This window comes from Rhipicephalus microplus, chromosome X (genome assembly GCF_043290135.1).
Source record: "Rhipicephalus microplus isolate Deutch F79 chromosome X, USDA_Rmic, whole genome shotgun sequence".
Taxonomy (NCBI): Eukaryota; Metazoa; Arthropoda; class Arachnida; order Ixodida; family Ixodidae; genus Rhipicephalus; species Rhipicephalus microplus.
This window is the reverse complement of record NC_134710.1, coordinates 279,573,563-279,634,510: the sequence shown is the minus strand read 5'-3', so window position 1 is coordinate 279,634,510 and position 60,948 is coordinate 279,573,563. Positions and strand designations below refer to the sequence as shown.

The following is a 60,948-nucleotide window of genomic DNA, read 5'->3' as shown; positions in this document are numbered from 1 at the left end:
CTGGGGACTAGATGGGGTGCCACCGAGGGCAAAAAGGTAAAATAACAAGCGTAAAAAAAGGCGGGGGGGGGGGGGGGGAAATGTTACCGCTGTAGTTCCACTCGACCGCGGTTACGCGAAAAATAGAGACAAACTTCAGAGGACCACAGTCAGTATAAGGACAAACTTGTAGTAGGAACTTTGCTTTTATAAATGTTGATTGATTAATACCGGGGGTTTAACGTCCCGAAACCACCATATGATTATGAGAGACGCCGTAGTGGAGGGCTCCGGAAATGTTATGCTTATAAATGTATTGGTCTTGTAATCAGCCAAGCCATAAAAAAATACTGCTTTATTGTTAAATTTGAGGCTTTGATGTACTAATGTTTGAAGTTTGGAAAACAGCATGTAGACAAATACGTGGTCTATTTTCACTAAAAGACGTATTTTCATTGTCATTCCATTCGGGAGTGGCAGAATGTGGAATTATTTCAGAAGCATTCTGATTCCCGAGTGGCAACACCACAACATTGGAATACAGCATGAGCTATGTCACACAGCTATAGTGTGCTCTGTAGGTTGGAATTTGTAGGAAAAGCAAGCGGCCTACCTATATATAGAGACTAAGACACAAGTCTGCTTGCCTTTGCAGCCACCCACGCGACCTGCTTAAGAAATTGAAATGAAAGTGTATCTACCAACGATTTCGAAAGAATGCACGCGCACGTATTTTATATTCGTGGTTTTCGTAATGCTGCTCACCGCTCCACGTGATACAGGACGTGGTGCACACGTCTGCATTGTGTATAATATTTAGTAGTAGTACATAATGTACTTTTGATCCCAGCGTGTGCGTGCAGAGAGCGATTTATGAGAAACTTCCGTCGGCAGCAGATTAGGGTGAATACTTCGTCGAGCAGAGTTTCTTCGCGACTGTTTCACACATCTTTCGACCCGGATCGATAAACAGCCTTGGCAGATTGCCGCTGTCGAAACTGTCACATGACCAAGATAAGAATTATTATAATGCTTTTAATAAATGAAAAAGCATACGCACAGGCAGATACTCTTTTCATTCACTTTAGCGATGAAATGCTGGCCACTGTTTTACGTCGACTTCTCATTTGCTCTCGCTACATCAATAAGGAAAGAAGGAATGAAAATAGGAGGAAAAGAACGGCAGGAAGGCTCACCAGCCTATAAGCAGCCGGTTGACTACCCTGCGCATGTGAGGTGGATGAGGGAGATAAAAGGTAGAGAGGAGTGAGGAAAGAGAGATGAACACAGCACATTATCCAGCACACGCGCGCACACTCAGTCATAGTCTAGTCTTGTCTTTCGTGGTGTGCGACATTGCTGTTACACCTACTTGTTCAAGTCCGTGTCGCGTAGGAATTCAAACAGTGCTCTTGTCACCTTCTGTTGCAATGTCCTCTCTCGGGCACTTGAAAGAATAGTGTCCACAGACAATTGGCTGTTGTCGATGCGCGCAAAAACGGACGCTAGTGACTGTCTGTGGATGTCATACAACGGACAGTCGCACAGGATGTGGTGTAGCGTCTCTTCGCAACTACAGGCATCGCAGAGAGCGTTGTCAGCCATTCCTAAGACAAATGAATAAGATTTCGTAAATGCCATCTCCAGCATTAAGCGATGACGAAGGGTGGCTTCTCTTCGGTCGAGCACAATGGGAATGCGGAGAGCCATCAAAGAAGGCAGGTGATTATGATGATTTGTCTTGTTGCTTGGTGGACAACATAGTGAAAACGTGATTTCACGCGCAAGTCGTCGAAGATTACTGGCAGCATCGGTCCGCGAAAGCGGTATGGCTTCTTTTCTTGTTCCTTCAAGAGCTGCCCAGGTGGCAGTATCGGCATGTTTGTTCTCTATGAAGCCGCATTGACTTGGCAGCCACTGAAACGTCACATGATGCCCTTTTTCTTGTGAAGTGAGGAGAAGGCATCGAATTTCGAAAAGAACCTGTTCGTACGGCCCGCGACGCAGTGCTGAGTGCACAGATTGCAGGGCAGCCCTTGAGTCGCTAAAAATCGACCGTTGTTGCGGTGGTTCCCGATTGGCCACACAAAGTGCAGCACGCAAAGCAGCTAATTCCGCTACTGTAGATACCATGGAGTTGTCAGTCCTGAAGCTGATGGTAACACCTTTTGCTGGGACAACTACTGCACCTGAAGAACACTGTCGGTTCGTGGAGCCATCGGTATTATATGTTCACTGTCTGAATATTTCTCGTGCAAAAGAAGAAGAGACAGCTGTTTCAGCACGGGTGATGAAAGCTCAGATTTCCTCCGGATCCCTAATACACTAAGATGCACTGTTGGTCGAATAAGACATATCAATAGTTTAGATGCCACAGTGAACCCCGAGGGAATTTTCTCGGTGTACTTCACAATCGTTTTAGCGAACGATGCTTGGCGCCTCTCTAAAGGCAACAGTACAAGGCGATAACAGGGAGCACGTGCAAATTGTCTGATGTGCATTCTCAGGACATCTACAGCAATGTGAGTTTGTATTGAATCATCATCATCATCATCATCATCAGCCTGACTACGTCCACTGCAGGACAAAGGCCTCTCCCATGTTCCGCCAGTTAACCCGGTCCTTTGCTTGCTGCTTCCAATTTATACCCGCAAACTTCTTAATCTCATCTGCCCACCTAACCTTCTGTCTCCCCCTAACCCGCTTCCCTTCTCTGGGAATCCAGTCAGTTACCCTTAATGACCAGCGGTTATCCTGTCTACGCGCTACATGCCCTGCCCATGTCCATTTCTTCTTCTTGATTTCAGCTATGATATCCTTAACCCCCGTTTGTTCCCTAATCCACTCTGCTCTCTTCTTGTCTCTTAAGGTTACACCTACCATTTTTCTTTCCATTGCTCGCTGCGTCGTCCTCAATTTAAGCTGAACCCTCTTTGTAAGTCTCCAGGTTTCTGCTCCGTAGCTAAGTACCGGCAAGATACAGCTGTTATATACCTTCCTCTTGAGGGATAGTGGCAATCTACCTGTCATAATTTGAGAGTGCTTGCCGAATGTGCTCCACCTCATTCTTATTCTTCTAGTTACTTCAATCTCGTGGTTCGGCTCTGCGGTTATTACCTGCCCTAAGTACACATAGTCTTTTACAACTTCAAGTGCACTATTACCTATCTCGAAGCGCTGCTCTTTGCCGAGGTTGTTGTACATTACTTTCGTTTTCTGCAGATTAATTTTAAGACCCACTTTTCTGCTCTTCTTGTCTAACTCCGTAATCATGAGTTGCAATTCGTCCCCCGAGTTACTCAGCAATGCAATGTCATCGGCGAAGCTCAGGTTACTAAGGTATTCTCCATTGACTCTTATTCCTAACTGTTCCCATTCTAGGCTTCTGAAAACCTCCTGTAAGCACGCGGTAAACAGCATTGGGGAAATTGTGTCCCCCTGCCTTACACCCTTCTTGATTGGTATTCTGTTGCTTTCTCTATGAAGCACTATGGTAGCAGTTGATCCCCTGTAGATTTCTTCCAGAATGTTTATATATACTTCACCTACGCCCTGATTCCGCAGTGTTTGCATGACGGCTGATATTTCTACTGAATCAAACGCCTTCTCGTAATCTATGAAGGCTATGTATAGTGGTTGGTTATACTCTGAGCATTTCTCTATTACCTGATTGATAGTATGAATGTGGTCAATTGTTGAGTAGCCTGTTCGAAATCCTGCTTGTTCCTTTGGTTGATTGAATTCTAATGTTTTCTTTACTCTGTTAGCAATTACCTTTGTAAATAGCTTGTATACTACAGAGAGCAAGCTGATCGGCCTGTAATTCTTCAAGTCCTTGTCATCTCCTTTCTTATGTATTAAGATGATGTTAGCGTTCTTCCAAGACTCTGGTACTCTTCCCGCCAGGAGACACCTCGTAAACAGGGTGGCTAGTTTTTCTAACACAATCTGTCCTCCATCTTTCAGCAGATCTGATGTTACCTGATCCTCACCAGCAGCTTTGCCCCTTTGCATGCTATCCAAAGCTTTTCTGACTTCTTCTATCATTACTGGTGGGGTGTAATCTGGGTTACTGCTAGTTCTTACCGTATTAAGGTCGTGGTTGTCTCGGCTACTGTACAGATCCCTGTAAAACTCCTCCGCTATCTTAACTATCCTATCCATATTGGTAGTTATTTTGCCTTCTTTGTCCCTTAGTGCATACATCCGACTTTTGCCTATCCCAAGTTTCCTCTTCAATGCTTTGACACTTCCTCCGTTTTTCAGAGCGTGTTCAATTCTCTCCATGTTATACCTTCTTACATCGCATACTTTACGTCTATTAATCAACTTCGAAAGCTCTGCCAGTTCTATTTTGTCTGTTGTACTTGACACTTTCATGATTTGACGCTTCTTAATTAGGTTCTTCGTTTCCTGTGAAAGCTTGCCAGTGTCCTGTCTAACTACCCTGCCTCCAACTTCCACTGCACACTCCATAATGATACTCGTCAGATTATCATTCATTGCATCTACGCTAAGGTTGGTTTCCTCACTGAGAACCGAGTACCTGTTCTGCAGTGACACTCTGAATTCCTGTACTTTCCCTCTCAGTGCTAGCTGATTGATTGGCTTCTTGCGTATCAAGTTCTGTCGTTCCTTCTTCAAGTCTAGGCGAATTCGAGACCGTACCATTCTATGGTCACTGCATCGTACCTTGCCAATCACTTCCACATCCTGCACGATTCCAGGGTGTGCACTCATTATAAAGTCTATTTCGTTCTTATTTTCGCCATTAGGGCTCCTCCATGTCCACTTGCGGTTTTCTCGTTTTCGGTAGAAGGTATTCAAAATCCGTAAATTATTGCGTTCTGCGAATTCTACTAGTAGCTCTCCTCTGGCGTTTCTAGTACCGATGCCATAATCTCCTACTGCCTGGTCTCCAGCCTGCTTCTTCCCTACCTTTGCATTAAAGTCGCCCATCACTATAGTATACTGTGTTTTTACCTTACTCATTGCCGATTCCACGTCTTCATAGAAGCTTTCAACTGAAGCGTCATCGTGGGTGGATGTTGGTGCGTAAGCCTGTACTACCTTCATCTTGTATCTTTTATTCAGTTTAATTACAATACCTACCACCCTTTCATTAATGCTATAGTATTCCTCTATGTTGCCAGCAATGTTTCTGTGACTGAGGAACCCCACTCCCAGTTCTCTTCTGTCTGCCAAGCCCCTGTAGCAAAGGGGCTTGGCAGACAAAGGACGTGCCCATTCTGTAGCACCGTATAGGCCTCATCTGTCCTCCTAACCTCACTGAGCCCAATTATATCCCATTTAACACCCTCTAGCTCCTCGAATAGTACAGCTAGACTTCCCTCACTAGATAAGGTTCTAGCGTTAAACGTTGCCAAGTTCAGGTTCCAATGGCGGCCTGTCCGGATCCAGAGATTCTTAGCACCCTCTGCTGCGTTGCAGATCTGACCGCCGCCGTGGTCAGTTGCTTCGCAGCTGCTGGGGACTGAGGGCCGTGAGTTATTTGACGTAATCATGTGGGAGGTAGTGGCCAGATACTGCACCAGGGTGGCCAATCCTTCTCTGGTGAGGGAGTGCGTTCTCGGCGGTGTTTGCCGGTGAGGCCGCACCCCAGGCCTCTTAATGCAGTTCCATCAACACGCGGATGTTTTTTTTAATCCGGTTGGGAACTGCGCGGTACCGGGATTTGAACCACGGACCTCTTGCATGCGAGGCGGATGCTCTAACCACTACGCCATCGCCGCACTTGTATTGAATAGTCAGCAGCAATTGCAATTGTTGCCTCTGTTGACGTACATCTGGGCAGACCAAGGCACATTCTCAGTGCTTGGGCTTGTACTGCCTGTAGAACACGAACATTGGTATTGCAGGTATTGCTCAGCACGAGCAAGCTGTATCTCAAGAAACTGAGAAACAGGACTCCGTAGAGTCCCATCAATGCGTCTACTGACATCTCTCACGTCTTTACTGCCAGGAACTTGAACAATTGAGAAATAGAGGTCAGGTGCTTTTTCATAAAGGCCACACGTGGACTCCAACTGAGGTCCCTATCAATAAAGATGCCCAGAAACCGATGGGTTCTGGCGTAAGAAATGGGTCGCCCGCGGATTGAGATGACATACGGGGTCGTTGCTTTGTGAGTGAAGGCCACCAGCACATTTTTGTGGTGATATGCTGAGACCTTGTTTTAACATGTAATTGGCAATCATAGCTGCTGCTCTTTGAAGCCGGGAACGTATCTGAGGACGTGGGACTGGCGAAGTCCAGATACAGATGTCGTCTGCGTATATTGAGATCTTAATGGTACTTGGCAAGTATTCAGCAAGGCCAATTAGTGCAAGACTGCATAGCGTCGGGCTAAGAACTCCACCTTCAGGAACACCGCTGGGAGTATAGCGTCGCATAGTTGGGCCATCTTCTGTTAACACAAAGAGTAATCTTGCAGTCAGATAACTCAAAATCCACCAAAAGACTCGACCACCAAGGCCAGCCACCGCAAGAACACCCAAAATGGCTTCATATAATACATTATCATACGCGCCTTTCACAACTAGAAACACAGCTATAGATAGTCGCTTACGGGATCTTTCGTGCTGAAAGTACAAAACTAGATCAACGACATTGTCAATGGAAGAGCGGTCCCGTCAGAAACCAGCCACGTAATTCAGATAAATCTTGTAGTATTGAAGATAATACTCCAGGTGACCTAGTACCATTCTTTCCATGATTTTTCCTAAGCAGCTGGCTAGTGCTATTGGGTGGTATAAGGCGCGTTCGAGTGGGTATTTGCCCTGCTTCAAAATGGGTACCAAGGGGCTCACTTTCCAGTCGTCAGGAACATTGCCGTCCTGCCACGAGATGTTCTAAAGGCTCAGCAGCTCTCCCTGCACCTTCCCCAAGGTTGCACAAGGCTCGGTGCGAAATACCGTCTGGACCCGGAGAAGCTGAACGCCTGTAGAGAGCTAGTGGCGCCTCGAGCTCCTGCATTGTAAAAGGGAGGTCCATGTTGTAGTCACGGGAATGGGGGGCGTACCCTCTCACTGGAGAATCTGGAAGAGTGGCTGGGTTGGTGATCTGCACACAGAAATTTTCTGTGACATCGATGTCTTGCCGCCCTTGAAAGAGCTTGAGCGCTTTGAATGGAAAGCGCTGTTCCGTAGGGTGACGCAGACCTTGCACCGTTTTCCAAATGTGTGGGAGTGGCTTGCGAGGGTCTAGTTACTGGCAAAACGTTGTCCATCGTTCCGACGCTAATCTATCCATGCGACGCTGAATCTTCTTTTGCATCCTCCTGGTTGCCCTAAGATCGTGAATTCATTTTGTGCGCTGATACCGACGCTCCGCCCAGCGTCGAAGTGCTCGGAGTCGCTTCAACTCAAGTCAAAGTCGTTTCGTGCGGAAGATACCGTCACCGTGCGAGTGGCGTTTTAAATTTTGCTCTTAATTGTTTGCTCAAACGCAGATCGTAAACCATCGCTGCAAGCATCTGCCATGTCAGATATGAAGTTGGTCCATTGGACCGCTCGCATGGTCGTCCGTGGACCATAACTAGACAAGCCTTTGATGTTAAGGTAGATTGGAATGTTATCACTTCCTCGTGTCTCAACATCTGGAAACCACTTGACGTATCTCGCGAGGGAGTTGGAGACGAAAGCAAGGTCGAGACAGCTGCCGTATGTGACCCCTCGAAGAAAAGTGGGGCTACCGTCGTTCAGGAGAATAAGGCCATAGTTGTAGGCCATGTTTGCTAACCTGCATCCTCTTGCATTTGTCCGCATACTTCCCCATGCGTGATGGTGTGCATTGAAATCACCTATGATGACCCATGTTGCAGGACACACTCTCAAGATATCCGCTAATCTCTTGTAATCCAGATAGTTCGAAGGAGATTATAAACGCTTATGAGAGTAAACATGAGTTTGCTCTTTTTCACAGTGATGCAGACATACTGATTGTTCTCTTGAGGCGCAATTGGTTGTACAACATACGTCAGTTCACGACGAACTAAGACGACGACTTTGCTGCTCGTATCGTTTGCTGAAGACATGACAGCTTCGTACCCCGAAAGTCTTATTGGTTTCGACAAATCGGGTTCACAAATGACGATGAGTGGAAACACGTTGGTATACATAAGCTGACGAAAATCTGAAAGGCGTGATTTTAGTCCTCTGGTGTTCCATTGGATGACGGATGCAGCCTTGACTCTTTTACGAAATGGTGAGGTGTGGGTAGCCATATTCCTAGTTGAGAGATTCAAGCACTGGGCTTATGGCGTCCAATACTCCAAGTGCGCTTCGAGAACATGCTGTCTTCATGTCGACTAATATTGCTCGGATGGCTTCCATGAGGAAACGCAGCACCGAAATCACTTGACGATCTGTTTTAGGCAAATCTTCCATGGCTGGAGACGGCTCTTGTGTGGCCGCAATCTGCTGAGATTCCCTGGCAGATGAGCAGGTCGGGAGTGTGGGCCATTCCCCCCGTAAAGGAGGCTTCTCCGCTTCTTTCGTAGAAGTGATGGGTCCTTTCGCGGCACTAATGAGTCGAACTGCTAAAAAGTGGGAAATATGATTTCGGGAATGTGCCTTTTTTGAAGACTTCCGATGATGCCGACGTCGACACCGACGCCGGGCTACTTCGGCTGCCTCCCTGTGTGTCGAGTTGTCTCCGGCCATTTGTTTGATAACCACGCGCTACTTTTGGATTCAAGGACAGTCTTTCGACGAGGCAGCGTGAGGACCACTGCAGTTGGCGCATTTCAGAGTAGTCACCCGACAGGTGTCTTCGGCATTAGGTTCCGTGCAGCGGGGACACAGTCGTGAGTTGGGGCATACGCCCTTGACGTGTCCTTGCCTGAAGCCCTGATGACACTGAAGTGGCTTTTGGATGAATGGTCGAACCAGATGTCGGCAATGTCCAACTTTACCATGGGATGGTATGCAATTTCCCTTTAAAAACACTTTTAAGCAGCGCGTATTTCCAAGGCGCCGCACTTGCGTAATGACAGTTCCCTCGTTTGCAGGCTTGATTAGGGTAGTCAAGTCAACAGTAGGAATGGCAATGTCGATGTCATAAATTACACCGGCAATCGATTTATCATCTATTGGGATAAAAGGGCGCATTTTAATGCCACCTAGCTCAGTCATTTGCTGCAGCTGTTCTAGCGCACTCACATCGTGCACGTCTATAGCGAGAATACTCTTCCATGGGTTTACTCTTGCGTCCTTAATTTGATCAGGCACCGCACATTTCAGAGCAACTGATAGGGCTTGCCTGTTCAGCAGTCGTAGGTTGTTTGAAGGATCTTGCGGCATGAAGATGATGGCGTGCGGTCAGCGCGCAGGCCTTGACTGTACAGTCGCTCTACTTCCAGGAGCCGATGCTGATGTGTTGGAAGTCCTTCTCTTCGCCCTCTTACCCCGGACAGGTATAAAGCTGCCATCGTATGTGTCGTCTTGCGACATAGAATGCAGATCGGTGTCTTCAGTGTCACTGGGGGAGCCAACTCGCTTCCTTGTGGTTGACGGATGTGAGGACCTCTGACTAGACGGGCCTCTGGCGTGCTCCGCGGCCTTCACCGCAAGGCGGGGAGACGAGGCACCTCATTAAACCGATGGTTTCACTAAAAAGCACAGAGCACAGAAACAAGCGTTTTTCTCATCAATAAGCATCAAAAAACATCAACATCAATAAACATCAACATCAATAAACATCAACATCAATAAACCTCCTGCTACAGTGATAGACCTCAGCACTCTGCGCGTCCTGCCGGAAGCCAATAACATCACCCTCGATGTATCCCGCAGAAGTTCGTGCCCCTCACCATCCACAGCCAATCGTGCGGTATGCTGCAACCATAACCGAAACTCTCGAGGACCATCCATCTGGCTCGCCACAGGTACAGCAGACTGCGTATACCTAACCGTACACGCCGACAGACGACTCGGCAGACTACTCGCCAGCCACTCCGCGCACACGCTCTCCAGCACCTCCTAAACTTCCAAGTACAGCTCATGCGTTTTCCAGTCCCTTCACAACTACTCAGCACCACACTACGAATGATAATGCCACGTCCATCCACCGCACACTATTCACGGCTCGACTGCATGCACGACAGACAAGACAGGAACCGCCGCCAGTAATCTGCCATCACGAATGTTGTTACCGGTACCGTCAACATGGCACCTGCGTCGCCCACCTGTCCCGGCGACGTTTGCACCGTTGTAATGCTAAACCAGCTTGCCTAGACATGATATGCGTACTTTCCACTCTGTTTTTCCGACATCTTGGCCTAAGTGTGTGCAAGAATTGCCAGCATCGCCTGAGCTTATGTGTGTGTTAGTTTTGTTGTGCAGCACTGTTGAATTTCCTGGCCCACGGCCCATTTCCACGCTATCCGCTTAACGCACCCCTTCAAACAGCTTACGTTCGTCGTGACCCTCGTTCACTGCGCCTTACCCAGAGCCGTCCGCCAGAGACCCTCCGGTTTCCGATGGCCCATCTACGTTGACAACCTGGACTTCTCAAACGGACACAATACGGATCGTTGTTAATGTATATAGTATCTTGCCCTCTCTTTCTTTTGTATATACCTTTCAATTCGCGCAAAGCGCTAGGAGAGGCGGGGCTGTATCACCTTCATTATGATCATTATGATCATCATCATCTCCATCATTCTCTTGACCACCGCGCCGTGCCTCACGCGGAGCTCATGGCTAGCTCCAGCTGCGCGAGAATAGAACGGGTTCACGCGCCTGGTGTGTCAGACGATGGCAGCCGCCACCGCTGGTCTTCGACCCGAGGAGAATAATGTGGCGAGGCCTTCACGACGTCATCTCACGTCTTGCGCTCTCTCGCTACACTTCTCCGGTGCTTCTTTCAATACCTACTGCGTGCAGCCCTAACATGAGCAGTGGCGTGAATCAAGAGGGGGAGGGGGGGTCCTCACTTCCCCTGTATCAGGCCTAGGGACAACCCTTTCAAATGCCCTCCCTTGGGATTTAGCTTTCAAAAATCATATTTGAATAGCTTGACAGTTAAATGCAGCACACTCTAAGCAACACAGTTACATATAATTCGATTATTCTTAAAAGGTATACACGACGATGGGTAGAGCTCAAAGTAAACAAAGGCTGCGCTTCAATATAATAGCATGTGCACTGTGGTAGTATGCCTAATCACTCTTGATTGATTGATTTGTAGGGTTTAACGTCCCAAAACCACTATTTGATTATGAGAGACGCCGTAGTGGAGGGCTCCGGAAATTTTTGCCTAATCACTCTTATTCTGCGTGCAAGCAGCCACGAAATGAACATTGCCACAAACGCGAGCCTGTTCACTTCCGCGAGCGGCGCACGATTGCCTATTGAACGAAGGGGTACACGCCTTTTCTTAATCTTCTTGAACATCGCAGTGGCGCCACTAACCTTCAGATCCTAACTCGTGTACCACTGGGTTGTCCTAAAGATAATAATATATGTTTTACGTTCTAAAACCACGATATAATTAAGAGACGCCATAGTGGTGGGCTCTGGAAAGTTCGACCATCTGGTGTTCTGTAATGTGCACTGACATCGCACAGTGCACGGGCCTCTACCATTACGCCTTCACCGAAACGGGACCGCCGGGACCGTGGTCGAACCCGTGACATGGGGTTCCGCAGCTGAGCACCATGACCACTGTTCCACCACGGCGAACTATGTAGAGTGCAATACAGGCATTCAATGCACGAACAAAAAAGCTTTGTGAAAATCGGAATTACACGAATGTATATATCAGCAAATCTGCCATAACGTATAAAAACATGCTCCCGTAGGAGAATTCTACTATATAGCTTTCAGAAAACACTAAATTCAAGTAATTTGTTTTCTTTACTTTCATTTCAGTAATTTACTCAAATTCATGTATTCTCTATAGAAAGCCAGCCAATCAATTTTCTAAAGAAGACACGTTTCTCTCATTTATTGTATTTCTAATCTATGCAGTCCACAATATAGTGGCATATGTTTACAGCCGGTGTTTATGTCAAGCTGGTGATTACAAAATTGCTCTAATTCATCGAGACGTTCCAGCTTTATAAATTTATTAACGCATAAATTATAAACAATCTGTCAAATGTCAGAAATAGTCTTCAAATGAAACATCGTTTTTTTTTCAGCTCAGCCCTGTGGTTGAGCTGAAATTCTGACCTGGTACCTAATTCCTGTTATACCTAACAAATTTAGATCATATTCTCACGTTACGTTAATGAAATGGCTAAAAGCGGTGGCCTAATTTGTGTGTAATGTAACCAAACGATAAGAAACAAAAAATTTAGAATTTAAACGTACAGCCACGTGTCCGTTGTGCTTGGCAAATATTGGCAGCTCAGTGCGCACTAATTACACAGAAAAAAAGAAAATTAGTGAAAAAACAAACGAAGTGGTAATGTCAGACAGCAGAATATAGAGAACATAGGAAGGCTAAAGTCTATAACTACTATTGGTTAGCACTTGCAAAATACGAGGTAGTGTCAAGAGATTAAACTGATATCTCTAACCATCTAGCTTTGTACACGTAATCGTCCTTGGAGTACAGGACTGCCCAAGTGTTATTCGATCAGCATTTTAACGCGAGGGCGCTAAAGATATCGTGTAGCAGAAGTTCTTGCGTCGGTGTCGGCGTCGACCACGCGTCTGTTTGTGAGTACAGTGAAAAGACCTTTGTCTGCTTCGAAATGCAGTGAAAACAGCTTTCATGCATTACGAACACACGCGTCCTGTATATGTGCTTCACAATGCAACATGAAATATTGCAGTAATAATGCGTGGTACAAACGCCCATTCATATGCCTATAAGCTGGAGAGGGGAGGGGGCAAGGGAAGCTCAAGCCCCTCCCCCCTGAGAAAAGTTAGGGGAACTGAGACCCCTCCCCCCCTTTCGACAGTAGTCACTGTTGGCTACACGCTGGGGAAAGCAACAACTAAGGCAAAGTTTTGTTTCACCACAGTAATCACTCAGTGATATTATTACCAGTGAATTTTAGGATATAATTTTCTATCATTTATTCTGTGCCAATTTCCCTAGGGGGCTTTTTGCGGTACGGGCTGCCTGTGCGATGCTTTTGCGCCTTATGCCGTGGCATTGTAGAGCAGGCTGGCGCTGAACTGGGGCCCTATAGCATTGCATCACTTGTTCGTGCTTTTATTTTGCTGCGACTGGCCGATGAAGTTACGGATGGAAACGAGTAAACTTTCTATGGATCGGTCAAAGCGTTTGTTGCTTCAGTAAAATCATTTTCTTTCATGGAAGCAGCTCTGCCAAAGCTGATTTTAACCGATGTGTGTGACGAATCTTTGGCAGTGTTTTAGTGTTTTCTAGAACCACCAAAAAAAAAAGAGAAATGTTTCCGCTTTAGCCATTGATATACCTGATCAGCCTTGCATATGGTAACTTGTAGCGAAGGCGGCAGCTTGAAAAGTGGCAATGAATAAAGCAATTAACTCAAGCGCAGTGGCAAGCTCAGGTTTTAAGCTTGCAGCATGATCTACCGGACCAGTGAAAAGGTGAAATACGTGGATTTTTAACACTATGGAGGCTTAATTAGAAGTAGGGCTAGTTCGCTTTCATTCAACTTGAATTGTCTTTTAAAGCTCAAAATACAACTTAGACAGCAAAGAAGCACACAAGTGCAGCACTGCTTAGATTTCTCTCTTCCTGTTTCTCTGAGAAAAGATGAGCCCACACAGATGTATAAGAGCAAAAACTTCTAAACGCTTTTATAATGCAAATCAACGTGTTTTATCATACTCACATCAATTCATTTCGCCAGCTGCTACAAGTATAGCTGGTACTACAGAGACCAGCGGCTGGCCTACATGAATAACATCTAGAAGGAGATGCCCTCTGGCTATTCTGAAAATTGCTAGGTACTGTTCAGCCCACGAATTCTTTGTATATTCTGCATGGACTGTTAAAAACACCACAAAATTTCACATATTCGTGACGTCATGTACCAAGCAAGCGATTTTATGGCACACAGAAAAATGTAAATACTTAAAAAGCAATGGCAAAGAATTTGCTGCATTGAAAATAGTTCATTGTCTCATTTTTTACGTGGTCGTACATAAATGGTCACTATGTGGTGGTTACTTCCACGTCATTTATTGCCTCGCGTAACAAGCTGGTGTGCATGACCCAGAATGTTTTGACCAATCATATACTGCTAAGGACCATTTTGAAAGGAAACAACGACAGGTCGCGGGATCGAATCCCGGCTTCGGCGGCTGTATTTCTGATGGAGGCGGAAATGCTGTAGGTCCGTGTGCTCAGATTTGGGTGCACGTTAAAGAACCCCAGGTAGTCAAAATTTCGGGAGCCCTCCACTTCGGTGTCTCTCATAGTCATATGGTGGTTTTGGGACGTTAAATGCCACATATCAATCAATTAGTCAATCGAAGGAAACAACGAGGCATAGTTTAACGTTATAATCACGCAGTTTCTTTTTTTTTCAAATAAACATTTTGTTTGCACCGTTGGCGTATTATTGCAGGTGCCTGAGGGCCCTTTAGGAATTGTTATTACAAATACGATGAGTGTAAACAATGGGCTTCACCCCATTAGGCACGTGCGTGTCACAGGGCAATTTTTAGGGGTAAAGCTCCTTAAAGCGGCACTCGTTCGTCCCTCGTAGTCGTAGTCGTAGTGTGTAACAAGTGTTACATTTTGACCTGCAAGGTAGTGCCGGTGGGACATTTCGCCTGTGCTTTGTTCAACAATAAAAAGTTCGCGGCGTGCGCGTTTACTAGAAGCCGAATGTTCCGGTCTCTCATTCCCCAATAGCAGCCATTGGCATGTACATTGAGCACTATCTGACAGGAAAAAGTTGCTACGTAATACTCGCTGGGCGTAACCACCATGGTTTTAGAAAGGTTTAGCGAGCGTTCGCCCGCAGTGCCATGAATACAGTGAACTAGTATATACCATAAACTCATGGTGGTTAAAGGTGGGAAGTAGACCCGAAGAGCAAGCCGTAAGAAAGTGTGCGTGTGCCACCTCTCGTTTAGTCCTTGGAATGTCCGCTGGATGGCGTTGCTTCTATATGGGGAATATATGATGAAAAGATGCGAGATGGTGGTACTTGGAGTGTTGAATAGATGAACGAACGGACACACAGACAGATGCAGGAATGGGCGCATGAACGGTCACAGAGGCGGGTGCATGGACGAATGCAGAGACGGACGCACTAACAGACACACACACGGACGGGCGGATGGATGCATGGACGGTCACACAGATGGACGCATGGACGGATGGAAGCAAGAACTAATGGACGGACGAATGCTTCGCCCCACTCTCTGTCATTCACTCCGTGGATATGCTGCCATTTTTTGGTTCAGATGGACACCATGAGTGAGACCAATGCTTGGGCTTAGGCCCCCACCTCTTGGTACGTTATGGCATTGACAAAATCGCACTTGTGTTTGAAACACGCTCAATGAGATAGACGCGTGGCAGTACACGTTGCGGGAACTAATCGCTGAGGCCACAGTAAGATGAACTCTTTTGCCACTGTAAGGGGACGGCAGTATACCCCGCTATCGCCCTCTTCTGTGTGTGATATATAAAGCGCGTCGGTGCAGCAGTTAGAATCTGTGGCCGTTACGCAGTGGATAGCGTGCTCAGCACGCGCGGCGATGGATGGAGAGGTCATTGATTTGATGCCTTTTGGCAGAACTTTTTTTCTTTATCATGTGATTACGTACATTTATCGACGTTATTTCTAAGACGGAAATACGTCACTGAAATCTTAGTGAACTCAGGCACATATAACTGTTTCGCGTTGAAATTTCATGAACGCTAGTAATCGATTTCACGCGAAGCTGTCAGCGAGTATTTATTGGATATTTGTCATTTTCTTTCACACATGCTTTATGGGGTACATCTGTGTGTTCTTGTTAATGGACCAGTAGTGGTCGGCTACACTGGCGAATATAGAGAAATCTATTACCTGACGCAACCTCAGCACTCACGTTGGGGTACGGACGTAAATAATAGGGAGTTTTAGAATAGCGCACCACGAGCCCTTGTGGTACGGTCGCCGCTACTGCGCATGCGTCGTAACGCGAGTCTACGTTCGCGTTCGTGGACCGCACGTAGAAAATCCGAAATTGCGTGCGGTGAGGGCGTTCGCAATTGGCCCGTAAGCGCTGGTTTCGAGACTACGGTGTCGCTGCGATCGCGCGTTGCGGTTCGCAGCAGGGCAAACGCTATTCTAAATCTTATATGGCGCCCGCTACGCCCTCAGCGCTTGCAAACGGTATTCTAAAGCCCCTTATTATGGAAAAGAGGTGCGCGCTACGGTGCGGTGATGTGAATATCATTCGTCAGCGTATTCCACAGTTTTACAACAGCACTTTAATATAGCTTACCGAGTCATATTAGTGCGTATATAATGTTTATGAGTCTGTTGTAACAGCAGAGCCGTCCCTGAAGCCACGTTGATATTAACCCGACATGACGTGCGTCTGTATAGCGGGACTACATATGCAATGTTTATCTCCTTGTTTTAAATTTAAATAGCTCGCACTGTAACCATTATATCAATGCGCCAAATTGATGTCTGCACAGTGCCTTTTCTAAAGAAGATCCAAGACCTTGCGGGGTTCCGTCGTCGAATACGTGACTGTCACACAAAATGCTTGGGTTCAATGCCTGCTGGTATCTTGATTGTTATTCTTTGCATTCACCAGGTAAAGGCAGCCGATGCCAGATTTTTGAAAGGTTCTAGCGTTTAAATTACAAACTTGTCTTCTCAGTGCTCTTAGCTAGATAAAAACTTGGAGGCGCATACCCGCATATCACAGCCCGTGTTGACGAGCATGTGACACACCTGACTGAAGGAAAGAGTTTCATGACGTACACGACATGATTTTGGTTATGCCAGGACCAGACACATCTTTGCATATTCTTGTACCCCGTATGCCAATTTTGGTCTATAATAAAGTGATAAGGCGATCTGAAAGCACCAAAACCTAGTTTACCAGATATGTCGATAAATATAGGTGGAAACACTCAAAGTGCCATTGGTTCTCTAAGGATCGCTTGGCATGTAAATACTCGATTCTTTATGAGCGGGTTTCATGGCAGAAAGAAATTTTATTGAATCATACAAATGTACACTGTTGGGGAGGCTGCCATCAACCTAATTGTATTCGTACGGAAACTTTATTGATTAATGTGAGGAGTTTAGCGTCCCGAAACCACCATATATATGATTATGAGAGACACCGTACAGTGAAGAGGGAAAACTGTGAGGCGCTCTTGCTATATATATATATATATATATATATATATATATATATATATATATATATATATATATATATATATATATATATATATATATATATATATATATATATATATATATATATATATATATATATATATATATATATATATATATATTGATTGATTGATATGTGAGGTTTAACGTCCCAAAACCACCATATGATTATGAGAGACGCCGTAGTGGAGGGCTCCGGAAATTTTGACCACCTGGGGTTCTTTAACGTGCACCCAAATCTGAGCACACGGGCTTACAACATTTCCGGTGCCATCAGTCAGAAATGCAGCCCCCGCAGCCGGGCTTCAAACCCGCGACCTGCGGGTCAGCAGCTGAGTACCTTAGCCACTAGACCACCGCGGCGGGGCATTTATATATATATATATATATATATATATATATATATATATATATATATATATATATATTATTCCGGCTGACGTACGAGGTAACTTTGCCCCCCACCCCCCACAAGCGAAAGAGTTGGTACGCCACTGCGCTCATTGCCAGCGGGCGTCAGAACATGCGATTATCATATTATCTTCGTGAAATAGATCCGGTCACCCACTAATATGGCACACACGCTAGTGCGTCTATCCTCTTAAGGCCACGTAGTGGGTGCATAGCCATTTCGAAAAGGTTCCATGCACTGAGTGTTTGAAGTACCCACTAGAAATAGGATATCGCTATCGCGTTCAACTCATAAAGGTGATGCTTTAGGGTCCCCTACTTATTGTCTCTTTCGGTTTATCTCACGCTCTCGCTAAGGATCGGCTTCACTCGTTGGCGCTCCGGTTGTTCCTGGGAGAAAGCGCGGTACGCTCCTCCCAGGAGCGCCCAGAGAGCGCACACCCTCGCCAACTAGGGGAGTGCTGCCGCATTCTAATCTTTTCTCAACCACTTGCACAGAGGAGGAAATGTAGCTGCTGAAGAAGTAATCTCGCCTCAGCTTCGACAGGGTGCTCTTCCGACTCGGAAGGGAGAAAGAAGAAGGTAGTAAGAAAGTATTGCAGAAAGGGCGACAGACTCAGTGACCACGTCGTAATAAACCGGCGAGAGAGTGAATGTGAAGTCGCAGAGTGACCATCGCGAACACGGAGTAGGGGAATAAAAGCGCGCTGTATCTGCCAGTGAAGCCAGACTCTCCGGCGTCGTCCGCGCGGGGACTACATCGTCTCCGTATAGGTAAGCGCTTTGTGGCCTGCTGTCTTGTTTTGTACACAATTGAGCACCTCCATATTAGGCTCAATTTTATTACTGCGGCGTCGAAATTCATGCACTTGATGTGTGCCATTGACACTTGGAGAAATAGGAGAAAAGCATGCTCATTTGTGTGCCGTATATATTCGCATAGCACATCTCAAAATAGGCAAGTACAGACTGAGAAAAACACTCGCTCAGTATTTTGTGCAAATACCTTCTAAGCGTTCCTATAAATAAGACTATGCGGTGGTGTATAGTAGTTATACATCACCGCATAGTAGGAAGAAAAAAAAGAATTGTTTTTATTGCGAAGCATTTCTTGGCGAACTTCGGCTACTTTGAGCGTATCTATTTATCTATCTATCTATCTATCTATCTATCTATCTATCTATCTATCTATCTATCTATCTATCTATCTATCTATCTATCTATCTATCTATCTATCAGCATAGCCACCTATGACTTTTAGTTCTCCTGGCTGTTTCGATAATGGTATCGATACCAAAATTGGTATGACATACCATGACTGTATGACAAGCATAAATGACTAGCCATAACATGAAAATCATGAAATGTATGTCATGAATGTCCTGATTTACAAGTCATGGTCTTGCTGCCCTTGCGGTGGTTTCGTTTGCATGACATGTTGAAAAACTGGTATGGTATGACATAACTGCAAAGTGAACACTAACGCAAGGCCCTAACATGGAAATCATGACATACGTTTCAAGTAACAACGTCACTACATACCACATTAATTCATGATGCGCTCGCGGCCGTTTCGCTAGCTTCACATACCGAATTCGGTATGACGTTACTCAAATCGATGAAGAACGTATGTGTTTTGTGCAAATATCATAATCATGAGATGCGTGTCACGTAAGAACATGGCTACATGCGACACTCATGATACGCTCACCGCCGTTTCGCTAGATGCAATTACACCGAATTTGGTATTCCGGGACGTGAATGAAGGAAGAAAATATGTGACTTGTGCAAACATCATAATCACGAGATGCGTGACATGTAACAACATGACCACATGCCATGCTCATAATGCCCTTGTGACTGTTTTGCTAGCTTCACATATACCAAACTTGGTATTACGTGATACGAATGAATGACGAAAGTAATTAGGTAGCCCAAGCATTAAAATCTTGGCATGCATGTCATGTAAAACATGACCACATGCTACGCTCGTTATATGTGCTCGCGGCCATTTCACTAGTTTCACATATACCAAATTTGGTATTACGTGACGTGAATAGTACACGCAGTTGATTCTAAACATGATACTGATGATATGCGTGTCGTGCAAAACATGAGTACATGCTACATTTTTAGCGTGGTCGTGACTGTTTCGCTAGCTCCACATTTACCAAATTTGGTATTCCTTCACGTGAATGGACGACAAGGGTAAATGACACGCCCAAATATGATAATCATGATATGCGTATTGTGTAAAACATGACTACATGCAACGCTCATATCGTGCCCGTGACTGTTTCGCTTGCTCCGCATACACCAAATTTGGTATCACGAGACGCAAATGGGCCACGAAGGTAAATCACACGTCTAAACATGATATTAATGACATGCTTGTCATGGAGAACATGAGCACATGCTACGCTCATAGCCTACAAGCGGCCGTTTCAAAGAGTGTTTGAGGCTGCTGCACATCTCTTTGTTTAGCCATTCCTGTGTTGCTAAATCGATATGGATTTCAAAGGCGCTCATTTTACAATCAAACAAATACATTGTTCCAGAAAAAAAAAGTTTCAAACCAACAAAGACAAGGTCGTCGCCGCTATAAACATCCTAATCACTTCAACTTCTTGATATTTCACACTTTTATTTTCTTTTGTGTTCCTAGAAACAGTGCATCCTTTATTTGCCTTCGTATGAACACAGCAACGATACAATTGTTAAGTAATCGGTCATCTTTTTTGACTGCCTTGATTACGTCACCGAATATATCAATGCCACAAGCTAAATTTCTCAAAGCTTTAGGAACCTTTTTACAAATTTCATTAAAATAACGGTGTTCTTTCTTTATTATTGTCGTTATTATTATTATTATTATTATTATTATTATTATTATTATTATTATTATTATTATTATTATTATTATTATTATTATTATTATTATTATTATTATTATTATTATTATTATTATTATTATTATTATTATTATTATTATATGTTTTGGGTTCTACGTCCCAAAACCACTACATAATTAGAGAGACGCCGTAGGGAAGAACTCCGGAAAGTTTGACCATCTGGTCTTCTTTAACGTGCACTTATTGATTCTAATACTATCACAAGAATTGCGTGTTATTGAACGCCTCTGCTGTCATTAACGTGTTTAGAGCGGAGCTGCGACTATTTCTTCGTCGGGTTTTTTTTTCTGCAAGATCATACACTAAAAGTGCTGAAAGTGCAGTTATCGAGCATTTAGCGACAACGGCAAGCCTTCAGATACGCTTCAGAGGCCACATGGTGATCGCCTAAAGAGCACCCAGTGGAAAGCGGGAAAAAGAAATGGAGCAGTGTTTACGCGTGGCCGCGTGAACGCTAAAGCGCGTTATAGGGACTAAAACACAATAGCGCCACACTTACATGCAGTTCTTTCAATGAGTATTGTGCATTTGTTTTATATTTTTATTCATGTGGAGATATTACGAGTCTACGAAGTACCTAGTGCACAAACATTCTGCCACCATTCCACTCCAATCAATTTTACTAACGTGGTTCAATAACTCTCATCCATCATGATTCTCTGACGTTTGTGAAGGGCTCACTCGTCACCCTAGAAGAATAAGATTATTGAATGAATTAATGTATACACTAATGGCAAAATTTTTTTTACACAACTTTCTTTTAAGGAAAACGTTGCCACTACACGTGGCAACTTCAAAACATGCATTCAAGTGAACCTACAAATGTAGCTAATAGCGCCAAGTGTAGTAAGAATCGCATGTAAAAATAGTGCTCTCCCCGAAAACATGGTTTACTTCTATAAACTCTCCAAGACAAAATATTGCCTCGCTTCCTGTGAAACTCACAAACTCTTATAACTTAAGCTCAATGCAGAATTTACTCTCAAAAACGCAACAGAAACGTTGCTTATACAGACTCGTTCGAAGTTGTATGTGAGATTATTTGTTTTTTAATATTTTCAGCTGAGGCTTGCCAAAACAGTTCATAATAGAGTAATGAATAAATATAAATTTGTCGTACACATTGTTAAAGATACCACAAGCAGGCATTCTTGCCTGCGTAGTAGATATAGAAGCATTGAAAAATGAAATTGGAGCCAAAAAAGGTGTATGCATGTTAAAGCATCACATTTCAACTTCACTGCTTCAAAATTTCTGCTTACTTGCCTCTATTTTTTTTTTACATCATGCATTGCTTTCCTCATAAGATTACGAATAACCCTCAGACACACAGACCAAAAAAAGGTTCCTTCAAAATATTCAGTAAATTTTGTAAATGCATTCTTTTAGACCAGACAACTACCCACCATCTATTAAAAAAATAAGTTTCAGAAATTTGAGTTACACAAGCTGGTTTGTGTGATGGTATGATGAAAGGTTGGCGTGACAGGCCACCTTTTTTGTATTGTTCTATGTCCATTGTATCACACCTTTTTCTTCTATTATCCGAATTTTCCCGGCTTAAAAACGTAAGCGTTCCTGCAACACTTCGTGGTAATAACAAAACACGCACAATACATTATTTGATTTTTACGACAGCACGAGCAACCCAGCATTTTTTTTTTTGCTGTTGCGTGCAAGTGCACGCTGCATAAGTGAAGAGAAGTACACAAGCGCAGAAAATCAAAGTCATTATAGTGTTAAAAGAAACTCTCCGGTCGCCCATGTAAAGATGCCGGCGAAACTTGCAAAGCGAAACAAGACCACTGCCATAAGAATATCTTGATTGCGCATGTAGACTAAATATACCGAATCTTTGTTGCGTTCTTTTCGTTAACAGATGCAGATCGTAAAACCACGTTATTGAGCCATCACGAATACATTGGAACAGTCCGTATCTCAAATGCAACAAATTACCCTAAGCTAACAAAGTTGTGAGCATATGAAACTTTTGCCTGTTGCCATCCAGGGATAAAATTATACCCCGAATGAAAAGGTACCATTAAATACATCGCAATTGTGTAAACGGTTCTAATTGTTTTCAAAATGTTTGCTTCTGTGCGCTCAGCAAACACGCGCGTCCTTGGGGATGTAATTGGCATGCTTTCAAGGATGAACCTATCGGTCCCCATGACGTCAGCAGCTTCTGCGCTCGCCAGAGTCTTATGTAATAAAGGGTGCGGGTAATTGGCGTATTGATAATAGCACTAAGCTCTCCGTGGGAAAACACGCTTGAGAATAGTGGAGACAACCTTCAGTACCTCACCGGATGCCCTAAAAGTTGAGTGTATGGGAATCTTAGTGCATGGGCGTCACTAGTTTGCGATAAGATGGCCTTCGCAACAACAGGACATTGAAAGCGAGACTCCTGGTTCTGCGAGAGAGGACGGCAATGACAGTCAGAGCTCCACAGCTTTTCATTCATGAAGCCACCCCCGGAGTTTATGGCATATCATTAAACATTATAAATTGAACTTACAACTTCATTTATACTATCTGTCCAAGATTTGGCTGCTAGTTCACTTTTCAGACTCACTGTTGCGTCTGATTTTGTTTATGTGAACCGTGTTCTCTCATATACAATAAGTAAAGTTCGGCTCAAAGCTATAGTGAAGTCACCTCCAATCAGTAGCAGCAAAAAAAAATACCACTTTGTTTCACAAGAAGCCCAAACGAAGCATCATCATGCCCCTTATCTACGATTTATAGAAGAGAAAGAAAGTGAATGAGAGTAGATGTAAGCGGGAAGACTTATCGTGTTCACGAGGAGGAGGGCAGCGGATCAAGGCAGAAAAAATATTCTCGGCTTATGACTGTGCATTTTTTTTCATATTACGAAGTTAATAGAACCCGTGAAGTAATTTTAATTGCCACACTTTTTTTCCAATTTAGGAATGGTCCTAATATTTTCTTAAAATCAGTTTTTTTGTTCATTTTTTTTCTTCCACTGTTTTCTTCAAGTCAAGTAATACAAAGTGTCAATGTATATGATTGCAAGTAACAATGCGTAATTTATTTCGGAGTAGTTGTAAACTGCTAGAATGTACGCCTAGATGTGCATTCTGCCAACAAGTTGACGTCCCACACGTGAAAAGTTGTTTTTACGAGGGAGGTTGCAATTCTTCAACTAGCACCCGCAGTGCACTGCTTCTTGCAGTGAATACAGATTGCGAAGGTTCTCGTTTCTAACCAAGATTCACATGCAAATGGCTCTTTGATAAGTGTACTTTTGGCTTTTACGTCCTCGCTGATGCACTTTACAGCACTCACGTTTGATATATTTTTTAAGTTACACACGTTGCGTAGACACGTGCACCCACATGAATGAAGTTTAGAACTCATAGCCGCAAAAAAGACCCGAGTTTCATTCTGGTTCACTTAAGAAGAGTAGAGCGTTTCCTCCTGCTCCGCAGAGCCTCAACTTGAAAATTCTCTTGAATCCACGTGCGTTTGAAAAACTATTGACATCTTTCCCTTTTCTTATTCAACTTTCTTTATGCAGACCACTCTACCTTCGCCTATCCAAAGAATAGGAAAAATGGCGAAACTCTGTGAAGCTTACGGTAAGTTCACTTTACATTCCCCACCAAAGAACCATGTGCTGGTTACCGAAACACAAAGTAGGAAGTGGTAACATGCCAACAATTAAATGAGCATCGTGAAGTCGCACGGGGTTGCAGCACCATATAAGCATGCGTGGCTCACGACTGGCGGGGTGATGTGCATAGGTGTCACGCGCAAATGCCAGGCACAGCGTTCTCTTTTACTGATTACTACTTGTCCTCCTAACAACTCGTGTTTCTTAGGTGGGATATCTATTAGAGGAATTAGACCATCACCCCAATTTCCTGTTCGAGTTCTTTCTTCCTATTGAGATTATAGTTCTAGAAATAACTATCAAAATTATTACAAATTAACTTATTTAAAGAAACTAAACTACGTGCGAAGCATTCAAAAAACAAAGCGTACGGAAGCCTTATATTTTTCAAGAACAAACATGTGCATTTTCTTGCTTTCAAATGGCAATCCCCATGCTTTCGTATAAATCCTGAGTATTCTCAACAGACATACACAGCTCGTAGATATTGTTCAGCAGAACGTCTCCTGGGCTTCTTCAAGAAGGCTGTTGAAAGTTATCTCATTTCCTGTCGTAATAATTAGGAGGTTGCGTATAAAGTATTTTAATACTTCTGGGAATTTTTTCATTGATTTGTCTTTAAATGATTGTAAACGTACGCACCCTGCTCTGTTATATACTTCATGCGAAGGCGTGTTCTGCACTCCCGATAGTGTATAATCTTCTTGTTATGTTCTTGCGTGCTCTGAGTATAAGCATTTTGGTGCTGCGGTTCCCGTAAGGCTTAGCAGATTTGCCTTTTGTGCTTGTAAGCAACTGTTTCTCGTAGTATTATTAAATAAGGAACTTATAGTGAGCGAAGCGCGTCTTCTAGCGTCATCTACGTGTGACGATACCTCGAAGATATACACGTATAAACGGTTTGTGAACAGCCAGTTTTATTCAATAGCCCAAGCCGAAGTCCTAAGGGAATGCTATCCTCGAGCGGAAGGTTTCGAATGCTGAAGGTGTACACAAGACGGTTTCCTGTAGCGTTTTACCAGTATAGACCAGAAAATTAGGCCCTCGAAGAAGAAGGCTGTTTTGATAGAGCAATAAGACGTTGCCTTCAGTTCAAGTTGTTGCATAATACCAGAATGTACAACACCCTATCTTCTTGTGTGACACTTCCTGCCACGTCTTTCGTTGGTGACTCCAGCAGCAAGCAATCCGGGATGTTTGATATCATCAAAAAGCGCAACACTATATTCTTTTCAAGGAAGCTCCCTAAAAAAGATGCAAACCCTCTGGAAGCATGCGCAGTCAGTTTCCCGATGACACCCGGCAGCCGGAAGCCTTGTTGATTCATGCCTATTTTCTCCTTGAAAAAAAAAAACGACTCGGCACATATCAGAAGCCCCCCTATTACAGCGTGCATTCTGTATTGTTGAGAGCGAACTCTGATTGATATGTGTGGTTTAACGTCCCAAAACCATCATATGATTATGAGAGACGCCGTAGTGGAGGGCTTCGGAAATTTTGATCACCTGGGGTTCTTTAACGTGCACCTGAATTTGAGTACACTGGCCGCCTCCATCGGAAATGCAGCCACCGCAGCCGGGATCCGGTCCCGCGACCTACGGGTCAGCAGCCGAGTACCTTAGTCACTAGACCACCACGGCGAGGCGAGAGCGAACTCCAGACAGAGACTTCAACCATAACGCGCAAGTTATCTTCACAGGGTTTTGTCATGAGGTAGTTCACGTAGCCATGCCATTCCATAAGGACCGATTCGCCCAAAAATGAGCTATATTGTTTTCACTCCAGTTTCGTCAATGGAGGTATAGCGAAATCGTCATACCTATTGCGATGAAGGCTACCTACATAGTGTCTGGCGACTAAGAAGCGTCATCGTGCTTCGTCTGGTATAGTCATCGAATGAAATAAAACGACGGGACAGAGACAGCATAATAAATTTTTTCACACTATATTTTAAAAAAAGGTGACTTAGTCACTAAAATTTGCATCGCGAGGTAACTGCGCTACAGGCATATCGAATAACTTGAGTAATAGAGAAAATAAACATACAAATAGAATACGAATAGAACCGGCGCATTGGTATAGAAAATGAATATGTTTACGTAAACGCAAAGTCAAATAGAGAGAGGTTTATTATGGAAGAAAAGCTTACAGGTCAGCTGGACTCAATTTTGTGGCCTGCTACTACTCAGCATTAGGTGAGGTAAAGGGGTGGTAAGGTAAGCACAGAGAAGATGTTGATGATGAAGGGGAAATATTTATTAGCTTTTCAGCGGGAACACGTGCTCCAAACGTGCTGGCTAGGCTACATCGTCATCTTTCACAACGGTAAATATGCCTGTAACAAGTTCGATTTTTACCAGCTCGCCACAATGTGTAGTAATTCACGCATGTTTTCAACTGTAGGGCATATAGCAATAACATCACTCGGGAGTGCAGGTTCACCGAAGCTGACGTAAATCCCATGAAATGCTCGCTCATAAGAATGCATAGGTGCGCCTATACCACCCGTGCACCACCATGTAGGTTTCTGCAAAGAGCTTCGATCAAGCCCTCGACCGCCCACAGTTAACCCACCTCGGAACTTCTACAACAGAGTCACCTCATGTGAGCCCCGCCGCGGTGGTCTAGTGGCTAAGGTACTCGGCTGCTGACCCGCAGGTCGCGGGTTCGATTCCCGGCTGCGGCGGCTGCATTTCCGATGGAGGCGGAAATGTTGTAGGCCCGTGTACTCAGATTTGGGTGCACGTTAAAGAACCCCAGGTGGTCTAAATTTCCGGAGCCCTCCACTACGGCGTCTCTCATAATCAAATGGTGGTTTTGGGACGTTAAACCCCACATATCAATCAATCAATCAATCACCTCATGTGAAACTTAGTGCAGCTACATTCCAGATATACACGTGCCCCCAATTTGTAATGTATCGTGCACACGTATAAAATGAATGGCGGTAAACCACCATATATATATATATATATATATATATATATATATATATATATATATATATATATATATATATATATATATATATATATATATATATATATATATATATATATATATATATAAGGAAAAGAGGTGCATACCTAAGGGCTTGTTTTTCCTTGTTTTTGACACAATATTATTGAGATCTAACAGACAATGATGCCAAGGAATGTATAAGGGAAGTTATTAGAACAAATAGAATGTGAATAAGAAGAAAGAAAAGAGGGTGAAAAAACCAGCCGTCAGCAGGAATCGAACCTACGACCTTCGAACAACGCGTTTGATTATATATATATATATATATATATATATATATATATATATATAAATATATATATAGGATATGGCACGACGGGAGTGCTGTCAACAAGGATAAATATATTTATTTCCCAACAGTTTCGGGAGGGGTCCTCCCTTCCTCCCTTCATCAGGGGATGAGTTATACTGACATGAACTTCCAAACTTCGTTGCTGCCGCGTCCCTCTCACCTTGAAAGATGTTTGCGAGAGTGAAAGGGAACTAAAAAAGAAAAGAAAGAAAAAAAAAGAAAAAAAGAGGAAGGAAAAATACGAAAAGAAAAAAGAAAAAGAAAGAAAAGAAAAAAGTAAAAAATAACCACTGTCAACACTGAGAACGAAACCAACTGTCCGTGTACGTCCACATCTGGTTTTTATCACGTGCTGTTCAGTTCTCGACGTGTGTCGGGCCACCCAAGATTGTCGCCGCGGTGGCGGGAGGGGTCCGTGACGGCGTGCATAAAGAAAGGGTTTCCCCTTAAAGGGTCGGTCGGCTCTTTACCTTTATTCTTCGTGCGTTTCGCTTCAATGGTCATCAAGTGGTAGGCGAACATAAACACTTCGTATGTGCATGTGAAAAAAGGAAAAAAAAGAAAAACGAAAAATAAGAAAGGACAGTGTACACGTACGAGTCAGTCAGAAAAAACAAGCATTGTCTCCAGCTATCAATCTTTGTCACTAATTTCCTCCTGGCTTACTTCTCGGAGGCAGGAGAGTTTTCCGGGGTCCTCGTTGATGCCGCCTACTAATGTTCGAAATTTGAAAATAAAATATGCCTCACGCTGTTCGCGCTCGCGCCTGCTTGAGAAACCGGACTGCAAAATAGTTACGCTGATATTTTCAAAACTGTGGTTTGGCAGGCGCAGATGTCTAGATAAAGGTAGCTTCGGCAGTGAAGAATCTGTTCCCGGTCGATTCTATTTGCTCCCCAAAATACACAAGGCAGGCAATCCGGGACGTCCGATAGTATCTAGTAACAGCACATAAACAGAAAATATATCAGAATTCATCAATTCCTTAATAAAAAACATCCCCCCAAATTTTCCCTATTACCTAAAGGACACAAACCACTTCATCTGCGAAACTTCAAGTCTCGACATCCCAGGCGGCAGTTTTCTTGTGACCATGGACGTCTGCTCACTGTATACCAACATACCCCACCATGACGGAATAGCGGCTATAGTTTCTGAATATGTAAAATCTGACTCATCAACCAGTGTAAGGGGCGAGGTACTGTTTACACTTCTTGAACTTGTACTAAATTATAACCATTTTGAGTTCAATGGCAAGCATTTCCTTCAGGTCAATGGCACTGCAATGGGCACGAAAATGGCCCCAAACTTCGCGAGCACCTTTATGGCTTCACTTGAAATCCCATTCATTGAGGGATGAACCTTGAAACATTTCTACTACAGAAGATACTTAGACGATATTTTTATGATATGGAACCATGATGAGGGAAATCTTTTCCGCTTCATAGAGGATTTTAACAAGTGCCACCCATCAATTAAATTCACGCACAAAATTTCCAAAACTAGCATTAACTTTTTGGACGTCACTGTCACGGTCAAAAATGACCACTGGTCAACAAACCTTTACAAAAAGCTTACAGAACGTCAAATGTACCTACATTTCAACAGCAGACACCCAAAGCATTGCGAAACGGGTATTCCATATTCTCAGGCCTACCGGTACCGAAGAATATGCACCGATATGGAGGAATTTCACAGACACGCGGAACACCTAAAGCATTCCTTATTTAAACAAAATTATCCGGAAGACATTATTGACGATGCCATACTACGTGCTCGCAAAGTGAACAGGAATGATATAATTAAGGGACCAAACAGAGTATCTAAAACGACTTCCCAAACGAACCTTGTACTAACTTACTCCTCATCAGCGCCATGAATCAACAACCTACTTTCCCGCCATTTAAACATATTCAGGCAAAGTGAACGACTAACTTCTATTTTCGCGAAGCCACCTCACGTGGTGTACCACAGGGATAAAAATCTGAAGGACATTCTTGTCAGAGCAAAAACAAACACCCCCAAAATTCAATCAGGCTGCCATCCCTGCGGAAAAGCTCGATGCAAGGTATGCCCACAGATGGTCACAACACGTGAATCCAAAGCGAACTTCTCGGATTTCAAATTCTGCATAACTGAAAGCCGTAATTGTCACTCCAGTAACGTAATATACATGCTACATTGCAACATCTGCGGACAACAATATATCGGCCAAACAGACACGCCATTTTGGCTGCGGTTCAATAATCACCGGTACTACGCCACTTCACTGCCGAAGCTACCTTTATCTAGACATTTGCGCCTGCCAAACCACAGTTTTGAAAATATCAGCGTAACTCTTTTGCAGTCCGGTTTCTCAAGCAGGCGCGAGCGCGAACAGCGTGAGGCATATTTTATTTTCAAATTTCGAACATTAGTAGCCGGCACCAACGAGGACCCCGGAAAACTCTCCTGCCTCCGAGAAGTAAGCTAGGAGGAAATTGGTGACAAAAATTGATAGCTGGAGACCATGCTTGTTTTTTCTGACTGACTCGTACGTGTACACTGTCCTTTCTTATTATTGTTTTTCTTTTTTTCCTTTTTTTTCTTTTTTTCACATGCAAATACAAAGTGTTTATGTCCGCCTACCACTTGATGACCATTGAAGGGAAACGGACGAAGATTAAAGGTAAAGAGCCGACCGACCCAATAAGGGGAAACCCTTTCTTTACGCACGCCGTCACGGATCCCTCCCGGCACCGCGGCGACAGTCTTGGGTGGCCCGGCACACGTCGAGAACTGAACAGCACGTGATAAAAACCGGGTGTGGACGTACACGGACAGTTGGTTTCGTTCTCAGTGTTGACAGGGGTTCCTTTTTACTTTCTTTCTTTTCTTTCTTTTTCTTTTTTCTTTTTGTTCTTTTCGTCTTTTTTCTTCCCCCCTTTTTTTTCTTTTTTTTCTCTTTCTTTCCTTTTTTTTAGTTCCCTCTCACTCTCGCAAACATCTTTCAAGTCGAGAGGGACGCGGCAGCAACGAAGTTTGGAAGTTCATGTCAGTATAACTCATCCCCTGATGAAGGGAGGAAGGGAGGACCCCTCCCGAAACTGTTGGGAAATAAATATATTTATCCTTGTTGACAACGCTACCGTTGTGCCATATCCCATACCTTCACGAAGACTAACTGGCCCATTGAATTATTACTCCCACTATATATATATATACATATATATATATAAGGGAGAGAAGAGTATACCTAAGGGCTCGTATTTCCGTGGTTTAACACAATATTAATGAGATATAACAGACAGTAATGCCAAGGAATGTACAGGGGAAGTTATTAGAACCAATGGAATGTAAATAAGAAGAAAGAAGAAAGAAAAGTGGATGAAAAAATTACCAGCTGTGAGCAGGAAACGAACCTACGACCTTCGAATAACGCGTTCGATGCTCTAACCACTGAGCTATCACAGCGGCCGTCCCTCCATCCACTTTTTGGGGTTTATATGTGAATTTAGAAGTAGGAGTGACAGTGAGCGCCATCTATAAGCCAAACAACGAGTGTGAAAACACTCTTATTCGCATGTTTTGGCGTCACGTAGCACGTGAACTTATTATGAGTGGGCAGCTAATTAATTGTCCCTCTTATACAACCTAAACACACCAAGTCTGCCAGTACGAGACCCTCGTTCAATGAAATAAGGGAGAGAAGTTTATACCTAAGGGCTCGTATTTCCGTGGTTTAACAAAATATTAATGAGATATAACAGACAATAATGCCAAGGAATGTACAGGGGAAGTTATTAGAACCAATGGAATGTAAATAAGAAGAAAGAAAAGTGGATGAAAAAATTACCAGCTGTGAGCTGGTAATTTTTTCATCCACTTTTCTTTCTTCGTTCTTCTTATTCACATTTCATTGGTTCTAAGAACTTCCCCTGTACACTCCTTGGCATTACTGTCTGTTATATCTCATATATATATATATATATATATATATATATATATATATATATATATATATATATATATATATATATAACTTTTTACTGAAAATGTTGTTCAGTACGGCTCTTCTCTTTATTTCTTCTTTACGCCCTGACGTTTTCTTGCCCCGTGAACAGCGTTCGTGCTCCTGATGGCGTGTATCTCTACGGACGTGCTGCTTGTGCACGCTGCGCCCCAAGAAAACTTCGGACTTGGCGCCCTGGTACGGCTTTGAAACTCTCCGGAAAAGACCACTCTACACACTCCTTTTCAGAATGTTATGCGCTCACACAGTTATAGAAAGTAGGGTGCCTTGGTGCGTGCGTTATTCGATTTAGGCTGAAGGCATATGCACCGCCTGCTACCGCATGGCTGCCATATTCAGGTTAACAGTGTCTCACAGCTCGACGAGGGCACCGCAAATTAGTGCCGGACGCTGGCAAGAAAATTGCGGATTGGTGGCATCTTCAAGAAAGTGGCTACACGCCAATTCGTGCGCACGCATCAAGGCACCCTAATCAAATCAACACGGTTCATCGATGATTCGTTCAACACTGCACGCACCGTTGTTAATATTTCTGAGGTCCATCAGCTTCGTTTAACTGTATTGTCTGATAGGACTCATAATTTGTCCCAATTGTGTAATAACTGTGCACAAAAAGTCATGTCGTGGCGTAAAGAGCACAAAACAGTCAGCAGTGTGCAGTGCGATAAAAACATAAGAATAAAGAATATAGTATATGTATAGCTTAGGAATTTCAAGATGACAACATTGAGTTGATGAGCTATACAAGTTATACAAGTACTTTTTTATACCTAAAAAAGTTTACAAGTATACGTCAGCTCCTAGCTGACGTAAAGAAAATCACAGCCACGATATACGAAAATTTCTGTGTAGTTAGACGCAAGAGCCACTGAAGGTAATTTTATATTTTCCATGATACAATGTAGCTATAGGGTACGATCCCACTGGGATAATTCATCGGACACACACAGGTATATATATATATATGCAGCATGCTTAGAGTCACTGATCTTGTAATATTTTACTTCATCTCAATTTTCGCACTGATAGTAGCTCAACTATACGAAGATAGATAGATAGATAGATAGATAGATAGATAGATAGATAGATAGATAGATAGATAGATAGATAGATAGATAGATAGATAGATAGATAGATAGATAGATAGATAGATAGATAGATAGATAGATAGATAGATAGATAGATAGATAGATAGATAGATAGATAGATAGATAGATAGATAGATAGATAGATAGATAGATAGATAGATAGATAGATAGATAGATAGATAGATAGATAGATAGATAGATAGATAGATAGATAGATAGATAGATAGATAGATAGATAGATAGATAGATAGATAGATAGATAGATAGATAGATAGATAGATAGATAGATGTAGGAAGGTATAGCCTGGAGAGAATTGAACACGCTCTGAAAAACGGAGGAAGCCTCATAGCAGAAAAGAATAAACTTGGGATAGGCAAAAATCAGATGTATGCACGAAGGGCCAAAGAAGGCAAAATAATTACCAATATAGATAGGATAGTTAAAATAGCGGAAGAGTTTTACAGATATCTGTACAGTAGCCGGGACAACCCCCACCTTAATACTATGAGAACTAGGAGTAACCCTGATGACACCCCACCATTATAGATAGAAGAAGTCAGCAAAGCCCTAGAGAGCATGCAAAGAGGCAAAGCTGCTGGTGAGGATCAGGTAACATCAGGTCTGCTGAAAGATGGAGGTCAGATTGTGTTAGAAAAACTAGCCACCCTGTTTACGAGGTGTCTCCTAACGGGAAGTGTACCAGAGTCTCGGAAGAATGCTAACATCATTTTAATAATAAGAAAGGAGATCACAAAAACTTGAATAATTACAAACCGATCAGCTGTGTTTTCGTAGTATACAAGTTATTTGCAAAGGTAATTGCTAAAAGAGTAAAGAAAACATTAGAATTCAATCAACCAAAGGAACAAGCAGGATTTCGAGCAAGCTACTCAACGATCGACCACATTCATATTATTTGGTACGTGGGGTTTAACGTCCCAGAATTACCATATGATTATGAGAGACGCCGTAGTGGAGGGCTCCGGAAATTTCGACCACCTGGGGTTCTTTAACGTGCATTCAAATCTGAGCCCACGGGGCTACAACATTTCCGCTCCCATCGGAAATGCAGCCGCCGCAGCCGGGATTCACCGTCCAACTATCAATCAGGTAATAGACCAATGCTCAGAATACAGCCAACCACAATACATAGCCTTCATAGATTATGAGAAGGTGTTTGATCCAGTACAAATATAAGCAGTCGTGCAGACACTGCGGAATCAGGGCGTCAATTAAGCATATATAAACATCCTGGAAAAATTATACAGGGGGTCAACTGCTACAATAGTGCTTCATGAAGAAAGCAACAGAATACCAATCAAGAAGGGTGTAAGGCAGGGGGATACACTTTCCCTAATGCTAATTACCACGTACTTACAGGTTTTCAGACGCCTAGAATGCCAAAAGTTAGGGATAAGGGTTAATGGAGAGTACCTTAGAAACCTGCGCTTCACCAATGACATTGCATTGCTGAGTAACTCAGGGGACGAATTGCAACTCATGATTACGGAGTTAGACAAGGAGAGCAGAAAAGTGGGTCTTCAAATTAATCTACAGAGAACGAAAGTAATGTACAACATCCTCGGAAGAGAGCAGCGCTTCGAGATAGGTAATAGTGCACTTCAATTTGTGAAAGACTATGTCTACTTAGGGCAGGTAATAAGCGCGGAGCCGAACCACGAGACTGGAGTAACTAGAAGAATAAGAATGGGGTTGAGTGCATTTGGCAAGCACTCTCAAATTATGACAGGTAGATTGCCACTATCTCCCAAGGGGAAGGTATATAACAGCTGCATCTAGCCGGTACTTAGCTACGGAGCAGAAACCTGGAGACTTACAAAGAGGGTTTTGCCTAAATTGAGGACGACGCAGCGAGCAATGGATCGAAAAACGGTAGGTGTAACCTTAAGAGACAAGAAGAGAGCAGAGTGGTTTAGGGAACAAACTGCGGTTAAGGATATCATAATTGTAATCAAGAAAAAGAAATAGACATGGGCTGGGCATGTAGCGCGTAGACAGGATAACCGCTAGTCATTAAAGGTAACTAGCTGGATTTCCAGAGAAGGCAAGCGGGTTAGGGGGAGACAGAAGGTTAGGTGAGCAGGTGAGATTAAGAAGTTTGCGGGTATAAGATGGCAGCAGCAAGCACAGGACCGAGTTAACTGGCGGAACATGGAGAGGCCTTTGTCCTGCAGTGGACGTTGTCCGGCTGATGATTATGATACGCTCACCCTTGGCCCAATACACCTAACTAGCGTGAACTCTGTAAAATTGAAACATGTATAACCCACGCTGTGATATACATGAAGTTATTGACCTAGTAGTTGTAGTAGTAGTAGTAGTAGTAGTAGTAGTAGTAATTACTCAGACCCTTTTCTACGCGTTGCATTACTTGACACGTAATTTTTTTCAGCCCATTTGAAGAACAAAATCGCTTCTTTCGACAGCATGCGATAAAATGGATGCCAGGTTACCTATGTGTATTACTGAACATTATCCTGAGTGCTTTAACCGTTTGCTGTTCTATGCGCTTTAAGGAATTCAGCTGAGCCCCGCAGCGGTGGTCTAGTGGCTAAGGTACTCGGCTGCTGACCCGCAGGTCGCGGTTCGAATCCCGGCTGCGGCGGCTGCATTTCCGATGGAGGCGGAAATGTTGTAGGCCCGTGTGCTCAGATTTGGGCGCACGTTAAAGAACCCCAGGTGGTCGAAATTTCCGGAGCCCTCCACTACGGCGTCTCTCATAATCATATGGTGGTTTTGGGACGTTAAACCCCACAAATCAATCAATCAATCAAGGAATTCAGCTTAGTTCGACACGTAAAGCTTAGCAAGCATGCCTGAAAGGTAAAGATTAGAACCCTAATGTTTTAGGGGTGAAGCTGCTTATTATCTAGGGCGATCCCTCTTTCCTCTAGCGTACCCAGTAGCGTCTCCTTTATCTTAGAATAGATGGCACTCTCCCTAACAAATGTACAGACAGACAGACGGACGAACATACAGGCAGGTGGATGGACGAAGGAATGGACACATCGCCCCCCTCATCAACATTCACTTCGTGGATATGCTGTGTTTTTTTTATGACGTTAACGAGTGAGCTTGTGAGGGAACGCGTTTCGCGGATGCAAAAAAAAAACGCGTAACTTAATACAACAGTGTCCCACATGTTGAGTTTGGCGTAGAACTCCCAGAACATTTGCCTTCAAGACGGGATGGTGCGCCTACGGATGCGCGTACGGCGTCTGTCGTTGGCCGCTGTTTCGAGACAACGGCTGCCATCGGTTAACAAGAAAAAGCATGTGTACAGCAGTGGTCTCGGCGTTTCTGTTATGAAGCCACGTAATTGTAGAATAAATCAACAATCCTACTGAAGCCTGCGAATTCGGGTATGCATACTAAAAAGAGTACGCATAATTAACATGCTCTATAGGAAAAGTGTGATGGCAACTGTGCAGCCGGACATCCCACAAAAAAACCTTATTACACAAATTCAATACATTTTAATTTAAATTTTTTATACTTCCTTTTTTTTCACGTTCATAATTTGAATAACGTATATGCTGTAGGCATTAGCAAACATCCACAAATTCGCTCTCTAATGACACTCTTGCCCATCGTTTGTCTGCAGTTGAAACCTATCTCAAAATCAAGATCAAACCCTGAACTGTCCACGAGTTCACCATCCGGCGACGCCACCCGCTACCTGAACTCATCCGCAAAAGTTATCGACTCAGTTCTTCCCGGGAAGTTCGCCGAGACACTGCTGCCCAAGGTAAGACAGACCTGGTGTTTAGATTTCAAAGATCAGTGACGTTCTCGTGCGTATCTGCGAGCGTATACGAAGCCAGCTTGCTGAGGGCTGAGAGACTTTCTCAAAATGAAAATTTTGGCCACCGCAACACCATTTGGGCATTCACGACGGGATGCGATAGGAATCGTTGTTTGGTTTGAAGAATAGCTCTAAATTGTGTGAATTCTCTTGAGTGAAACGGTAACCGCAATGGTAACCTTATTGGGAACTGGTTCGTCGTGTAACTGAAATCACATATTAAATTCTTCAAATAAGATGTTTAATTAGATTCCAGTAATCCAGCTCGTTTGAGAGGCGTAGAACGTTCGGGTTTGTCAATGTGTGTTTGTTGCCCGGGCCCCAGCTGTCTAAGCCACATAATGCCTATTGCTATCACCGCTCTTTCCTCCAACTCAAGTTGAGTGAGAAGTTTCTACAGTCAATACATTTCATCGGGAAACGATCGAGAATGAAAGAATGTGAAAGCTCTAAAGAGCTCGAATAAGGAGTGCCATAAAGCGGGGAAGAAATAGAGTACCAAACGTCTTTGGGATCACTAAGGAATTCTAACGTCACTGGCGGCCAACGTCAATGTCACCTATTACTCCCAGCTGAAAAACCTCGGCTCGCCTTTCCAGAAAACCGTACAGAGCGTGCGTCAAGCGATAAGTGCCTGTACACAGTTTCAGTTTACGAAAAAAGTTAAACAAACGTCAAGCGACCGGAAAAGCCGTATATGTCGAGACAGGAACCATGTCACATTAAGTGTGGATAGAAAAGACTGCACTGTTGCGACAGTCACTTATGTCACCACCCACCATACACTGAACTAAAGGAGTATCTTATCATGGTGCAGTAGGTGCACTTTCTAGCAGGAATAGAATGAAGAAGTGAAATGTTCAATGCTAAGTGCTGGCACACTATTCAATAATGTTGAATTCAGTTCAAATACGCACGAAACGAAACCTTCTACGTGAATACTGCTTTGTCGGGTCTCTTAACTGTAGATATATAGTGTTCATCTATGTGCTTTACATTATGTGTAACAGATATGCTGAACTTCGACAATGCTATCCTTGCCATGGAAAGTGAATAAATATTCATGCAATGCCGCAAAGCTGCATTCTCTGCTAGCTACTTTTTTAAACTTCAGACATTACTTCCAGGAATGCTTCAAGTATTGCTTTTAAGCGAACTATTATACAAAGGTTAATATTTGTGCATTCACCGCTGCTTTTTTTTGTTTTCAGCGCGTTGAAACAAGTAAGTTTTGGGGAGATTTCAGTGCTTCTAAACTAACAGTTGTCATTTTGTAAGCTTACGTTACCCTTGCAGGCAACGTCTCACTTCCAACCTAAGCAGTTACGTGACAAGAACCTTAACAACAGAGCTGCTTATACTGGTCTGTCCATCGTCCGCAGGAACACGGCCTGGCTTTGGCGTGTAATGTGCCGCTGAAAGCGGATATCTGCCAAGAAGTTCCTTCTAACATAGCCATCGATGCCAAGCGATAGCCGATCGATAGCTATAATTGGCAAATAATCTATCCATCCTGCGAAATGCTTGCTTGTGCTTACCATGGCCCAAATGCATTATTGCAGGTTGACAGCTAATCAATAGCTAATCGATAATTTATCCATTACTAATATGCTCTAGAAAATGCTTACATGTGCTTAGTATAGCCTAAATACAGGACCAAATCGTAAGGATAGCCAATCAATAACCAATCATTAGCCATTCTATAATTATTCAATAACCAATAAATTCGACAACATACTTGCATGACCTCGGGCTAAGAGAAATGAATCATTAATTTATTGTGTTAGCCAGTTGCTCATTTTCTTTCAGTGTCTTTGCCCCGCCGTGGTGGTCTAGTGACTAAGATACTCGGCTGCTGACCCGCAAGTCGCGGGATTGAATCTCGGCTGTGGCGGCAGCATTTTCGATGGAGGCGAAAATTCTGTATGCCCGTGTGCTCAGGTTTGGGGCACGTTAAATAATTTAAGTGGTCGAAATTTCTGGAGCCCTGCACTACGGCGTCTCTCATAATCATATAGTGGTTTTGGGACGTTCAACCCCATATATCAATTATATAGTATTTTGTAGTTTGTCTAAAAATTTCGCATGGTTTCAGTTTTTGTATATTTTTATCTTGCTACTACAAAATGGTGGTGACTGTAACGAGTTATTTTTATAACGTAAGTTTTGACATCTGTTATACTTTTTAAAAGTGATTCGTGTGTCCCGTCATTCAAAATAAGAAAGAAAATTTGTATGTTTTTTACCACTTCATTTTTGTGAGTGTATGGGTGGATGGACCTTAGTCGGACATAGGTAATCTCCTTTTAGTCCCTTTAATCTAGGCAAACTTTTTTTGTCTGAATGAACAGTGAATGAAATGTAATCGACAACCAATCAATTGATAATCGATCAACAACGGATGGAGTGTGGAAATTTTTGAATGAACTTGGCCTGACCCAAAAAATTCATGACCAATATGCTGCTATAAACAATCAATAGGAAATAAATAATTTATAAATGAAAGTAATAAGTTACAGAAAATGCTTCGTCGTCCTTACGCTTGCCTATAGTATAGCGATAGGCAGGAGAGGAAAGCGATGATGTCGAGTAGAGAATCGAGGAGGTGATGACGACAAGCATAGCATAGCTTTGTATAGTTCAGTATATCAAGGAGTGGGAAAGAAAAGTGAGGGGGAGGAGGAGGGACACGAGAAGGGCCACACTATCAGCTCCTCTCATTTTACAGTCCTCACTTCACTAGGGCATAGCTTCCAAAATTATCTTTTTCTCGTCTCTGCTGCAGTGAACCACATTACTACGCACCCACCTGCAAAATAAAGCAATGCCCTCAAATAAAAAAAATTCGCCAGATCCCACGCACCTTGGGAATCAATGTCGTGCGAAGCATGCGGAAGCGGGAAGGTCAGTGGATAGAAACTTTCGTTTATTAAGCGACATGTCATGAAATGACGCTAAACATATGTACAATTTTCACATGCTCATACATAAATTGAAGAGTTGCAGACGTTTATCTAACAAGTTGTTTTCATTTGCGCAACGATGCCAATTAGAACATGCGTATTGGCAACACCAGAAGCTGATATGAAGCGCTGATTCTCGCGAGGGCGCTGGCCCTGGACGCTGCTACATAAATAAACTTCAGCGCACGGCAACTAACCCCAATTGACGCTAACCTGATGTGACGGCGGTATCAAAGAGATACATATATATATTTTATAAAGTTGGGTAGGCAGCATTGAAACTATTGACAGTATCGTCTATTTGAAAAGTAGTTGCGAGACCTAGCGTAGCTCTGTGGTACAATGCTTCATTGCCACGCAGAATGCTTAGATTCAATTCCAGCGGAAACCCTGTCATTTATTCTTTGCATCGTCGGGTTGACACCGCTGATGTCGGGTATTTCTTAACGCTCGCGCGTTCAAATAGCACATGGGTGTTCTCGTAGTTCCTGGGTAGATACTAAGTGTCAATCACCTGTGGCCCATACCCGCATACTAGTGGCGCATACCCGCCTGTGGGTATGTGCCACTGTCTGGCGGGAAATGTTTGACGACGTACGTGACAGGATTGTGACATTATTTATGTCTTGACCAGCACGTCACATTCGTCAAATGGTCTTACCCTCCCATGCAAATTTTGGTTCACGCCACGTTAATGGGGTGACCACGAGAGCATCCAAACGTAACCGGCTAGATAGATAGATAGATAGATAGATAGATAGATAGATAGATAGATAGATAGATAGATAGATAGATAGATAGATAGATAGATAGATAGATAGATAGATAGATAGATAGATAGATAGATAGATAGATAGATAGATAGATAGATAGATAGATAGATAGATAGATAGATAGATAGATAGATAGATAGATAGATAGATAGATAGATAGATAGATAGATAGATAGATAGATAGATAGATAGATAGATAGATAGATAGATAGATAGATAGATAGATAGATAGATAGATACGCTCAAAGTAGCCGAAGTTCGCTAAGAAATGCTTCGCATTTAAAGGTTGTGAAAAACAACCGCTCTGCTGGTTGTTCTTTAACAAGGGCAACTTTGCGCACTTTGGCAAGGGTGCAGCTAAGTCGGGTGCAAACAACATGGATGGGAATTTTTACAGCGAAAGCTGTTATGAGATCACAACTTGGGTCACGCGCAGTTGTCCGCCGCCACCGCCGCTACTACCGCCGCCACCGGTGTTCGTAACCACATTGCGTGAAATTAGAAAAAAAAAGCTAGCAACAATGACACAGTGGGGCTCGAATGGCTTTGACAGTCTTGTCTGGCTTTTTGCACCATCACCACCACAACCATTCACGTATATGTATATGTATGTATATATATGTGAGGAAGGATGCGCTTGCCTCCTCTTTCTGCGAAGCGAACATCGACTTTCCGGCCGCGGTCATCTGCGCGCGCACTTATCTCGTCAGGGAACAAGAATGGAGGGGGTGCGTTTGTGGTTGCTGCGCTATCACGGCAACGATCAGCGCGCGTCTTGTGCCCCCACAACAAGCGGGATCTTCTACGAGCTGCGCTCTCAACATGCAAAAACGGTGCCAAGAGTGGCCATGTTCTCTTAAACAAGCGTTTTGTAGAGTTACGTGATATCGGATCTGAATGAGTTGACTGTCAGTCTCACTTCGCATAACATTGCGATTGCTCGCTATTACATTTATTGCGCCACATTTTCGGTGAAAGCAATTTTGTGGAATCACGCCTGCACCAGTCGCGAACTGCACTTGACAACATGCACACGAGTATACATATCCACCGAGAAAGCTTCTCCAGAGACAGCTAGGTGTCCGGTGGCTAAGAACGTTTTGCAGGTTCTGTACCGTTTGTCATAAGTTATTCCAGTTCATCTGTACCTGTGATTACGTTTCGTGCGTCATTTGTGCGTGAAAAACGCGGGGCGCGATTCGATCTGCCTACCATTCTTCGCGTGGCCTTCAAACTTTTTGCTATTTTGTTCATTGCTTCACTTTTGCGGCAAAAATGTGACTTTTTGTCCTTTACACTGGTGACCTCACAGTGAGCCTGTTTGGGAGCACAACATTCTCATACGAGCAACAGTCTAGTGACGTGTCGCTTTTCCAATTTCGCGGGTTTTCATTGTCAACTTGGACAAAAATGAGAGCACAGTTAGTAGGTTGATGAAAATAGCCCAGTTCCATGTCCCTTGAACGTGCCTACATACATGTGCCTCAGCGATATTTTTATAAGTACGCGTGTACTTGTCGCATTAGAAATGTGATAATGAATAATAAATCAAACTTCATTAACAAAACAATAAGATCACCTGCGGCAGCGGACATGGTTCGCTTCGCGTAACACCCTTTCTCTCTTTTTTAATCATGCTGCGTTATAGCTTGCACATCATGTATAAGCGGCCATAATATTAATCTAACCTCGACTGCGTGTGTATAGCTTAAAGATATAAGCGACTATACAGTATTCAGATGACTGAAGGGATGAAAATGTTTCCAGACACAAACTTTCTTCCATTCCCTGTCTCCTAATTTATTGCAGTTTGACGATAAGAAAGACAAGGTGTGCTACGAGTTCGTGGGCTGCTTCACCAACCGGGACAGGTTCACACACCCGACTTCGTTTCCCAGCGATCCGGAGCGGGTGGACACCAAGTTCATGCTTTACTCGCGCTCCAACCGGCGCTCACCCGTGCAGCTGGACTACCGGCCCACCAAGAGCATCGGTAACCTCGCCCAGTTAAGTCAGCGCAAGCCTCTTAAGCTCATCGTGCACGGCTTCCTCGAGAGTAGCAAATTCCGCTGGATCCAGGACCTCAAGGACGCATTTCTGGACGAGGTACGTGTACGCACGTGTGCAGTAATTGGTTGCACATTTACGATAAAGGAAACGTGTAAAGAGAAATACGCGAGAACAAATATGGCGCGGCGCACACTGCATGTAATTGCCTAGCAAGCTCGCCATGGTGTGATGACACCGAAACGGCCGGATGTGATAGAGTAGGCATGAGGCTATGGTCAGTTTCAAGGGAAAGAAGAAAAAAGACAAATACCGAAAAAAACTGCCCTTATAATAAAGACTTCGCATCGTTTGCGGTCCTACGGTCGGTGCAAAATATATCACTCTCAGCTGACGTACACACAGGCTAACTGGTATAAAGTTGTCAAAGACAGTCTTAATTTTCCAAAATCTCAAAACTGTAATACATTCTTCGCGTGGAGGATTTAACTTTATTTTGTTTGACATAACCACCTAACCTCGCTAATTAGAAAGGCAATAAATTCAGCTTTCTTAATTACTGTCACGAATGATCTCTTAGCCTATTTGTTATGCCTGTGGCTCCCGCCGATATGTGCATGCGCATAGGCGTATGACTTGTTCTCTTTCTTTTTCTTAGTCTCTTTTTTCCCTCTTCTTCCTTCCCCCTTAATTGGGTAGCAAACAGCACAATCAGGTAAACATTCCTGCCTTTTTTGTACCTTTCTCTCTCTATTCTGTGGCTACAGAAGAAGCAATCGCGAAGGCATCAAACAAATATCACATTTCTTTGAGTACGGGGATTTTGAAAATGTTTCTTAAAACTCGTGCTGTGTATATTCAACCAACATGCCGCATACCGTAAAACTAAGTTGTTAATTTATCTTTGTTTTATAGTTGCTTACTTTTGCAGTCCACTTAGTCACCGCGTTCCGATAAGGTGCACCAATCTAAAATGCTACCACTAGCACATAAAATTTACCGTCTTTGTTGGTGGTGCTCAGGTGTAGAAATTACCGGCGCTCTTTGCAAGGCCACATCGCCCGCAGTAAACACTCGACTCCTACGCGTTCGGTAAAGCTCGCCAACTTGTTATTCCCAATGCGTAATCCATATACAGCCAACTTAGTAAACATATTCCGTGCAAAGCATGAAAGAGCAAGACAAAAAATATGCAAATACTCTTATCCGTACTGTGGGCTGACAACGCTCAAGGCGTTCTACTAAATGGTGCCAGCAAGACGAACTGAATATAGATAGATATGTGGGGTACAACGTCCCAAAACCACCATAAGCATATCAGAGACGACGCAGTGGAGAGCTCTGGAAATTTCGACCACCTGGGGTTTTTTAAGTGCACCAGGATTTGACCACATGGGCCTGCAGAATTTTCGCCTCCATCGAAAAAGACAAACTGAAAGCGCTGCCTGAATATAAAAATCTCTCTACTGCTAGTCTATTATTCTTCCTTGAAATGAGGAGACGCTCGAGCCTTCCATTGGGTCGTTTAACTACAATCGCAAAGCTTTAGCAGTGCCCACTGCGTCCACGCCGGAATCGCCTATAGAGTCGCTTGACAATTCTAGTACAATTGCAGAGAGCACTGTTCAACCTTCTTGATTCTGCTCGCAGTTTAATGTTGTGCAGACAGTTACGTGGGGTCGTATTGAGACGTTGAGACAACCGGTCCGTGAAAACCGCCCATGAATATCCTCGGTTTAAACTCGTAAAGCTTTAAAGACGCCGTTGCTTTCTTTCTTTATGTACTTTTCTTTTTTTTATTGTGCGAGTGCGCCCTCAAGATTGTGTCAACGTTCCTCTTGCTGCACATCTATACCAACTGTTCATTTAGTCGAGCCTTTCGCTTTCTTCTCCTTGTATTTTCTGGCACCCCACCACTCCCAGCCCTGTTTAACGAGCTATACACACTGTTTTGTTAAACGCTTTGCCTTTATACGAATTGAAATTCATTTTGATTTCTATATTTTAATCTTTGACAACGTTTTCATACTATATAAGCTGTGCCAGCAGCCGAAATAAGGAAATACCGAGAATACTGATCCCCCTAATGCGGTGCATGCGCCGCCGGAGGCCAACAAAGCGTATAAAACATCCAAAGAAATGCGTGATTGCGCGTCCTCAAGCAGAACCCAGAAAGCCCGTAGCAGCTGTGATGACGTCCAACGGGCCAATAAAGAACACCGTCTCTTCTATGTTTACATTATCGGTCTAAGAATATGTCAGGTAGTCAGCGATGGCGTAACCGCATTTCCAAACACAAAGTGCAATTGATTCATTGGAATGCGATCTCCTCTTCGCGACTGTAGCCGTGTGAGTCGCTGCAGGTCCTCGAGCTCACCCGCAGGAAATTCGCAGGAGGACTGCAACGTAATAATCATCGACTGGAGCGGCGGATCCCAGCAGCTTAGCTATATCAAGGCATCGGGCAACACTGCGCTCGTGGGCCGCGAAACATCGCTGCTCGTGCAACGACTCATCGGCACCTACCACAACACGCTTAGCAAGGATCAGGTGCACATCGTGGGCTTCAGCCTGGGAGGCCAAATCGCGGGCTTCTTCGGCAGACACTTCAAAAACAGCACCGGTCAACTCATCTCGCGCATCACAGGTATTTCTTTTCATTTTTGCGTTAAACCAGTGAACGAAAGTCTGCAGGTGCTTTCGTGTAGCCTGGCGTAGCTCCAAAATGTAAATAAAATGCGCTCAGCCAAAGTGCTGAAAAAATAAAGAAGAAGAAAAATGTAATACAGAGTGCGAAAGAAACGACAACTTGACACCAAAGCGAAATCCGGAGCCTCTTTGGAGACCGCTCGTGCACAGTGTGAGGCACGAGAGAAGTTTTAACAGACGAGAGGAGTTTTAACAGTTCGAATATTACCGAGAGAAGTTTTCACAGTCAGAATAATATTCTTGGGCAAAAATAATCACAAAATTGTTTACAAGCATTATCTGCTCATAGATTAAGTGTAGTGAGCGCGCATGGCGCGAGGTCGCTACCTTAATGTGTGCGATAGGTACAATATTAATGAGAACTAACAGACAGTGATGCCAAGGAAAGTATAGACCTTTCCAAAAACACCTCCCTGGGCGCTGCCATAGTCCTCTTTTAGCTGCGCAAATTGGCGTGACCCTTCAAAAATGCACTGACAAGGCTGCACCCTTCGCCTTTGTACTCCCGCGCGCAGCTTATTATGGAGGTGTTTTTAGTCCCCCCTGTGAAAAGGTGTATAAGGGACTTCATTAGTAGTGATTGTAATGTTAATGTGAATTCCAAGTACTCTAAGTTTTTATTAATGTACATTCACACTACTTTGCTACACTAGGCGTCATTTACATTTTGTATCTGTGTGGACACTACTGGTATGTGTCTCTGGGGGTCGAAGCAGTGTATGTTTCCCACCAGTTTTCTCTATTTCATCTTGTCCCAGCTTTATCGTGTTTTAGACACGGATCTAGAAAGGCAATCACACCCCCGCCCTCTAGTGAACAGTGAGTGTACTTTTTACTAGTTTCACCTCTTCACGCTTCCCCTCTCAAGGTGAAATGTAAGGATGCTTGATATCTCGGTATTTTAGGTATTTTGCTATATTTTTTTTCGGGGAATGGGGCAGGCATCTGTAGACTGATAGTGACTGAGAACCACACATTCCGCTTATCTTACTCGTGACGCTCACGTTGGGTATTCACCCGGATATTGAAATGTTTCGTCCCAATGCTTCATTGTCGTCATTCGCTAGTAAAAAAAAGCAGATGCGCATTTTGTTTAAACTGTTTGCTATTGACTTCGAATGAGAAACTTCTGCTTTAATTTCTTATCGTTCTCATTATTTAACGCTTCCTGTGGACCCTTTTGCTTTTTGGTCGCTGCTGTCACTAACCTGTTTCCTGATGGCAATGGCCTCACACAGCTCTGGATCCTGCCGGACCACTGTTTGACAACACAAGCGTCTGCCTGTCCGAAAGTGACGCCCACTACGTCGACGCAATTCACACAAGCGGCGGCATGCAGATAGTGGCCGGCGAACTAGGCATCGATAGGCCAGTCGGCCACGTCGACTTCTACCCCAACGGTGGCCAGAAGCAACCAGGGTGCAAGCCGCTCGGTGAGTATTGCATTACTTCCCACATTCTGATCTCCATAACCGGAATTGGCACCGACAGTAACTAAACTAAAGCAGGACAAAGACACTTATCGCGGACATTGCTGCAGTCGTGACGTTCGCATGACCACCACCCCCTTCCACATCTTTGATCCATACATCATGTCACACAAACAGCTTCCACGAATGAAATTTCATGCATGCTATGGGAAAGAATTTAACATTGTTTCCCAACGCTTAGAATATTGAAGCTGAGTTTCTACTTTTAACGATGTACCTTTAAGGTGTCACAGTAACGGAACTAACTTGGCCAGAATCTCACTGTCACTGACTCTTCTGTTAAAGCCACTGACCATGTGTATAACAAGCGAAGAAGCAAGCATTCCTAAAAGTGATTCCTTGTTTTCTTAATGCCATTTCAAGTAAAGTAGAGGAAACTATGAGAAGCCCCGCTGCGGTGGTCTAGTGGCTAAGGTACTCGGCTGCTGACCCGAAGGTCGCGGGTTCGATTCCCGGCTGCGGCGGCTGCATTTCCGATGGAGGCGGAAATGTTGTAGGCCCATGTGCTCAGATTTGGGCGCACGTTAAAGAACCCCAGGTGGTCGAAATTTCCGGAGCCCTCCACTACGGCGTCTCTCATAATCATATGGTGGTTTTGGGACGTTAAACCCCACAAATCAATCAAACTATGAGAATAACTCCCTTCAAACGAATTTTTTTCACTTGAAATTCATATGCAATATTTTTGAGGTGAAGTTCTTTTGAACAATCTACTTGACGCGTTCCACTTGCTAATGTGTGTTCAAATTAGTTGTTTATGCTGTTGCTTAAACGAGGAAAACTAAAAAGGTTGCATGAAGATTAAATGTTCGACTAAGCAAATGTCTACCCTTGGACATAAAAGGGGTGTTAAAAAATACAGTTAAATGGCACTTGATTAGCTTCTATGTGGGCTGCCTTGGGGTAATTACTTCATGGCACCAGTTATTGAGAACGCAACTGGTGCCGTTACAAAGGTTTCACGCTTACTCGTTGTTTATTGTATGCGAAATACTAATAGGATCGTTGATAATCTATTTTTTGCTAGTAGCACAACAGTTTTATCTTTATTTTATTTAAGAATTCAAAATCATCACCAAAGTCGCTCAACAGCATTTCACCAACTACTCCAAAGCAACTCGAATTAGCCCAGATAAGAATGTGCAGGGAAAAATTAAGTTGACAGCCTCGTGGAATACAATTGACAGACTATACGCTTTCTCGCTCAATGTCTGTTGGTAACAATAAGAATCGATCCCAAATTTCTAGGCTCTGCTGTCCTGGCGACGAACGTAAACCGCAAACTGATTAAACTATGCAGCAAGCGAAAGTTGTCTCTGGGCTACAGCTGGTAATTAAACGACTTCAGAGCACTTGAACACACACTCACATACGCGCACGGACGCATGTACACACCTATAGTCGGACATACAATATCAGGATTCAGCGGCATTTCCGCTTCAAAGGCGCATGCAGCCAAGCCTGTCCCAATCGGCTCGCACTCCGGACTGACACCATGAGCCGGGTGGCCGGTAACGGCACCTTAGGGTAACGTTGCCAAGGGCATGAGAGAGAGATAAATAAACGTTTATTTAGAAACAGTGTTCTGATCGAGGCCCGGTATCACCCTAAGGTGGGAGGGTTCCTAGTCCAGAAACCCTCAGGCTTTGACTGCCCTCTTGGCCCCGGCGACAAGTCGCTGATCTTCTAAGTCCTCGAGGACAAGCTTGGCCTCCCACGTTTTCATTAGGTGGTTGTCTTTCAATCTTGGTGCTTGGTCCCACTCCAGTTGCATGGCACTGGCATTCCAGGAGCAATAGTGCCAGGGTGTCCGGTAAGCTGCAGAGTGGGCCCATGTAGCCATGTGTCGTTGGGTAGAGGCGGTGCATTAACATGCCATGTGTGTAAGTGTTACTTTGCAGGCGTCTGAAGATCACGCTTAATTCTTTGGTTAGATTGGATGGGGTGGAAGTCAGCTGGGCTGTCCTGGGAACCAAGAATATCCGATCCGTGGCTGTAGACATGGAATACAGTAGAAAACACCTACTCGTCGCTACTTCAACACTACAAACTGGAGCAGCAGGTGTACCCTTCACTCCACCCAAAACTAACCAAAGAAGTGAATGAGCAGGACTTTTGTTGTTGTTGTTGTTCGCGGAGGCGATCGGTTAGCACGCTTAGGTTGTCTGGACGGAGTCTCCGAAATTTTTAAGCTCTACCCGACTGAGGACGCTTTTATGAAAAAAAGCACGTCCTTGTCTTGGTGAACGGGTGTATGGAAGTACGCCTTTTAGCTCCTTGAAGCTGTTCTTATGATGCATTGATGCCTTCTTGCATTGTAGTACGTGCACTCTGCCAATGATAAAAGTTGTAATGTTGCGTGAAACCTCACAACCGCTGGGCCAGAACTGGAATGTCTAATGTTCTTGTCTGGGCTCTGTTTGCCTTGTTTTGCAGATTTGCCATGCGACCACATGCGAGCTACTGCCTACTTCCTCGAGTCCATCCGCAACAAGCAGTGTCGCTTCCTGTCCAACTTTTGTGGCGGAGGCTTCCCCGCACTGGAGCGTAATAGGTGTCAGTCAGGCGGAGAGGGGGGCCTCATGGGTTATTACAGTCACACGGCGCCAGGAAGAGGCGTTCAGTTCCTCACCACCAATGACAAGCCCCAATACTGCAAGACATAAAGCGATCCCTTCCAGTTGTCATATTAAAAGCGAAGCATTTGTTTGCGAACTTCGGCTACTTTGAGCGTATCTATCTATCGTGCAGGATGTGGAAGTGGTTGGCAAGGTACGATACAGTGACCATAGAATGGTACGGTCTCGAATTCACCTGGACTTCAAGAAGGAACAACAGAAACTGATATGCAAGAAGCCAATCGATGAGCTAGCACTGAGAGGGAAAGTACAGGAATTCAGAGTGTCGCTTCAGAACAGGTACTCGGCTATTAGTGAGGAAACCAACCTTAGCGTAGATACAATGAATGATAATCTGACGAGTATCATTACGGAGTGTGCAGTGGAAGTTGGAGGCAGGGTAGTTAGACAGGACACTGGCAAGCTTTCCCAGGAAACGAAGAACCTAATTAAGAAGCGTCAAATCATGAAAGTCTCAAGTACAACAGACCAAATAGAACTGGCAGAGCTTTCGAAGTTGATTAATAGGCGTAAGGTATGCGATGTAAGAAGGTATAACATGGAGAGAATTGAACACGCTCTGAAAAACGGAGGAAGCGTCAAAGCAGTGAAGAGGAAACTTGGGATAGGCAAAAGTCGGATGTATGCACTAAGGGACAAAGAAGGCAAAATAACTACCAATATGGATAGGATAGTTAAAATAGCAGAGGAGTTTTACAGATATCTGTACAGTAGCCGGGACAACCCCCACCTTAATACTATGAGAACTAGGAGTAACCCAGATGACACCGCACCAGTAATGATAGAAGTCAGAAAAGCTTTGGAGAGCATGCAAAGAGGCAAAGCTGCTTGTGAGGATCAGGTAACATCAGATCTGCTGAAAGATGGAGGACAGATTGTGCTAGAAAAACTAGCCACCCTGTTGACGAGGTATCTCTTGACGGGAAGAGTGCCAGAGTATTGGAAGAACGCTAACATCATCTTAATACATAAGAAAAGAGATGACAAGGACTTGAACAATTACAGGCCGATCAGCTTGTTCTCTGTAGTATACAAGCTATTTACAAAGGTAATTGCTAAAAGAGTAAAGAAAACATTAGAATTCAATCAACCAAAGGAACAAGCAGGATTTCGAACAGGCAACTGAGCAATTGACCACATTCATACTGTCAATCAGGTAATAGAGAAATGCTCAGAATATAACCAACCACTACACATAGCCTTCATAGATTACGAGAAGGCGTTTGATTCAGTAGAAATATCAGCCGTCATGCAGACACCGCGGAATCAGGGCGTAGATGAAGTATATATAAACATTCTGGAAGAAATCTATAGGGGATCAACTGTTACCATTATGCTTCATAAAGAAAGCAGCAGAATACCAATCAAGAAGGGTGTAAGGCGAGGGGACACAATCTCCCCAATGCTATTTACCGCGTGCTTACAGGAGGTTTTCAGAAGCCTAGATTGGGAACAGTTAGAGATAAGAGTTAATGGAGAGTACATTTGTAACATGCGCTTCGCCGATGACATTGCATTGCTGAGTAACTCAGGGGACGAATTGCAACTCGTGATTACGGAATTAGACAACGAGAGCAGAAACGTGGGTCTTAAAATTAATCTGCAGAAAACGAAAGTAATGTGCAACAACCTCGGAAAAGAGCAGCGCTTCGAGGTAGGTAATAGTGCACTTCAAGTTGTAAAAGACTATGTCTAATTAGGGCAGGTAATAACCGCAGAGCCGAACCACGAGATCGAAGTAACTAGAAGAATAAGAAAGGGGTGGAGCACATTCGGCAAGCACTCTCAAATTATGACAGGTAGATTACCACTATCCCTCAAGAGGAAGGTATATAACAGCTGTATCTTGCCGGTACTTAGCTACGGTGCAGAAACCTGGAGACTTACAAAGAGGGTTCAGCTTAAATTGAGGACGACGCAGCGAGCAATGGAAAGAAAAATGGTAGGTGTAACCTTAAGAGACAAGAAGAGAGCAGAGTGGATTAGGGGCAAACGGGGGTTAAGGATATCATAGTTGAAATAAATAAGAGGTGCACATGGGCCGGGCATGTAGCGCGTAGACAGGAAAACCGCTGGTTATTAAGGGTAACAAACTGGATTCCCAGAGAAGGGAAGCGGGTTAGGGGGATACAGAAGGTTAGGTGAGCAGATGAGATTAAGAAGTTTGCGGGTATAAATTGGCAGCAGCAAGCTCAGGACCTGGTTAACTGACGGAACATGGGAGAGGCCTTCGTCCTGTAGTGAACGTAGTCAGGCTGATGATGTTGATAATGATGATGATGATGATGATGATGATCTGTCTGTCTGTCTGTCTGTCTGTCCTGCTGCCTACGACTTTTAGCTCTAATGGCCGTTTCGATAATGGCATCGATACCGAAATCAGCATGGCATTACATTACTGTATGACAAGCATAATTGACTAGTGATAACATATAAATCAGAATATGTATGTCATGAATGCCATGATTTACATTTCAGTATCTTGCTGCTCTTGTGGTGGTTTTGTTCACATGACCTATTGCAAAACTGGTTTGGTATGACATGACTGCATGGCGATGATAAGTGACCGACCCTAACATGGAAATCATGACATGCATGTCATGTGTGTCATGACAAAACGCCACGGTCAGGTTGCGCTCACCGTCATTTCGTTAGTTTCACATATACTAAATTTGGTATTATGGGACTATAATGGATGACGAAGGAATATGACTGGTGCAAACACGATAATGATGAGATGCGTGACATGTGAGCACAAGACTACATGCCACGCTCATGATGCGCTCGCAGGCGTGTCGCTACCGTCACATGTACAAAATATGGTATTACGGGACGTGAATGAATGACGAAGCTGGGTGACTGGTGGAAACGTGATAATCATGTGATGCGTGTCATGTAAGAAAATGACTATATGCCACGCTTATGATACGCTCGTGGCAGTTCCGCTAGCTTCACAAATACCAAATTTGGTATACATGACGCGAACAAACGATGAAGGTAAATCACGTCCAAACACAATAATCATGATATGCGTGTCATCTAAAACAAGTCTGCATGCTGCGCTAATAGTGTACTCACGGACGTTTCACCAGCTTCACATATACAAAATTTGGTGTTACGTAATGTGAATGGATGACGAAGATCTATGATTGGTGCAAACATGATAATCATGACATGCGCGGCATGTAATAACATGACAACATACCCCGCTCATAATGCGTTCGCGGCCGTTTCGGTAGCTTCACATTTACCAAACTTGGTATTACGTGACATGAATGGAAGACGAAGGTAAATGACACATCAAAACATAATATTCAAGACATGCGTGTCCTATAAAACATGACGACACGCTACGCTCATAGCGCGCTCGTGGCCGTTTCCCTAGCTCCACATATACCAAATTTGGTAACACAAAACGTTAATAGACGACGAAGATCTCCAAACATGACAATAAATAAATGAAAGTAATAACGGCATAATTTACTTCTGCCTTGCAACGTTGTGCTGATTTCAAAGTGACATATCAACCTATCCCATTCGCGCTTTGCATATCATTGATTCCCGCTGTACGTGGAATCTGTCAATTTTTTTTTCTACTGAACGGAGTGCCGATGACTGAGGAGTTGATGACTGGGTCCGTTCAGGTGGTGTTACCAGCACAATCACGGCTATTGTGTGCAGAGAGTTTTGTTGTGGCATACTGAACAATGCCCAAACAATACATATCTTATTCTTCGAGTGTGGTGAGCATCGTGAACTGAGTGGGAAAACTGCTTGGGCAAAGGCTCGCGCCGCAAAGCTTCAGCAGTGAATATCTCTGCTGAAAGGGTCTCTTCGTAGCTACAGGTACAACAATGAAAAACCTAATACGAAATGTAACAGGGAATGGAAGTGGCAGAGACCTGTACCTACGGGGGTCTAGTAATGTGAAGTTGTAACCCTAAAATCATGACAGAAAAGTGAAACGGCACATTAGTTTGGTTTAAAAGATGTAACGTCCCAATGCGGCGCAGGCTATGAGAAACGCCGCACTGGAGACGAGATGTACTTTTGGCACCAATCAGTTATCGCTTCTTTCTACATGATAGTCCCCTATTAAATACACACCGCAACACAATGTACTCATAGAGGCGTGATCTAATATTGCTGTTTTGAATATCACACATTATCAATCTTTCTATTAGACATATATACTATACAAGCAACTGTAAGGCCACATACATTTACAGTTACTTTGAGTTATCACACGTTGAACCGTTCAGCAGGCATAATCTTTGACATACAATTAATTTTGGCGCCAGATTTTTATTACTTACTAACTGCACATACGTGTGCCATGACTAAGCACAAAAGTATTATTACAACATAGTGAAGAAAATTATAGTCCGCATAAATGTTCATAAACTTGTCACAATTACAGCATACTTTATATACTTCTACCAGTAAGGTAACGTTATAATCCGTCACGTATGCAGATGGTAAATTTTACTAACCTATATGTACCAGTAGTGATGACAAAGTATACGACCTCTCATGTATTTAAATAACATGTAGTATAAAACGTACACGACACGTTGTGAAGTACACACTGCAGGGAGTAGCAAATGCACCAGGACGGCCGCTTTAATCGGTGTTAGGCTGATTCAGTGCGTTTTCAGTAAATTCACGAAGTTTCAGTGTTTCCGCATTATCATAGATAGCGACAGTTGTATACATTGCAAATTCACCTGTAGAACGCCTGAATATAATAGTTGTCATTGTAAAATATTTCGCCCTCCCCATATAACTCAACAGGCGGGTCATTCTTTGCGTAAATGCTAGAGCTATAGATAGCATAGGTAAGAGGGTTGCATATTGGTATACGCCCAAATAACGTGAAATATGGAGGCACTGTGTGCGTCTCAATAGACAAGTGTTTCAAATTCCCACACCAACAGTTATGCCTTAGCACACAGCCTATGACGAGCGGATAAACGTTTTCTTGCGCTCATATGTCCCAGTTTTGAATCTCACAATCGAAAAAATTGCCGCTCACGCTCAGGCACAAGGGCCCAGGTTCTGAGCTGAAAAAGAACCAACGAGCTGGCACGACCAGAGAACATGTGTGTTCCGCGCAAAGTACTAAGGTAGGGTGGAATAAAATGAGACACGGCGCAAAACACGATATTTCGACTTTGCCTACTTATGTAGCTAATACAAAAAGTACTTTTCTTTGCTTCTCTATTTCAGCAATAAGTGCTGTTAGTTGTCTACCTTTTGATGTGTAAACTTTGTCATTGCTCACAGCATTTGCGTAAGCAAATTTACCCAGTTGGTGTCGGTGTGCTGGTGACCGTCCAGAAGCAAAATTCTTTTCAGCCATTTTTGTTATCTATGCATGAAACTACTCCGATGTCAGTTCAAAAACTTACGTATTTATTTTTTTACTTTATACAGTTAGCTACACGAATCCAAAAGTTTGGCTAGTTTGGTGTACGGTGCCAAAGCGGGTTTTTTTTTCAATTCTGGCATGTTGGAGGGGCAAAATGCGAGAAAAAAGCATCGAAATGTCTTATTAGGTAAACCATTAGCTCGTACTATTTATAAGCTATATTTTTTGTTTAGGGAGATTATGGCATACAAGAAAATATTACATAGAGCATCGTGGGTGGAAAAAGACTTGAAAAACACTGACTGCTATTGAGGAGAAAACTCAGCCCCACCGTGGTTGTCTAGTGGCTAAGGTATTCGGCTGCTGACCCGCAGGTCGTGGGATTAAATCCCGGCTGCAGCGGCTGCATTTCCGATGGAGGCTGAAATGTTGTAGGCCCATGAACTCAGATTTGGGTGCGCGTGAGAGAACCCCAGGTGGTCGAAATTTCCGGAGCCCTCCACTATGGCGTCTCCCATAATCACATGGTGGTTTGGGACGTTAAACTCCACATATCGATCAATCTATCAATCAATCAATGAGGACAAAACTCACTCCACTTGTACTACATCGATGTTGTTCCACGTTCTCAAAGTTCCTCTCAAGAGCCGCAAGAAAAAATCGAAATTGAAACAATCTCCAAGTCAAGCCGTTCTCAAACACATCTTAGAATCGAGTTTTCACAAGGCTTTTCACATACTGAAGTTTTAAAAATAACAAGCGATAGAAAAACCGAAATTCATCGCCTCACAAGGCCCGGCTGACAAAATCGAAAGTCACGAAATGCCCATGCAGTTCTGCATCAATACGGCAAAAAGAGGCGAAAAATATTCGTCAGAAGATATCTAGCCTCAAATCATTGAATAATCTATTGAAGTGCAAGCGTTCAGCAAAAGTCATCATTAGCAAAAAGAAGACTGGGGGTTCTTGATCTACTTGAAGTTTCGGAGCAACACAGCGCCGGGTTCCGCCTGGATTCACTGCGCGGAGTGCAAGTAATGGGCCCGAAAAGATTGCGTTGGGGCCCACGGAGGAAACTTCAGGTGCTTCTACTGCAAAATTTGAAGGAATGAAATTCTTGCGCACTGTATCGTTTAGACCCGCCGGTGGGGGCAAAATGACTTCTGTTATATATTTTTTATTTATATTAAAACGCCCTTTTTAACTGTGGCAACATGATGATATTGATGCAGCACATACCTTCTACCCAAAGGAAAGTTTCTGCATTGTCATTTATTGGTAAAGACTGAAATAAAAAATAGCATTCACATCTTTCAAATTTTTGTCTAATTTTATTCCACCCTCTTCTACACATTAATTAAGAGGGCTTGGCTGCGAGCATCGGGGTAAATTAGGTGTTTGCACAGGCATATGTTTTATATCTTTCGCACAATTAAGCTTAGTAATGTGGCTCAATTTGCCGTTGACCTTGCAACCTGCACCATTGTTGCGACAGTCAGTGTCACAAATAGAAATCCATAAACGTTTTTTGCATGCGACGTTAGCCTGTACTAATCAAGGATGCTCAAGCGGTGTCACAGAACGAGCGCTAAACAAGAGCGCGCCGCCAAATCCTTGCGACAACGGGCGGCAGAAACGCCGCGAGGTAAAAAGAAAAAAAAAGAAAGCAAACATCCAGGGCCCCCGGGCGCGCGCTCTCCCCGCAGAAGCACGGCTCCGCAGACGAACCTCCTCACCCCACATCGGCGGCCCAGCAAGCCCGCGATTTTTCCAGAACGAAGGGGGCGGGGCCATACCGAGTTGACTCACCGGCCGGAGAGGGCATTCCAACTGTCTCGCCCTCTTCCCAGCTTTCGCCGCGTATCGCGCCGACGAAATGACCAGAAATTTCTGGAAGGTGGCGCGGAAGGTATTTAATCGAGCGGCCGAGACGACCGAACAGGAGGTGACGGAAGTTAACGCCAGAGCGCGTAGGAATTCCGCCGTGTAGTCGGCGAAGGTTCTGCCCGTAGTGACAGAACAGGAGGTGACGGAAGTTAACGCCAGAGCGCGTAGGGATTCCGCCGTGTAGTCGGCGAAGGTTCTGCCCGTAGTGACAGAACAGGAGGAGACGGAAGTGAGCGCCAGAGTGCGTAGAGAGTCCGCCGTGTAGTCGGCGAAGTTTTTGGTCCGTAGGGACGGCTCGAGCTACAGGCAAGAGCGTGAGTTTACCGCTATCGAGCGAAGACGCGGGCAACAGCTGCGTGTGTGAAGCCGACGGTCTTCCGGCGAAGAAGTTGAAGTTGGAAGAGTGGCCAATTGAAGACGGGAGGTTTCCTGGAAGAGAACTTCGAGAGCTGCGGAACGACAACAACGCTGGACTTTGAGTGAGTGATTCTCGGAAGAGTATCATTCAGACTTTTGTTCCAAGAACTTTGGACTGAATAGGTTTTATATCTCTTTGGTCTTTAAGTGTCTTGGTTGTTCAATGCATGCGACTGCATTGTAGTGCGTATTGTTGTCTGTGTCCGTTGTTTCAAGTGTGGTTGATTGTACTGTGTAGTACATTGTTTGTTTGGTGACGTATTGTATGTAACTATTGTGGAGTGTGCATACGTGTGTATTGTGTTTTGATCTGCCGTTAATGAGAATATAATTTTGTTTGTTTATCAACTCTCGGCTCTGTCTTGTTCTTTGGGCCACAGCCGGCGTCCGCTGGCGCACCAATAAGGACCACTTCTAAATTGTCCACGCTTTCGTGGTGCGGTTCGGGGGGCCGATACTTCGGCTCTTGGAATTAGCCCGGCGATCGCCTCCCTAATAACGGGACAGGTGTGACAATTAATCTGGCGTCCGCGACAGGACCTTTTGGTGCACAGTGTGTCCAAAGAAGTGAGAAAGAGCCTCGAGTTATTGATAGTGCTATCGGAACGATTTTGTGTGTTGTTCAGTGTTCTCGTTAACGAGTGCAGGGGAGTGTTCCGATAGACCGATTTAGGCAGATATTTTTTGCACACGGCAAGGTTTTATTTGCGAGACACAATGGATCTCGAAAAGTTAGTTGCTCTTGGTGAAAAGATGGGTCTTTCTGGCGCCGAATTACGGAAGTGGGTCACCCAGAAGGAAAAAGAAGAAAAAGAGAGAGCCAAAGAAGAAAAAGCAGCCGAGCTGGAAAAAGAGAGGTTGGCGGTCGAAAGAGCCAAAGCGGAAAAAGAAGCTGAGTTGGAGAGAGAGAGGTTGGCAGCAGAGAGGGCCAAGGAAGAAAAAGCAGCTGAGTTGGAGAGAGAGAAGTTGGCAGCCGAAAGGGCGAGATAAGAAAGAGAGGCAAGGGAGCGACAACTGAAAGAAGAAAGAGAGCTGCAATTGAAGTTGGAGCTGGAGAAAGAAAGACTGGCAGCTGAGAGGGCGAAAGAAGAAAGAGAGGAAAGGGAACGGCAGCGACAGCACGAGATGGAACTCGAGCGGCTCCGTTTGCAACAGCGAAGTGAAACTCCGGTCCAAGCTAGAGTTGAAAGCAGCGAACGAGAGGATCACGGCTTCCGCTTGAACCCAAGCAAGCTGCTCGTAGCGTTTGATGAAAGGAAGGACGACCTAGACGCGTACCTCCACCGATTTGAGACGATTGCGAAGAGCCAGAATTGGCCGGAACATCAATGGGCAACTGCTTTGAGTACTTGCTTGAGTGGTGAAGCGCTCAGTGTGTACGGTAGGCTGACGCCGACCGATGCAGCCAACTATGCAAAGGTGAAAGCTGCTTTGCTGAAGCGATTTAGGTTCACTGTGGAAGGATTCCGGGACAGATTTCGGACAGGAAAGCCAGCTGACGGTGAGACGGCTACGCAGTATGCCGCCCGACTTTGCCATTATTTCGACAGATGGATTGAACTTTCAGGGACAGCACAGGAGTACGATGAACTTAGAGAGCTGCTAATTAAAGAACAATTTCTTACTAGTTGCCACGCAAGCCTGTCGCTGTATTTGAAAGAGAGGAAGGCGGAGTCATTTGAAGGAATGCTTGAATTGGCTGATCAATTCTTAGAAGCGCAAGGAGGAACTAATTTGGCCAAGGTCAAGAAGGAGTGTCCCGATGATTCGAAGAAATTGGCTCCTGAAGAAAAGAAGCGTGCACCAGAGAGCATGCAGCGATGTTTTCTGTGTAACCGAGTGGGTCATCGCGCGAAAAACTGTCGAACGATCTTTACGAGCACTACGGTAGTGAAATGTTTTAAGTGTGGTCAGACTGGGCACAAAGCAGATGCATGTCGAAACGGAGCGAGTCAAACTCACCAGGTATCCTGTGTGCAAGCGGCACCGAAATCTGATAATAATGCCGTCACCGATGGATTCGTAGAATTGAAGAATGGGGAGAAAATTCCTATTGTGGGTGCTGTAATGTCAAAACAGCCAACCGGTGTTACGAAGGGAATGCCAACGCTTCCTGGAAAGATTGCAGGCAAGAAGATTACGGTCCTAAGAGACACCGGTAGCTCCACGGTTATCGTGAGGAGAAATTTGGTACGGGAAAGAGAGTTGACAGGCAGAACGAAACCGGTTTGCCTAATTGACCGTACGGTCCGGATGCTTCCCGAAGCAGAAATTGAGGTTGAAACCCCGTACTTCAGCGGGAAGGTTACTGCGTTATGCATGACGACCCCCCTGTATGACCTTGTCATCGGAAACATCGACGGGGCGCGAGGGCCAAGTGATCCAGAATGTTTGGGAGAAGACCCGAAGATGGAGCCCTCGCCAACACAGCGGCCGCGAGATACAGTGGAGGAACATCCCGTGACGGATCTCACTAGAGCCCAAGGTGAAGCTGCGGCGCAAGAGACAGCGAAGGAGAAGACGAACGTGTCGAATAAGTTCACAGGCCGAGCAACTGGATGTACGTCGGCACGACCTCGACCGACTGACAGTGTAAAGGAGACGGAGTTGGCCAGCCGGGCAAAAAGTAGAGGCATTATCAAGCGGGTAAATAAACAGACAGGACCCGTCGAATGTAATGACGCGTTAACGGTGTCGGAAGAGACAACGATGGCTGAGACGACGCCTCAGATATCGTCGTTGGAAAGGGCTCGCCGAAAAGGAACGTGGAAGCACAAGAAGAGATCGAGCGAGCACCGCAAAAAGGGGCGCAAGCGCTGTTCGAAGTACTCAAGATAGGTGCTGAGGTGGAATCAGAATGTGTTTGGCAGAGCTGAGTGACATATGTTGTGTTAATGTTCTTGTTATCTTGTGTCACAAGTGTCGAAGTGTTGTGCCGTGATGTGATGTATAGTGTTGTATAATTGTTGTAATGAGAGAACTTTGTACGTTTGTATTGTTTAGAATGTGTGATGAAGTGTTGTGGGCATATACCTGTGGCTATATTTCATGTGTTGTGGAATTGAACTACAATGTACGATTGTATTGAGTGATCTATTGTGAATGTGAAGTGTTATGAGCGACTGATGGTGTTACAGTCTGTGAGAATGTGTGGTGACTGTTCGCGCTCGTTTGTGTGGTTTTGAATATTATGAGATAATATTCTTAAAGTGGGGGGCAGTGTCACAGAACGAGCGCTAAACAAGAGCGCGCCGCCAAATCCTTGCGACAACGGGCGGCAGAAACGCCGCGAGGTAAAAAGAAAAAAAAAAGAAAGCAAACATCCAGGGCCCCCGGGCGCGCGCTCTCCCCGCAGAAGCACGGCTCCGCAGACGAACCTCCTCACCCCACATCGGCGGCCCAGCAAGCCCGCGATTTTTCCAGAACGAAGGGGGCGGGGCCATACCGAGTTGACTCACCGGCCGGAGAGGGCATTCCAACTGTCTCGCCCTCTTCCCAGCTTTCGCCGCGTATCGCGCCGACGAAATGACCAGAAATTTCTGGAAGGTGGCGCGGAAGGTATTTAATCGAGCGGCCGAGACGACCGAACAGGAGGTGACGGAAGTTAACGCCAGAGCGCGTAGGAATTCCGCCGTGTAGTCGGCGAAGGTTCTGCCCGTAGTGACAGAACAGGAGGTGACGGAAGTTAACGCCAGAGCGCGTAGGGATTCCGCCGTGTAGTCGGCGAAGGTTCTGCCCGTAGTGACAGAACAGGAGGAGACGGAAGTGAGCGCCAGAGTGCGTAGAGAGTCCGCCGTGTAGTCGGCGAAGTTTTTGGTCCGTAGGGACGGCTCGAGCTACAGGCAAGAGCGTGAGTTTACCGCTATCGAGCGAAGACGCGGGCAACAGCTGCGTGTGTGAAGCCGACGGTCTTCCGGCGAAGAAGTTGAAGTTGGAAGAATGGCCAATTGAAGACGGGAGGTTTCCTGGAAGAGAACTTCGAGAGCTGCGGAACGACAACAACGCTGGACTTTGAGTGAGTGATTCTCGGAAGAGTATCATTCAGACTTTTGTTCCAAGAACTTTGGACTGAATAGGTTTTATATCTCTTTGGTCTTTAAGTGTCTTGGTTGTTCAATGCATGCGACTGCATTGTAGTGCGTATTGTTGTCTGTGTCCGTTGTTTCAAGTGTGGTTGA

The 60,948-nt window shown here is 44.2% G+C and overlaps 1 protein-coding gene across 1 annotated transcript; it reads left to right on the top strand.

Annotated features, from left to right (window-relative positions):
- Window positions 1-18,228: 18,228 nt before the first annotated feature.
- Window positions 18,229-49,171, top strand: LOC119167139 (phospholipase A1). Its single transcript, XM_037418577.2, has 8 exons — window positions 18,229-18,499; window positions 24,179-24,239; window positions 31,691-31,776; window positions 36,314-36,457; window positions 42,060-42,356; window positions 44,652-44,904; window positions 46,205-46,399; window positions 48,893-49,171. Exons 2-8 carry the CDS (start codon window positions 24,215-24,217, stop codon window positions 49,120-49,122), a joined length of 1,230 nt encoding a protein of 409 aa, XP_037274474.1. The 5' UTR covers window positions 18,229-18,499; window positions 24,179-24,214; the 3' UTR covers window positions 49,123-49,171.
- The last annotated feature ends 11,777 nt before the right edge of the window (window positions 49,172-60,948 follow it).

Coding starts and splice junctions, on each gene's coding strand:
- LOC119167139 (XM_037418577.2), top strand. CDS start 24,215: ATGGCGAAACTCTGTGAAGCTTACG. Junction 24,240..31,690: donor GAAACTCTGTGAAGCTTACG/GTAAGTTCACTT, acceptor CCCCGTGAACAG/CGTTCGTGCTCCTGATGGCG. Junction 42,357..44,651: donor AGGACGCATTTCTGGACGAG/GTACGTGTACGC, acceptor GGAAATTCGCAG/GAGGACTGCAACGTAATAAT.